Here is a 70,608-nt window from a genome sequence, read left to right on the forward strand (position 1 = left end):
CCTGCGCCTCGTCCTCCGGGTCGTCCCCGAGGTCGGTGTCGGCGCGCTGCTGGAGCCGCGCATCAAGGGGGGGTGGACTGTCACGACTTCTGCCAAAGTCGGTCCCTCTCCTTGTTCAGGCGCCGTTCAGCGGTCGACGTCCCCGGCCTTCTAGCCATTTCTGATCCACTTTTCATTTTCCATTTGTTTTGTCTTTGTCTTACACACCTGGTTTCAATTCCCCAATTACTTGTTCATTATTTAACCCTCTGCTCCCCCATGTTTGTTTGTGAGTGATTGTTTTTATGTAATACGGTCCGTTTATGTGGGCTCGCTTATTTTGTATCGTATTTGTCTATTTTGAGTAAAATAAGTTTATTTACTCATATCTGCTTTCCTGCGCCTGACTCCTCTACACCAGCTACACACAGACTACATTACACAGGGTGACTTTCACTTTTACTTGAGTCATTTTCTATTAACGTATCTTTACTTTTACTCAAGTATGACAATTGGGTACTTTCCACCACTGCTTCTAAGTCTTTGATGTTACATGCATAAATACACTATGCAAAAATGAGCTTAAATCAAATCAAATTGTATTGGTTGTGTAAACATAGTTAGTAGATGTTATTGGGGGTGTAGCGAAATGCTTATTTTCCTAGTTCCAACAGTACAGTAATACCCAACAATACAATACAATATATGCAAATCAAAATGTTTTAAATAAATTAGAACGAGCAATGCCAGAGTCCGGAATATAAATACTGTATATATGTATATGATGGTATGTATACAGTATACATTATGGAAAGTATATCAATAGAAAATCTGTTTACAGCAGTAGTTAAATAGGATGAGGCTTGACTAGAATACAATATGTACTGTACATTTGAAGTGGGTAAAACAGTACGTAAACATTATTAAAGTGACCAGTGTTCCATGACTAAATACATAAGGCAGCAGTCTGTAAGGTGCAGGGTTGAGTACCGGGTGGTAGCCGGCTAGTAACAGTCTGATGTCCTGGACATACAGTGGCTTGCAAAAGTATTCACCTCCCTTCACATTTTTCCTATTTTGTTGCCTTACAACCTAGAATTAAAATGGATTTTTTGGGGGAGGTTTGTATCATTTGATTTACACAACATGCCTACCACTTTGAAGATGCAAAATATTTTTGGGGTGAAACAAACAAGAAATAAGAAAAAAATACCGGAAAACTTGAGCGTGCATAATTATTCACCCCCCAAAGCCAAAACTTTGTAGAGCCACCTTTTGCAGCAATTGCAGCTGCAAGTTTCTTGGGGTATGTCTCTATAAGCTTGGCACATCTAGCCACTGGGATTTTTGCACATTCTTCAAGTTAAAACTGCTCCAACTCCTTCAAGTTTGATGGGTTCCGCTGGTTTACAGCAATCTTTAAGTCATACCACAGATTCTCAATTAGATCGAGGTCTGGGCTTTGACTCGGCCATTCCAAGACATTTAAATGTCTCCCCGTAAACCACTCAAGTGTTGCTTTAGCAGTATACTTAGGGTCATTGTCCTGGTGGAAGGTGAACCTCCGTTCCAGTCTCAAATCTCTGGAAGACTGAAACAGGTTTCCCTCAAGAATGTCCTTGTATTTAGCACCATCCATCATTTATTCAATTCTTGATTATTTTTTTCTTCAAGTAATGGCTTTTTTTCTGGCCACTCTTCCGTAAAGCCCAGCTCTGTGGAGTGTATAGCTTAGTGGTCCTATGGACAGATACTCCAATCTCCTCTGTGGAGCTTTGCAGCTCCTTCAGGGTTATCGTAAGTCTCTTTGTTGCCTCTCTGATTAATGCCCTGCTTGCCTGGTACGTGAGTTCACAGTCCTTGTGTCGTCCTCAAAGCGGGCGAAGAAGGTGTTTAGCTTGTCTGGGAGCAAGGCGTCGGCGACGTGGCTGGTTTTCTCTTTATAATCTGTGATTGTCTGGAGTCCCTGACACATACTTCTCATGTCTGAGCCAAGACATATGTAATGTAAACAGGACAGTAAAATTGTGCATAAATATGATTCATGCACGTACACATGACCACATGCATGTACAAATGTAACCGATGTGAAATGTCTAGCTAGTTAGCGGTGGTGTGCGCTAATAGTGTTTCAATCGGTGACGTCACTCGCTCTGAGACCTGAAGTAGTTGTTCCCCTTGCTCTGCAAGGGTCGTGGCTTTTGTGGAGCAATGGGTAATGATGCTTCGTGGTTTACTGTTGTTGATGTGTGCAGAGGAGCCAGGGTCGGGGCGAGGGATGGACGAAAGCTATACTGTTACACACACTACACACCCACAAACACACACACACACACACTCTATTCTTGTGCCAGTGGAAGCTGTTGTCATCTGCCAGAAGGAGGATGTTTCATGGACTTCCAAGTTCTGTCTGTGGAGGTTCCTCAGCTGGTCCTTGGGGAATAGGATGAAAGTATAATCAGAACATGCAGAAAAGAAATGCAGAATGCGTCAATGTGTACAGAGACTTACAGAAAACACATTGAGTAAATAGGCTACAGTTTATCTACTAATATATCAATGACATGAATTAAATTTATGTCAGACTGTGAATGGATCAGAGGTTACTCATTGTGAGGGCTGCTCCAGTTAGGCCTACTCTCTTTCAGGAATTGATACAGAACCATTCTCTCCACAACCTACAAAACAACACAACAACAAGATCCAATTTCTGCTACTTTAGGGTAAAGAAGCAACTGGGACTAAGCAAATAATTAAATGGAGGAATATCCATCTACACCCTCTCTCCCGTTGTAGTTTACAAGCATGGAAGAGGAAAGGGGAATAGGGCTAAATAGCTAGATTAAATAAATGCCAAAGAAGAAGAAATAGGAATAGGGACTATATGGAGAGAGCGTGCCTCTGCCGCAGGCTGGAAGCCAACACTAAGAGACCATAATAAACGCATGTACATTTTGTATACTCGTCCTATATCTTTTTACCTGGAATTTTGTCAAAGATGCAAAAAAGTGACTTGAAGTTGGAGGTTTAGCCAATATGTTTAGTCTACTCTAGCCAAAGAGAATATACATTTGAAAACTCTCAGTTATGCCAACGAGGGAGTCTGCGCTTCTCGAGATAGCTAATGCGCAGATCAAATACACTGCAGGAACGGCAGAGCTACCGACTTTGGATGTCCCTACCCCTTTGAGGTTGAAAATGTAAAATGGTTTGGGTAAGGGTAGGTGTTAAGATTAGGGTTTAAGGTAGGGATGTCCCAAGGAACCCAGATTGCACAGACCCTGCAGGATCATGCGAGCAACTGTTTAACACTTGTAGGACAATTACACCCCCTAGTGGTTATATATATTACTGCACACACTCAAAGCACGAGATCTCGTTTGACATGAGCGCTTTCCCATGGTAGTGAATACCTGTAGGCCTACACTGCAGCCTGAAATCAACAGGATCCAGAAATGGTTCATGTGAAGGTGGTTTTAGTCTTTTTTATAAACAATGGTGATAAACGGCACTTCTCAAGTTGAAAATAAGTCACGAAAGAAACATTATTGTTTCTGCAGCTGAACGATATCTGGGATTAAAATATTTCACATCTGAAGAGCTACATGTAGTACGCCTACAATCTGGAGCGGTCCCTGCCTCTCAGGCCCCAGAGCCTGCAAATTACTGAAGGTGTGGGACATTTCTGTTGATAATTACAGTTGAAGTCGGAAGTTTACATACACCTTAGCCAAATACATTTAAACCAAGTTTTTCATAATTCCTGACATTTGATCCTCGTACAAAATCCCTGTTTTCGGTCAGTTAGGATCTCCACTTTATTTTAAGAATGTGAAATGTCAGAATAATAGTAGAGAGAATGATTAATTTCAGCTTTTATTTCTTTCATCACATTCCCAGTGGGTCAGAAGTTTACATACACTCAATTAGTATTTGCTAGCATTGCCTATAATAAAATGTTTAACTTGGGTCAAACGTTTTGGGTAGCCTTCCACAAGCTTCCCACAATAAGTTGGGTGAATTTTGGCCCATTCCTCCTGACAGAGCTGGTGTAACTGAATCAGGTTTGTAGGCCTTCTTGCTCACACACACTTTTCCAGTTCTGCCCACACATTTTCCATAGTATTGAGGTCAGGGCTTTGTGATGGCCACTCCAATACCTTGACTTTGTTGTCCTTAAGCCATTTTGCCACAACTGTGGAAGTATGCTTGGGGTCATTGTCCATTTGGAAGACCCATTTGCGACCAAGCTTTAACTTCATGACTGATGTCTTGAGATGTTGCTTCAATATATCCACATAATTTTCCTTCTCATGAAACCATCTATTTTGTGAAGTGCACCAGTCCCTCCTGCAGCAAAGCACCCCCACAACATGATGCTGCCACCCCGGTGCTTCACGATTGGGATGGTGTTCTTCGACTTGCAAGCCTCCCCTTTTTTCCTCCAAACATAACAATGGACATTACGGCCAAACAGTTTTGTTTTCGTTTCATCAGACCATAGAACATTTCTCCAAAAGGTATAATCTTTGTCCCCATGTGCAGTTGCAAACCGTAGTCTGGCTTTTTTATGGCAGTTTTGGAGCAGTGGCTTCTTCCTTGCTGAGCGTCCTTTCAGGTTATGTCGATATGGGACTCGTTTTACTGTGTATATAGATACTTTTGTACCTGTTTCCTCCAGCATCTTCACAAGGTCCTTTGCTGTTGTTCTGGGATTGATTTGCAGTTTTTGCACCAAAGTACGTTCACCTCTAGGACACAGAATGCGTCTCCTTCCTGAGGGGTATGACGGCTGCGTGGTCCCATGGTGTTTATACTTGCATACTTTTGTTTGTACAGATTAACGTGGTACCTTCAGACATTTGGAAATTGCTCCCAAGGATGAACCAGACTTGTGGAGGTGTACAATTGGTTTTCTGAGGTCTTGGCTGATTTCCTTTGATTTTCCTATGATGTCAAGCAAAGAGGCACTGAGTTTGAAGGTAGGCCTTGAAATACATCCGCAGGTACTCCTCCAATTGGCTCAAATTATGTCAATTAGTCAATGAGAAGCTTCTAAAGCCATGACGTCATTTTCTGGAATTTTCCAAGCTGTTTAAAGGCACAGTCAACTTTGTGTACAGTATGTAAACTTCTGACCCACTGGAATTGTAATACAGTGAATTACAAGTGAAATAATCTGTCTGTAAACAATTGTTGGAAAAATTCCTTGTGTCATGCACAAAGGTGATGTCCTAACTGACTTGCCAAAACTATAGTTGTTAACAACAAATTTGTGGAGTGGTTGAAAAACGAGTTTTAATGACTCCAACAAGTGTATGTAAACTTCCGACTTCAACTGTATATTTGTTGTAGTTTTTGTGGATTTATGTTACTTTTTCCCTTCCAGTAATGGAATTTACTTTTCTTTTGTGAATTCTTATTCAGTGAGGTTTAACGGCGGTTGGCATCCAATATGTTCCATTGTCGCCCCAAACTGAACTATAATATAGATCCATTATACTTTGTGATCCAAAGTGGGAAAGGGGAACCGGAAAAAATCAAATGTAAAAATATCATATACACTGCTCAAAAAAATAAAGGGAACACTAAAATAACACATCCTAGATCTGAATGAATGAAATATTCTTATTAAATACTTTTTTCTTTACATAGTTGAATGTGCGGACAACAAAATCACACAACAATTATCAATGGAAATCAAATTTATCAACCCATGGAGGTCTGGATTTGGAGTCACACTCAAAATTAAAGTGGAAAACCACACTACAGGCTGATCCAACTTTGATGTAATGTCCTTAAAACAAGTCAAAATGAGGCTCAGTAGTGTGTGGCCTCCACGTGCCTGTATGACCTCCCTACAACGCCTGGGCATGTTCCTGATGAGGTGGCGGATGGTCTCCTGAGGGATCTCCTCCCAGACCTGGACTAAAGCATCCGCCAACTCCTGGACAGTCTGTGGTGCAACGTAGCGTTGGGGGATGGAGCGAGACATGATGTCCCAGATGTGCTCAATTGGATTCAGGTCTGGGGAACGGGCGGGCCAGTCCATAGCATCAATGCCTTCCTCTTGCAGGAACTTCTGACACTCTCCAGCCACATGAGGTCTAGCATTGTCTTGCATTAGAAGGAACCCAGGGCCAACCGCACCATTATATGGTCTCACAAGGGGCCTGAGGATCTCATCTCGGTACCTAATGGCAGTCAGGCTACCTCTGGCGAGCACATGGAGGGCTGTGCGGCCCCCCAAAGAAATGCCACCCCACACCATGACTGACGCACCGCCAAACCGGTCATGCAGGAGGATGTTGCAGGCAGCAGAACGTTCTCCACTGTGTCTCCAGACTGTCACGTCTGTCACGTGCTCAGTGTGAACCTGCTTTCATCTGTGAAGAGCACAGAGCGCCAGTGGCGAATTTGCCAATCTTGGTGTTCTCTGGCAAATGCCAAACATCCTGCACGGTGTTGGGCTGTAAGCACAACCCCCACCTGTGGACGTCGGGCCCTCATACCACCCTCATGGAGTCTGTTTCTGACCGTTTGAGCAGACACATGCACATTTGTGGCCTGCTGGAGGTCATAACTGCAGAACCGCTCCTTTATTGGGGGTGTCTTGCTAATTGCCTATAATTTCCACCTGTTGTCTATTCCATTTGCACAACAGCATGTGAAATTTATTGTCAATCAGTGTTGCTTCCTAAGTGGACAGTTTGATTTCACAGAAGTGTGATTGACTTGGAGTTACATTGTGTTGTTTAAGTGTTCCCTTTATTTCTTTTAGCAGTGTATTTTAATTACTAACCCTATACCCATTAAAAACTATCACATTATTCCACTACTTTAACCCTCTCTGATCCTACCCCAGGCCAACGGACTGAGAGGACAGGACACTACCACCCAACACACACTGTAACTCTTCTGAAGTGAAATCTGATACCCCCAGGTACTCTGCAGCTGCCATCACAACATCTATTTTCTGTGATTTATATTCCATTTCTGCCGTACAGTTGATAACAGTGCTATGAGCGCTAAGAAGCCAACCTTACTGAAGCATATACAGTGCATTCGGAAAGTATTCAGACCCCTTCTCCTTTTCCACATTTTGTTATGTTATAGCCTTATTCTAAAATTGATTAAATACAGTGGGGCAAAAAAGTATTTAGTCAGCCACCAATTGTGCAAGTTCTCCCACTTAAAAAGACGAGAGAGGCCTGTAATTTTCAACATAGGTACACTTCAACTATGACAGACAAAATGAGAAAAAAAATCCAGAAAATCACATTGTAGGATTTTTAATGAATTTATTTGCAAATTATCAGCATTCTTTGTCCTCCAAACACGACGAGCATGGTGGTGGCAGAATCATGCTTGGGAATGTTTTTCAGTGACAGGGACTGAGAGACTATTCAGGAATGAGAGAAAGATGAACGAAGCAAAGTACAGAGGGATTCTTGATGAAAACCTGCTACAGAGCGCTCAGGACCTCAGACTGGGGCGAAGGTTCACCTTCCAACAGGACAACGACCCTAAGCACACAGCCAAGACAATGCAGGAATGGGACAGGTCTCAATGTCCTTGAGTGGCCCAGCCAGAGCCCAGACTTGAACCCGATCGAACATCTCTGGAGAGACCTGAATATAGCTGTGCAGCGACACTCCCCATCCAACCTGACAGAGCTTGAAAAGATCTGCATAGAAGAATGAGAAATTTCCCAAATACAGGTGTGCCAAGCTTATAGCGTCATACTCAAGAAGACTCGAGGCTATAATTACTGCTAAAGGTGCTTCAACAATGTTCTGAAAACTTCTTGGAACTTCCGGTGAAATTGGAGGGCGCGCAATTCAAATAAATAATCCTAAACATTATGGATATTAAACATCTAGGTACATACAAGTGCCTTATATCGGTTAAAAGCTTAAATTCTTGTTAATCTAACTGCATTGTCCAATTTACAATAGTCTTTACAACAATAGCATGTCATGCGATTGTTTGAGGACGGCGCCCCACATCAAAATATTTTTCAACCAGCACAGGCTTCATAAAATCACAATTAGCAAATAAATATTCACTTACTTTTTGAAAATATTCCTCTGATTTGCAATCCCAAGGGTCCCAGCTACAACATGCATGGTCGTTTTGTTAGATAAAATCCTTCTTTATATCCCAAAAAGTCAGTTTAGTTGGCGTCATCGATTTGAGTAATCCACTCGTTCAACATGCCGAGAAAGGAATCCAAAAAGCTACAGCTAAACTTTGTTAAAACAAGTCAAATTACATTTCTATTTAATCCTCAGGTACCCTAAAATGCAATTAAACTATAATATTTCATACGGAAAGAAGTATGTTCAATAGAAAAGTAAAAGTAGCAAGTGCGCGTCGTCTTCGTCACACGAGCACAGACTGATTTCCAACACTGACTCCCAGTACCAAAACTCAACATTCTTCCTCGTTTGGGAAGAAACAAGCCCGAAACCTTGAAAAAGACTGTTGACATCTAGTGGAAGCCATAGGAATTGCAATCTGGGAGCTGGAATTGCATAGGACCCTTAGCTTTCCATTGAAAGAGCATGGGCTCTCAAAAAAAAATATTCCCGGATGGTTTTTCTTTGGATTTTCTACTACCATATCAATTGTGTTAAAGTCTCATACATTATTTTAACATTTCTACAAACTTCAAAGTGTTTTCTGTCCAATGGTACCAATTATATGGAAAACACCATATCCTGGCTTCTGGGCCTGAGTAACATGCAGTTTACTTTGGGCACATCAGTCAGACAGGAAGTGGAGAAAAATAGACCCTAGCCTACAGGTCTGAATACTTATGTAAATCTGATATTTCAGTTTTTTTATTTGTAATACATTTGCCAAAAATAACTCTACAAACCTGTTTTTTCTTTGTCATTATGGGGTATTGTGTGTAGATTGGTGATGGGAAAAAAACGAAGTAATCCATTTTAGAGTAAGGCTGTAACGTGACAAAGTGTGGAAAAAGTCAAGGGGTCTGAATACTTTCCAAAGGCACTGTATCACTCATTGGTCTATTCCTCTATACTTGCACAGATCTACAATTCACAGGAATCCTCTCAGAATCCCTCAGTCTTGACCCATCGTCCTCTACTTTCTTCACTGCCTCAGCATAAGACACCTTCTGCACTACTCTGACTCTAGCCACCTCATCCTGCCTCTCTCGAACCGCACACTTCTGATCCCCAGCAACATGTACACCCCTACAGTTGACCCACACAACTTTATCCACCAAAACTACACAATCCTATTTTCCATGCCCTCCTGCACACTTCCCACATCTTGTACTCTCCCTTCTACACACTACTGTGACATGACCATAAACGTTGCCCCTGAAACAGCGTAGTGGTTTCTGCACAAACGCTCTAACAGGATAACTGATATTTCCTGACATTTTTGCATAAACTTCTCTATTTTGCCACGCTTACCACTGGGTCTGCATCGCACCAAACGGCGGGCATCACAAATACCAGGAATCTTCAACTTCAATTGCTCCACCTCCACACTTAACGCTACCCCAGAAATCACTCCTGTCAATGATGCCCTGTTTCTAAGAGCAAAGCAAAAAACAGGTATTTACCCAAGTTGCCTCGCACGGAGCGCTTACTCCCTCTGATGAAACACAAACAAACATCACAAGTCAACTTTGGGTTACATTCACCGGCTCAACAGCACCCATCACCTTTTCCACCCAACCTGAAACCACCCATGGATCAGCCAAAAGGCCTGGTTCCACCCTCTTCAAAAATCTCACTCCCACTGGACGAAACGTATCTTTAGCATAACCATTAATGCAGGCGCCGAGCTTCTCACAAGACCTTCTACCCCTACCATTTCACATCCAGAGCTAGAACTGGCATCCGGCTCACTCTGTTTGAACTTTTCACCAATCTTCCTCTACATACCATCCCTTGTTATTGCTAGCCTCAACAGATTCAAGCCCATCCTCTGCTCTACCCTCAGTCTTTTATACCTCCTCTCTCTTTACCTCCAATCCTCCTCCCTTAACCAATTACCCAACTCCTTCTGAAAATATTAAACTTTTTCAAGCCAAAATCTATTTTTAGCCTCCTCGAGAGACATACTAAGCCATGTACTCCATCCACTTCAAACACACTACTCTTCTACAGTGGCGATTGATATTTTTCACCCCCGCCCAGTTGGTGGGGGCATACAACTCTAACGATTGTTTGCGGACCACCATAATACCATAGAAGAAGAAGACCTGAGCGCTTGCCCCTCACCCGGCTTTACGAATGGGATGCACCATTGAGTGCTACATCCTGAGGAGTACGTGCTGATTGTATGGAGATTGTGACAGCCGGTTAAATGGCATCACATGACAAGGCAGTAACAAGATGTATGTCAGGAGAAGTGCAGTATTATCATAAGGAGAGTTATACCTGGAATACAGAGGAGGAAGGGCGGACAAAAGGGAGATGGTTTGTCAAATAAGAATGGTAGAAAGTGTACGCAGAGTGGGTTGAAGACAGGAGGAGAAATGGAAGTGAATGAAGGTGAAGTATTGGAGGTGGTAGGTGTGGTGAAGTTCTTGGAGCCCGGGGGTCAGGATAAAGATGAGTCTGTGACAGTAGGAGTGAAGTTTTGGGAAAAAGTGGACCCTTGCTTTATGGCTGATCCATTTGAGGTTTCAGGGTAGTTGAATACAGAGTTGGGTGCTATGGAATCGGTGAGGGTAACCAGAAGTAGTATTTTAATAATTGTATGTGTTTCTGCTGGTCAGAGGGAGCAGGCGCTCCATGTTAAACGAATTGGGGGAAGATATGTGAATTGTTTTGCTCTCAAGAAAAGGGTGCCATTGAAAGGAGTGATTAATTGGGTAGCGGTAAATGTGAAAGCTGACCAACTGAAGGGGAAGATTCCCAGTGTATGTGATGCTCGTCATTTGGTGTGACACAGACAGGGTGGTGTGAGTGAGTCATTGTCTGTACTTTTGAGTATTGATATTGAGTCTTTGCCCAACAAAGTGATGTTAGGATATATAAGTTATCATGTACGAGCTTTTGTGCAGACTACATTACGTTGTTACAGGTGTCAAGCTTATGGGCATGTGGCAGCAGTGTGTAGGAGGGAGGTTCTAGGTGTGAGAATAGTACAGAAGGGCATGAGACAAAGGAATGTGTAGCATTGGGGAAAGTAGTGGTATGTGTTAGTTGGTAGGGTGCCCATGGGGCTGTGGATCAAAATTGTCCCATGTGACAGAGGCAGGTTGAGGTTTCCAGGGTTAGAGTAGTGCAGAAGTTGTCATATGCTGAGGCAGTAAAGAAAGTAGATGAAGATGGGTCAAGGGGGAGGGATCCTGAGGGGAGTGGTGTGAGTAGTAGATGTGTACCAGTACAGGGGGATAAACCATCAATGATATATGTTTTAGTAAGATTGGATTTTTGGCATTTATAGTAATGGTTATCAACTGTACTGCAGGGATAGAACGTAAGTCGCAAAAAATAGAGGGTGTGGTGGCAGCTGTAGAGAGGTATTTGACATCAGAAGAATATGACATCAGAAGAATTACAGGGTGTGTTAAGTGGTGGTGTCCCATCCTTTCAGGCTGTTGGCCTGAAGTAGGACTAAATATATTTAAATAGTGGAGTGTGGTATTTATTTATACTTTTTGTGAGTGTAGTGTTAGATGGTAAGGTATTTGTTGAATATTTGTATTTATTTTTAAGCAAGTATACGGGAGTTATACTCCAGTCTAGTAGGTGGCGGTAATTCAACATTTATTAGATGCCAACCACCGTTAAACCTCATCGAAGAAGAAAGAAGCTTGAGTGCATCTGTTGTCCCTCCGATTTATATCCTCACTCTTTGCTTTTTCTGTCATTCTGCGCCCCGGCCACCTGATCGACCATGGCTCTGTTGAAGTCCAGCAAGGTCATCTCCAGTATTGGGACTTTCTCCCCATCCCTGGGAGTTTTGTCTACCCGTAACAGGTAATACCAGACATGCAATCTCTGCACTGTCATATTTGACTTTGAATTAATAGCTAGCTAGCCATGTCCGCAATGACTCAAGTTGCCTAACTTCAAGTTTACTGAGTGGGGGTCCGAAGTGGTCATGCATTTACGTCTCTCATTGTGTGTTAGCTAGCTATCTACCTACCTAATATTTAAATTACATTTGATTTGCTAGCTGATTGAAACTCGAATTCATCCATCCGCCGCCCGTCGTGACTGAAATTTCCCGTTCGTATCTTTGGCTTTAGTCAAGTCATACTTGTAGACTTCAAGGCTCAACCAGTTCACTTACAATCTGACTTGGCAAGGTTATTTTCCAGCTATGGATACTGATACTGTTATTTGGTGGCTCTGTAAAAATATTATTCAGATGTCAGTGGCATGTGGTATGTTGTCATAGTGATCATTCAGTTCATCCTGTGAAAGGTCAATTATTCAAACATTTTTATATTTTAGGGTCGCAGAGGCATTTAGCCTTTGAGATTCGACGTATTTTCTCGGTTTGATCTCCCTCGCATACCGTAGCTCCCTAATTCTAGCGTGATCATTGGTTATCCTGTGCAGGCCCCTGGTCGCTGATTGGCCAAGGGATGTCCCGGTTTCTGTGACGACAGTAACCTGTGTCCTTTCTCTTTTCTTTTGGAGGACAAACTCTACTCGCTTATAAGATACCGCTACGCATATCTGGAAAACAGTCTATGTATTCGAAAAGCATCTGCAAATACACTCTGCGTCACTGTCGGTTTTTGTTAGAACACCGTGCGCCGAGTGTTACATTATTCTCATTCAAAAATAATTTCGGTCTACATTCAAGTGCATTTTAGTCCATTAGCAGGGTATATTCAAGTCTGTGACTCCACATTGGATGGACCCTCATTGGTGCTGTCATCGCTGGCATAAATAGGACTCAGTCAGTGTACTCCCTGGGCCTATGAACTGTATACCAAGCATATTTATGTTTGCTCGACATCTCACAAGTTAAAATGTACAAAGTTTCTGTGTGTATGTAGATCGCACAAACTGCTGATAGTAGTAGCAATATGAACCAGTGGGTAGGCTGATAATATACTCAGGTTCTTCTCACTCTGATAACAGATTTGTCAGAATCAGATAACAAGTATTCATATTTGTTATCAGTTTTACTGATTGAGGATCTGATTTTAATGTGCAGTCCCAGAGTGTTCAATTTTAGTTGCCTGAGATCTTTTTATTATTGGACAATGGACGTTCTGTAAGGATGTTCTATAATGCTATATAAACAGGCTCTAATGATCGGTGACTGTTAAGTGTGTTCCCTAAAACTCAAGGTGGGTGTCGTGTCATCATTCTTGTCTATAGTCTTGTGTTGCGGTCTTGGCTTTGCTGCCCTTTGCGAAGCCTTCAGCTCGAAGTATCGCTGTGAGTTCCAGGGTGTTTGAACACAACCGTTGAACCTGAATCTCAATGAGTATCACTGCTCAAGTCATAGTGGCTCACCCCTACATTTGACATATCAAAACATACTACTGTACCAGTACACACTGGTGAGTAGCATCAGTAGCATCAATCACGGTTTTAGAGTGCAATATTACAGAAGGTTCCAATAGAAATGTAGGCTGTCTAAAACAGATGCGATTCTCTGTTGGGAGTCTTGCTGTCAACTTAAATCTTTTTCCTTGCAATGTTTTAAACATATCTCTAGTTCAGCCTCAGCAGGCATATAACTTCCAGTACAGCAGTGAGAGGAATATGTAAGATTAGAGGCCCTGCTTTCCCCTCATTCAGAGGTCATGTGGAAGAGGTCAGGGGCAAGGTCGTGTGTGTAATTCTATTAGTTCCTGAACTGGGCCCCTGCTAATTTTCTGTTTCCTCCTCATAAGACACATTCCATACAGGGGGATGGAATCGTTTTGTGTGTGAGAGCATATGTATGTGTGAGAGCATATGTTTGCAGTGCCTGACTTTTCCATGAGCTGTTAATCTGTGCGTGTGTGGCTGTGGAAAGGGAAGTGTGAAGTATTGGATGGATAATCAGCTTGGTGGGGTCAGTGTGGAAAAAAAGACCAGGCTGTAATGACCAGATCCAAAGATATGATGAATGAATTTGTTCTGAATTTCAAATAACCAATCGTTGCCTTTGTTTCAACCACTCTCCCTGCCCCTTAGATCTGTCATTCTGGTAGTGTAGTGGCGATGGAGAGAGATGTATTTTGTGCAGTACATCTCCTTCCTTTTAGTGACTCCCCCTAATGCCATCCAACCCTGGCTCTTCACCTCGACAGACTTTAAATGTGTGTAGTGGTGATTTTGTAATGTGGCTTTTTGCTGTGCAGGAACTGGGGGATGACCAGGCATTCACCAGGTCATAGTCCAGAGTGTTGGTCTACTGTGGGTGGTTGGTGCTACTCTCCTCTGGTTGGGTGAGGGCAACCGTTTCTTGAGCAGAGCATAGTACTGTTTACCGTTGAGTTTTTACAATTTTTAAATCCGTTTCCTGGAGAAATATAAGCCTACACTGAGTGATTTTAAGAATAGTGACCCATCCATTGGTGTCCACTGTGAAACAAATAAAATTTTGTCACATACACATGGTTAGCAGATGTTAATGCGAGTGTGCTTCTAATTCCGACAATGCAGTAATAACCAACGAGTAATCTAACCTAACAATTCCACAACTACTACCTTATACACACAAGTATAAAGGGATAAAGAATATGTACATAAAGATATATGAATGAGTGATGATACAGAACGGCATAGGCAAGATGCAGTAGATGGTATAGAATACAGTATATACATATGAGATGAGTAATGTAGGGTATATAAACAAAGTGGCATAGTTTAAAGTGGCTAGTGATACATGTATTACATAAAGATGGCAATATGCAGTAGATGCATCAGTTTAAATGAGTACAGTATATACATGAGATGAGTAATGTAGGGTATGTAAACATTATATTAAGTGGCATTGTTTAAAGTGGCTAGTGATACATTTTTACATCAATTTCCATTATTAAAGTGGCTGGAGTTGAGTCAGTGTGTTGGCAGCAGCCACTCAATGTTAGTGGTGGCTGTTTAACAGTCTGATGGCCTTGAGATAGAAGCTGTTTTTCAGTCTCTCGGTCCCTGCTTTGATGCACCTGTACTGACCTCGCCTTCTGGATGATAGCGGGGTGAACAGCCAGTGACTCGGGTGGCTGTTGTCCTTGATGATCTTTATGGCCTTCCTGTGACATCGGGTGGTGTAGCTGTCCTGGAGGGCAGGTAGTTTGCCCCCGGTGATGCGTTGTGCAGACCTCACTACCCTCTGGAGAGCCTTACGGTTGTGGGCGGAGCAGTTGCCGTACCAGGCGGTGATACAGCCTGACAGGATGCTCTCGATTGTGCATCTGTAGAAGTTTGTGAGTGCTTTTGGTGACAAGCCGAATTTCTTCAGCCTCCTGAGGTTGAAGAGGCGTTGCTGCACCTTCTTCACAACGCTGTCTGTGTGGGTGGGCCAATTCCGTTTGTCTGTCATATGTATGCCGAGGAACTTAACTTACTACCCTCTCCACTACTGTCCCGTCGATGTGGATAGGAGGGTGCTCCCTCTGCTGTTTCCTGAAATCCACAATCATCTCCTTTGTTTTGTTGACGTTGAGTGTGAGGTTATTTTCCTGACACCACACTCCGAGGGCCCTCACCTCCTCCCTGTAGGCCGTCTCGTCGTTGTTGGTAATCAAGCCTACCACTGTAGTGTCGTCAGCAAACTTGATGATTTGAGTTGGAGGCCTGCATGGCCACGCAGTCATGGGTGAACAGGGAGTACAGGAGAGGGCTCAGAGCACACCCTTGTGGGGCCCCAGTGTTGAGGATTGCGTCGTCTGTGGACCTATTGGGGCGGTAAGCAAATTGGAGTGGGTCTAGGGTGTCAGGTAGGGTGGAGGTGATATGGTCCTTGACTAGTCTCTCAAAGCCCTTCATGATGATGGAAGTGAGTGCTACGGGGCGGTAGTCATTTAGCTCAGTTACCTTACTTTCTTGGGAACAGGAACAATGGTGGCCCTCTTGAAGCATGTGGGAACAGCAGACTGAGATAAGGATTGATTGAATATGTCCGTAAACAAGTCTGCAAAATGATGTTAAATTAAGCTGCTTCTGTTTGTTTCTCCCTCTCCCCTGTGTTGCAGCTCATGGTGGGGTGGAGTGCAGATGGGTCCCCCTGACCCCATCCTGGGGGTGTCGGAGGCCTTCAAGAGGGACACCAGCTCGAAGAAGATGAACCTGGGGGTGGGAGCCTACAGGGACGACCACGGCAAACCCTTTGTGCTCGATTGTGTCCGCAAGGTAGGAATTCCATGACAACCAGTGTAACACACACACAGACAGGGACTAGATAACTATCCCCAGTTTCACCCAGCCATTCATATTTTGAGGTTCACTCTACAAGCATATTTTGAGCTGATTCTCACTATACAAGCTTTTATGGAGTTGCAGGCTTATGTGTTTCTGATTGGTACATTTCTGCACTGTCATCCTGAGTTTAACTCGTATAATGTATAACCATATGGAATAGAGGTCGACCGATTTAATCGGAATGGCCGATTTTAATTAGGGCCGATTCAATTTTTTATTATTATTTATTTATTTATTTAATTATTATTATTATTATTATTTTTTTTAAAGCTTTCGTAACAATTGGAAATCGGTAATTTTGGATGCCGATTTGCCTATTTTTAAACACATTATTTTATTTATTATTATTATGTTTTATTTTTTTTACACCTTTATTTAATCTTTATTTAACTAGGCAAGTCAGTTAAGAACACATTCTTATTTTCAATGACGGCCTAGGAACGGTGGGTTAACTGCCTTGTTTAGGGGCAGAACAACAGATTTTTACCTTGTCAGCTCGGGGATACAATCTTGCAACCTTACGGTTAACTAGTCCAACGCTCTAACCACCTGCCTCACGAGGAGCCCGCCTGTTACGCGAATGCAGTAAGAAGCCAAGGTAAGTTGCTAGCTAGCATTAAACTTAATCAATCATAATCACTAGTTATAACTACACATGGTTGATGATATTACTAGTTTATCTAGCGTGTCCTGCGTTGCATATAATCGATGCAGTGCGCATTTGCGAAAAAGGACTGTCGTTGCTCCAACGTGTACCTAACCATAAACACCAATGCCTTTCTTAAAATCAATACACAGAAGTATATATTTTTAAACCTGCATATTTAGCTAAAAGAAATCCAGGTTAGCAGGCAATATTAACCAGGTGAAATTGTGTCACTTCTCTTGTGTTCATTGCACGCAGTCAGGGTATATGCAACAGTTTGGGCCGCCTGGCTCATTGCAAACTAATTTGCCAGAATTTTACGTATTTATGACAACATTGAAGGTTTTGCAATGTAACAGGAATATTTAGACTGGTTCCGTATTTCACTGAAAGAATAAACGTCTTGTTTTCGAGATGATTAGTTTCCGGATTCGACCATATTAATGACCTAAGGCTCGCATTTCTGTGTGTTATTATGTTATAATTAAGTCTATGATTTGATAGAGCAGTCTGACTGAGCGATGGTAGGCACCAGCAGGCTCATAAGCATTCATTCAAACAGCACTTTTGTGCGTTTTGCCAGCAGCTCTACTGTTTATGACTTCAAGCCTATCAACTCCCGAGATTAGGCTGGTGTAACGATGTGATGTGAAATGGCTAACGTCACTCGCTCTGAGACTTGGAGTAGTTGTTCCCCTTGCTCTGCATGGGTAACACTGCTTCGAGGGTGGCTGTTGTGTTCCTGGTTCGAGCCCAGGTAGGAGCGAGGAGAGGTACGGAAGCTATACTGTTACACTGGCAATACTAAAGTGCCTATAAGAACATCCAATGGGCAAAGGTATATGAAATACAAATGGTATAGAGAGAAATAGTCCTATAATTCCTATAATAACCTAAAACTTCTTACCTGGGAATATTGAAGACTCATGTTAAAAGGAACCACCAGCTTTCATATGTTCTCATGTTCTGAGCAAGGAACTTAAACGTTAGCTTTCTTACATGGCACATATTGCACTTTTACTTCTCCAACACTTTGTTTTTGCATTATTTAAATCAAATTGAACATGTTTCATTATTTATTTGAGGCTAAATTGATTTGATTGATTTATTATATTAAGTTAAAATAAGTGTTCATTCAGTATTGTTGTAATTGTCATTATTTCAAATACATTTTAAAAATAGCCCGAATAATCGGTATCGGCGTTGAAAAATCATAATCGGTCGACCTCTAATATGGAACCTCTTACTGTGTGGATGTGTGTTTGCATACTTTTATGTATGCAAGTTTGAGGTGCAGGCTCCAGCAGACCCATGGTTTAGACATTTACACTATTTCTGCATAGTCGTTCTGAGCTTACTGTAGCTCATACAGCCCTGCTAAACCCCAGCTGTGTGTGTTACGCTATTTTCTTTGATTTGGCAGGGCTTTGGATCAGTCAAGAAGTGGATGCTGAGAAAATGTCATTTAAAAACCTTTCTACTTCCCCTCACACTCACTATTTCTCTACCATCCTCCCCGACACTCTCTCTCTCTATCTCTAGGCAGAGGCTCTGATTGCTTCCAAGCAGTTGGATAAAGAGTATCTGGCCATCGGTGGTCTGGGGGACTTCACCAAGTCCTGCGCTCAGCTAGCCTTGGGGGCTGACAGTGAGGTCCTCAAGAGTGGCAGGGTGAGTGGATGTGTGGGTGGTAGCTTGGAAGCACATTTGCTCTTGGTGTGTTAAGTGAATGATAGAAATGCTATTAACATCTCTCTCCTCTCTTCAGAACATCACTGTCCAAACCATCTCAGGAACCGGCTCTCTGTGCATTGGAGCCAACTTCCTGGTAAAGACCTGCCTCTTAACAGCTAAACAGGAAGAGAATGAATGCACCTACACTACCACGGTTCCATTTGGGCCCATGGCCCCCTAGAACAGTGCACCAGCCTATACATGCCTGAAATGACTGCCTTCTCTATAATATATATGCATTACAAATGATTGTGTTCTATAAAACAATATCTTCATACCGGTAGTACTGCGGATTGTGTATGGAGTCAGTTAATTCATGATATTTTTCTCTAGTCTCGTTTCCACAGTGCGTCCCGTGACGTGTACCTGCCCAAGCCCTCCTGGGGGAACCACACACCTATCTTCAGAGATGCTGGCATGCAGCTGAAAGCCTACCGCTACTACGACCCCTCCACCTGCGGCTTCGACTTCAACGGGGCGCTCGATGACATCTCTGTGAGAGAGGGATGGGAAAGGGGGGGTTGTATGATTCCACACTGACATGGAGGACCATTACCACGTCTTGTGATCTGTTTTTATATTGTTATGTTGACTTTTTATAAGGTTAAGGTGTGGGGGTCTATTTCCGTCATGAGAATCTGATTTGAATGTTAGTGTAACACTATTTTCCCTCTGATACAGAAAATGCCAGAGAAGAGTGTGATCATGCTGCATGCCTGTGCCCATAACCCCACCGGTGTGGACCCCAAGCCTGAGCAGTGGAAAGAGATCGCTGACCTGGTGAAGGTGAGTGTGCTTACCATAGATATAAAATACCTCAATGGTAATTTCTCTGTAAATGCCCTAACTAGCTAAAGTCTCTGTCACTATTGGGACTCTATTGCTGAAGAGCTTTACTGCCCAGTGCCTACAGGTGTTTTGTGTGAAGACTGACATCTTTACTGTGCCAGACAACTATTTACACACACGGTCCTAATAATAACTCCTCCCCTGTTCTGCTGTTCCTTCAGAAAAGGGACCTGTTGGTGTTCTTTGACATGGCCTACCAGGGTTTTGCCAGTGGAGATATTGATCGTGATGCCTGGGCTGTTCGTCACTTCATCGAGCAGGGCCACAAAATTGTCCTGTCTCAGTCCTTCGCTAAGAACATGGGCCTCTACGGTCGGTCTCATTATACACACACGCACACACACACAAAATCTCACTCACAAACTATGGTATTGACATAGGAGAATGGTAGAAACTCCCACCGGTGTGGTATCTTACCTGTCTGTGTTGACAGGTGAGCGAGTGGGAGGGTTCACTGTGGTGTGTAACGATGCAGAGGAAGCTAAGAGGGTGGAGTCTCAGCTGAAGATTCTGATCCGGCCAATGTACTCCAACCCTCCAATGAATGGAGCCAGAATCGCTGCCACTATTCTCAACACACCAGACCTTTATAAAATCTGGTAAGTGTACATACACACACACCTGAAAATGTTGTTTGCCCATTTCACTGATCCTGTGATTTCATAATCTAGCTGACTGCCTAGGAAGGTATCGGAGTTCTCTTTGGAGTGGTCTCCTGTCTCTACACACGACTTCCATTCTGTTTCCTCACCCCCCCCCCTGATTAACCTCTCTCTACACAGGTTGGAGGAGGTCCACGGCATGGCCAACCGCATCATCAAGATGAGGGAGCAGCTGGCGGCCAACCTGAAAAACGAGGGCTCCACTCTCGACTGGCAGCATGTCATCGACCAAATCGGCATGTTCTGCTTCACAGGCCTCAAGCCTGAACAGGTACAGACAAACGACCACACCCACTCTTTATATCCACACCTGTACCTTACAACCTTATAAGACATTATTATATTCATATTGGTCATATTCATCAGTTGGAATTAAGTTCTAGTATAATGATAAATTGCGTTGACTCCAGATGTTTGTGTGTGTCTACCCCAGGTTGAGCGTCTGACTAAGGAGTTTTCAGTGTACATGACCAAGGATGGTAGAATCTCCATGGCAGGCGTCACTTCCAGCAACGTGGGATACCTAGCGCATGGAATCCATGCCGTCACTAAGTAAAAAGGAGAATGCTGGGAGAAACAGCGGGGCACGGTGGTGCTGGACACAATCCAAATTAAAATAACTGAAAAAGAGCATTTTGTGTCATTTTACTCTCCCTGCCCTCTCCACCCAGACTGTCAATTGTTCAACTTTGACCTCAACCCTCCTCGCGGTAGGGATGCTGTTTAAATGGTTAGTTCCCTGTGACCTCCCCAATGAGGCCACCATGTCAAAGGTTGTTTAGTGATAGTCCAATGATCTGCCCTTTGACTAATGAGCTGATGTCTCTCTTCTACTCTTATTTATTGTATGTCAAAGGTTAATATTAATTAACTTAATAAATGGCTTAATAATGACAGGTTAACATTATATTTTAAACCTACTCTGCCTGCTGTGGTCCAAATTACTGTAAGGCTACAGATGAGTTTACCAACACTTAGGCTCTGTTGTGTGTGAGAATTGTGAACTCTTGTCTGTCATTGCATATTTCTGTAGGATGTGAAAGTTCAACGTTTCCTCAACACCAGTAGAGTAGCAGAAAACAATTAGTTATATGATAGTGCCAGACAATCTTTAGATGAGATACAGTCATTGATATTTTAATATGCTTTAGAAATGGACAATAATGTATGATCATTCAGTCCTTTCACTCAGCCTCTCTTGCATTTCCACTTGCATTATCTTGTCTTCGATACTCACTATAAATAATTATATTACTGTAAACGTTTTGTGCTTTTTGCGCTAAGAGCAGGGTCTACTGTGTTTCTTCTAAGTGTTGATGAGTGAGCAGTCAGCCAGCCAGTCTTAAATGCCCACTGAATGTTCCTCTCACCCCCCCAAGCAATGGTTTATGAGGTTTTAAATGTGCAATATACAGAAGTCGCTCTGCCATTTCCTGGTTGCTAAAATTCTAATAGTTTGCCTAATCTCATTGTACTATCTAAACCGCTGTGGAATATATCTTCAATAACCGAAAGTGTTGTATTTTCAGCTGTTGGTGTACAAAACTGAAAGTAAGATGCAAAAAAATGAAAGTTAATGGGAAGCAGAGACAGCGCACAGAACAGATCTACTGCTTCTTAGACTTGCTTACAATGACAATGTCCGATCTAACTAAACAATTCCATTTGAATTTGGTCCAAAAAGTTAAATTGCAGCTTTAAAGGGATAGACTGTCCTATGATGGTGCTCTTGTATTTCCACAAGAAAAGGCATTTTACAAGTGTTATTTAGATCACTGGGCGACTCCTATCCCCTCCGTTTCAGAACCAAGAGGTTATAGGACTTCTATTACTATATATAGAAAGTTGTATAGACAGTGTTTTACTCCAATGATTAGCCTTTGAACATTTTCTCTGTGTGTGTCTTCCTGATTGTAACAAGACAGATTGTGCAAGGAAATTCACCTTTCTGCTGTCTACTCATTTTCGGGTTAGCGCAAAAATAATAAAACATGGAGCATCGGTCAAGTCTTTCTCTGAACAATTAAAAAAAATATCTATAATTGAAATAACTGGGTTTATTTTGTATTTCTTTCTAACAAGAATATTGTCAAACCACATGTAAGAAACTGAACTGATACCGTTGGACTATGGCAATGGTCCTAGTACCCCTGGTTGGGACCAGTGTAGGACATGATTTTACAACATAAATCATTGGTTTTATTAGACACAAAATACTCTCCTTTTATGAAGCTGTATCTGCAGTACGCAGGAGGTTGGTGGCAAATTAATTGGGGAGGACAGGCTCGTGATAATGGTTGGAGCGGAATAGGTGGAATGGTATCAAATACATCAAACATACAGTTGAAGTTGGAAGTTTACATACACTTAGATTGGAGTCATTAAAACTTGTTTTTCAACCACTCCACAAATTACAGATTATTTCACTTATAATTCACAATTCCAGTGGGTCAGAAGTTTACATACACAAAGTTGACTGTGCCTTTAAACAGCTTGGAAAAGTCCAGAAAGTGATGTCGTGGCTTTAGAAGCTTCTGATAGGCTAATTGACATCATTTGAATCAATTAGAGGTGTACTTGTGGATGTATTTCAAGGCCTACCTTCAAACCCCGTGCGTGCCTCTTTGCTTAACATCATGGGAAAATCAAAAATAAATAAGCCAAGACCTCAGAAAAACAACTGTAGACCCCCACAAGTCTGGTACCACATTCATCTGTACAAACAATAGTACGCAAGTATAAACACCATGGGACCACCCAGCCATCATACCGCTCAAAAGGAGATGCATTCTGTCTCCTAGAGATGAACGTACTTTGGTGCGAAAAGTGCAAATCAATCCCAGAACAACAGCAAAGGAACTTGTGAAGATGCTGGAGGAAACAGGTACAGAAGTATCTATATCCACAGTAAAACAAGTCCTATATTGACATAACCTGAATGGCTGCTCAATAAGGAAGAAGCCACTGCTCCAAAACCACCATAAAAAAAGCCAGACTACGGTTTGCAACTGCACATGGGAACAAAGATTGTACTTTTTGGAGAAATGTCCTCTGGTCTGATGAAACAAAAGTCGAACTGTTTGGCCATAATGACCATCATTATGTTTGGAGGAAAAAGGGGGAGGCTTGCAAGCCGAAGAACACCATCCCAACCGTGAAGCACGGGGTGGCAGCATCATGTTATGGGGGTGCTTTGCTGCAGGAGGGACTGGTGCACTTCACAAAATAGATGGCATCATGAGGCAATCCTATAGAAAATTTGTGGGCAGAACTGAAAAAGCGTGTGCGAGCAAGGAGGCAAAAAAAAAAAGACAAATCTGACTCAGTTCCACCAGCTCTGACAGGAGGAATGGGCCAAAATTCACCCAACTTATTGTGGGAAGCTTGTGGAAGGCTACCCGAAACGTTTGACCCAAGTTAAACAATTTAAAGGCAATGCTACCAAATACTAATTGATTGTATTGTGATGAAGAAATAAAAGCTGAAATAAATCATTCTCTCTACTATTATTCTGACATTTTACATTCTTAAAATAAAGTGGTGATCCTAACTGACCTAAGACATGGCATTTTTACTATGATTAAATGTTAGGAATTGTGAAACTGTGTTTAAATGTATTTGGCTAAGGTGTATCTAAACTTCCGACTTCAACTGTATGGTTTCCATATGTTTAAAGCCAGTCTAGTCGCGCTGTTCCGGACATTATTATGAACCGTCCTCCCCTTAGCATCCTCCTGTGCTGCAGTATCTACCCTGATTAAACCCTTTCTGGTATGATTTTGTGTTCTCGTGGCAGTAAACTACAACTCCCACCATGCACTTTGTTTTTAAAGACGTAATTTTACATTGTCACATGATCACATCCCAACCAAGTCACATGCCACCGTTGCTTGTTCAGAAGGAATTTCATTCCACGTGCGGTTGTTGCAGAAAAACGCAAGCATCGGAGAGACAATAGAGAGGTATTTATTGAGTATTTTATATGCATTTTCATATTTTCAACTGAATAGGTTCAAGGATATGTAGATGAAGAGGTCGGTATCAGCTTTCGAAGACTATCAGCCAGCTAGCAACAGCTGACTATGATGCGGTGTCCAGTTTGCTGTAAAGACATCAGCAATTAGGTTAATTGTCGTGATTTGTGTTTTTCTAGACCTGTAGCTAGATCTGAATCTAAGATTCAGCTGCTTTATATGCAAAGTTGCCTATTAGTAAAGCTACAAAATGTCTGTATTTTATGAATGTTTCTAGTCGTTATTGTTTAGGTAGCTCCAGTGGCGTTTCTATGATTTGATGACATTGTGTGTGTTATTAATGTGTGTTATTTCATAGTTTTTAATGTCTTCGGTGTTATTCTATAATGTAGAAAATAGTCAAAATAAAGAAACCCTTGAATGAGTAGGTGTTCTAAACCTTCTAAGACCGGTAGTGTATTTCACAGTGGTTTAGACGGTAGAGTGATTCTCTACACTGAGGGCTTGTTTTGACACACAAACTGAAGTTAGGCAAACTATTTTGAATTTTTGCGAAAAGGAAATGGCGGAGCGATTTCTGCATATTGCACCTTTTTAAGAATTTGGTAAAAAATTGTAATAAATATAGGTAAACTATCCTTTTTTAAAATAGGTCTTAGTGTCCTGCAGGGAATATATTTCCCCTTCAGGAGATTTGAAAATGTTAATGGTATGATAATTCATTTCTCCAAGTCACCTCAATTTAAAGAGCAATCTAAAGGTGGTTGAGGATGACTAGTTGCAGACACGTGTCATCTTTTTATTTTGTGTTTATGGTCTATTGACAGGCCCCTTACAATCTCTGCCTAGCAGCTTGTGAACACAAACAAAATGACAAAATAATTGAGGTAAGAGAAGTATGTAGTCCATTTCCCTTTGACTAAATTAAGTGAGATGAAGTTGTTATCCACCTTGTATTTCAATATAGCCTATTCTCATTTATGACTTAAAATCAACATGTCCATGACATAGCTTAGCTACATGAATGCCTACAAAAATGCATAGCCCCTGACAAGCACAATAGTCTGTAGGTCGCATGCCTGACAGTGAGGTTTACAACAGATATCTACTGTGACACACTATGTCATCATGAGAACAGTGACCCTGATCACTGAAGTCCACTTTACTGTGATCCTTCTCAGGGATATGAAGTGAAAATCTCTTGGGATCAGACCTATCTAAAACTACTGATTACATGCCTCTTTAGAATGTGTTTCAGAGGGATGCTGTAAAGCAGGGGTAGGCAACTAGATTCAGCCTAGGGGTGATTTTTGTCGGAGCGAATGGTCGGGGTGCCGGAACATAATTATAATAATTTTGAACACTGAAATTGACCACAACTAGGCCCAAAAAGAGATTCTATTTGAAAATAACAATTTCATACCTTGATTACTTTGAGAAACGATCATGTCTCTTATTTTATTTGTGGGAATACTTTGGGAACAGATTTCTTAAATTAAACTCATTTTTAGGTGAGTTCCTGGTGATTAGTCTTTTTTTCACCAGTCTTTTTATTTATTTAAGATTTTTTATTTTTGGTCATATCCTGGTGTTGGTGAGTAAAGCAAGGTCAGCCGACAGCACAAGGCATGGGACCGGGGGGAGAACGCACTGACAAGAACGTGTAGGCTACTGGGGAAAGCAGGTTGTGGCTTTACTAGGTAGTAAGCACATAGAGAGCGCTGAGATAAGGTGTCGAGAAGGCCAAAGATGTAATGTGTGTTTGTCTTGTTGCAGATTGATGAAAGGGTTGACTGCTGGGTGACACTACATCCACTTTGAGGATAAACTGACAAGCAGTCATCTGTGTCCTAAATGTCACAAGAGCCACAACAAACTTTCAACCTTCAGACTTACCCCTCAACCCAAACTCTGAATACCCGCAACTCAGCTCTTTAGTGTTGAAGTCTGCATCAAACAGAGTAGGGTGAATTTGAGGGTGTTTTTATATCGTGTTTTTGGGACTGTGCCAGCCAGGTTGTGTCCCATGGCGATAAACAGTGAGGCGGGGGACTGGGCCGAGGCTGGGAGTGAAGATGCTGGTGAGAGGGTGTGGCTACTGCAGAGCCCCAGTGTAGAGTCCGTTCACCCCCCTTCGTCAGACAGGGAGAAGAGGGGAGGAGTGTCTGCCACAGCCGCTGTCTTCATTGTGGTGAACGCTGCGCTAGGGGCAGGACTACTCAACTTCCCCGCCGCCTTCAACATGGCCGGAGGCGTGATTGCAGGGGTGGTGCTACAGATGGTGAGAGCTACACACACACTTTTGAGACCGAATCCTGCACACGGTGGCACTCCAGGAGCAGAAGTGATAAATACTGCATATATATACAGGGATGTATTTGGTAAAACTTCCTGTTTTTGTGTGTTGTAGTCCATGCTGAGTTTCATCATCAGTGGTCTGGTGATCCTGGCATACTGCTCCCAGGTTAGTAAGTTAATACACCCCCCCTACAATTTAAGACATTCTTATCCAGCAGTACTCATCCTAGTGACCCTGTGCTGCTTGTCTAGGTCAGTAATGAGAGCACCTACCAGGAGGTGGTGCGGGCGTCGTGTGGGAAAGTCACCGGGGTAATCTGTGAGGTGGCCATCGCTGTCTACACCTTCGGCACCTGCATCGCCTTCTTTATCGTCATTGGAGACCAGCTGGACCGCTGTGAGTGTTTCTCACACATAGATAATGAACGTGTGCACACACCTTTTTAAATACTTTATTTTAATCCACAAATCACATTACAGTCGAGAAGAATTCAAGCAATTCAAAAGGACATGGATATCTGGACACTTATGGATGCATTTACTTGAAGACAGTGCAGATGTAAAGTTTGACTGCACTCGGTTACTAAACTTTGCATCTGCGCTGTTCTTCAGGTGAATGTGTTTTTGGTAATAATTAAAAGTAGTCATTGTGCATAGAGTTGTCTGGGTGGTTTAACTTTGCAATCATTCTTTTTTGTTTGACATACATTTTAAAGTGAAAAATCGAAGTCTCCGCATCACTCTTGTTACCATAGAATTGCCCACCTTCTCCAAACCACTAAGCTGCCCATGACAGCTGACACACAAGGGGCTGGTATTTCAGCAACCTATCAGCAAAGGTCTGCTCCATGTAGGAGTCAAAAGAGCAACCCACTTCTAAAATTAGCTCCTCCCCCACAACAACAATATCTGGCATATTCTGTATTACAAGAAAACACATCAACGTCAAACCAGCCTCCTGACAAGAGACTGTTTGTGAATGGTGTTACTGTCTGTCTCACATCACTAGCTATCGGGTCAATGAGGCGGTCATGTCTAGCTATGTATAAGTCCTTGTATGAACGCAACCATTAACAACGTGCCACAGACTCCATTACGTTTGACTTGTGTAAAATACAATACAGATCATAGTTTGCAGGGTACCAGAGTACTAGGTTACACACACACACACACACAGTTGCCGAAACAGAAGGTCATTTCACTCAAAGTTGCAGATTGTAGCATTGGCTAGCCTTTTTCACCAGTTTTCCATTTCCTTTGTACCTTCAAAAAAAGTCATCCTCAGCTGTTATTGCACCATCACACTAGATATGTGTTAGTTGATTTGTTGTATTAGTGTCGTCAGTAAATTAAGAGTTGTTATCACTGTGGATAAGAGCCAAGGGAGTCTGTGATGAGATCCTCTCTAGCTCAGCTATTTAGATGTGCCGTCATACTGAAATGGCCTTTGAGTGCTGACCAGTTGGAAAGCCACCTTCGGTCAGCCTCAGATGGACTATGAGCCTGCTATCAGATAGCCAGCACTACAACAATTCCACTTTAAATAAGATGTTAGTCAATGGAATGTTTTGTTTGCTCTGCTACCTTTTATCTCTCTTACTATCTCTGTCTTTCTGTAGTGATCGCTGCAATAGCTCATTTGCCAGACGGTGTGGTCGGTGGTCACTGGTACATTGACCGTAAGTTCACCATTTGTGTGACTGCCGTCCTGGTCATTCTACCTCTCTCCATCCCCAAAGAGATTGGCTTCCAGAAATACGCCAGGTATGCCTTCCTGCATCCAATGAATACACTTTACACATTGACCAAGTATATCTTTCCACACCACCCTTTAGTCTACAACTGATGATTGAATTAGAATTTGAAGCCTGCTTTGTATCACTAGGCTACAGGAACACAGGTCCGTCTGATAAGGCTGTTCTCCTGTTTGTAGTGCGCTGAGTGTTGTTGGCACCTGGTATGTCACCATTGTGATAATACTGAAATACATCTGGCCTGATAAAGAGATGACCCCTGGCTACATTCCAACCAGGTAAGCTAATTGAACTACTGTACCAATCAAAAGTTTGGACACACCTACTTATTCCAGGTTTTTTTTTCTTTTTCTACATTGTAGAATAATAGTGAAGACATCAAAACTATGAAATAACACATATGGAATCATGTAGTAACCAGAAAAGTGTTAAACAAATCAACATCTATTTTATATTTGAGATTCTTCAAATAGCCACCCTTTGCCTTGACAGCTTTGCACACTTTTGGCATTCTCTCAACCAGCTTCATGAGGTAGTCACCTCGAATGCATTTCATTTAACAGGTGTGCCTTGTTAAAGGTTAATTTGTGGAATTTCTTTCCTTAAATGCGTTTGAGCTAATCCATTTTGTTTTGACAAGGTAGGGTTGGTAAACAGAAGGTATCCATAAGACCAAATCCATATTATGGCAAGAACAGCTAAAAAAAAACAGAGAAATGACAGTCCATCATTACTTTAAGACATGAAGGTCAGTCAAACCAAAACATTTCAAGAACGTTTAAAGTTTCTTCAAGTGCAGATGTAAAAACCATCAAGCGCTATGATGAAACTGACTCTTATGAGGACCGCCACAGAAAAGGAAGACCCAGAGTTGCTTCTGATGCAGATGATAAGTTCATTAGAGTTAACTGAACCTCAGATTGCAGCCCAACTAAATGCTTCACAGAGTTCAAGTAACAGACGCATCTGAACATCAACTGTTCAGAGGAGACTGTGTGAATCAGGCCTTCATGGTCGAATTGCTGCAAAGAAACCAGTACATAAGGACATCAATAAGAAGAAGAGACTTGCTTGGGCAAGAAAGAAACACGAGCAATGGACATTAGACCTATGGAAATCTATCCTTTGGTCTGATGAGTCCAAATTTGAGATTTTTGGTTCCAAGCACAATGTCTTTGATATGCAGAGTAGGTGAACGGATGATATCCGCATGTGTGGTTCCCACCGTGAAGCATGGAGGAGGAGGTGTGGGGAGCTTTGCTGGTGACACTGATTTATTTAGAATTCAAGGCACACTTACCCAGCATGGCTTCCACAGCATTCTGCAGCGATACGCCATTCCATTTGGTTTGCGCTTAGTGGGACTATAATTTTGTTTTTCAACAGGGCAATGATCCAAAACACACCTCCAGGCTGTGTAAGGGCTATTTGACCAAGGAGAGTGATGGAGTGCAGCAGCAGATGACCTGTCCTCCACAATCACCCAACCTTAACCCAATTGAGATGGTTTGGGATGAGTTGGACCGCAGAGTGAAGAAAAAAGCAGCCAACAAGTGCACAGCATATGTGGGAACTCCTTCAAGACTGTTGGAAAAGCATTCCTCATGAAGCTGTTTGAGTGAATGCCAAGAGTTTACAAGCACCCATGGTGCCAGATGGAAGAGAGAGTCCAGAAACGGCATTTCAGCCCACTCGCCTTTCATTAAAGCACAGTCTACATCAAATTACAGTTCCCATCATGCTTTGTTTGTGTTGATCAGCCAGTGTGTCTGTTACAGCCCGTCCTCCTGGAGTGCAGTGTTGAACGCCATGCCCACCATATGCTTTAGCTTCCAGGTATCTGTCTGTGTTTGTGTGTGTATGAATGTGCAGGGGTGTGCATATGGCTATTTCTAATCCTTGATTGAAAATGCTTGAAGTTATTTACATCCTCACACAATCTCTCTTTCTCACTTTCTCTATCTCTCAGTGTCATGTGAGCAGTGTGCCAGTGTTTAACAGCATGAGAAGGAGTGAACTCAAGCCCTGGGGAGGTGTGGTCACCGTCGGCATGATCATCTGCCTCTTTGTCTACACTGGCACAGGTGTGTGTTTGTCCACTGTGTGGCTCTATAGTCAGTTTTGAAAGCATCAGAGGTTTTTTTATGACATGGCCCATTTCTTGTGTGATTCGTTGATGTGTAATGGTGCATACCCCATGTCTCAGGTGTCTGTGGCTTTCTGTCATTTGGGTCTAACGTCAGTCAGGATGTGCTGATGTCATATCCTCCTAATGACATCGCCGTGGCGATCGCAAGGGCCTTCGTCGTCATCTGTGTTATCACCTCCTATCCCATTCTACACTTCTGTGGCCGGTGAGACACTAACCTTAACCTACAAAGTACTGTGTGCCACCCATGCCATTTCAGTACTACATTGTTGTGTTGTGTAACTTGTTTCTTCAGGGCGGTGCTGGAGGGGCTATGGCTCCGTTTCCACGGCGATCAGGTGGAATTGTGTGTGAGGCGTGAGCGGAGACGCAGAGTGTTGCAGACGCTTGTGTGGTTCACGGTCACACTCGTCCTCGCACTCTTCATCCCCGACATTGGCCGAGTCATCTCCCTCATCGGAGGACTGGCAGCCTGCTTCATCTTTGTCTTCCCAGGTACAACCAGTGTGTCTGATTCTGTGTGTGTATTTACAATGTGTTTATATCAGCAATAAGCATAATGCCTGTATATAATGTCTGCTCTTCCCTGCAGGTCTGTGTCTGATTCAGGCAAAGCTCTCAGAAACAGAGGTCCGATCTGCTAGGTAAGACTAGACTCACTACCTGTACATAATCTCCTCATGTGACTGTTTACTGAACGCTGATCTTCTCTCTCCATAGCTGGCATGGGATGGTGGTCTACGGTGTCATCATGGTAACCATCGGCACTTTCATCTTTGGCCAGACCACCACCAATGCCATCTATCAAGACGCCATCCACTATTCGGACAGCCAATAGCATTCTGACCAGGAAGACTCTTTGCTGGAGGAGGATGCAGGTCTATGCTGCTATTCTGAACTTTATTGACTTGTATCAGGATGTCGAGGATCCAACACATACATGCAAACACACTCCCTCTTGTGACCTCTCCTGCACATCTCGTTGTCTCCCTGATGATGAAACCGCTCCATAGCAAGGACTCGTATCACCTATGGAGCATGCTCTAGGATTGGATGAGAGTCCTGAGAGCAACCTCTGACAAGGGACCTACCTTTCAAAAAGATTATGCAAATGTTATGTTTTTGATTTTAATTTATTTTCACCCCGTTGTGGGCTGCAGTACCAAATCCGTCTTGACATTCTCAACCCCTCCCTATGCCTTTCCCTACTGGCCCAGCATGCACCACTGCACTACAGGTGGCATCCCATCCTTCAAGAAACTGGGCAGTGGGAGAGGGTACCTCTCTCTAATTGGTGTTGTTACTGATGAGTAATGAATATACTGTTTTAAGAATGTGGCCAAACATTTCCATCCATTTTTATAGTAATTTTACAATTCCAGTGATCAAGTGGTTTGAAGACTTGCAACTGCAGTTCTGAAATCTATGTAATGTGGCAAGTGTATTATAATTATAAGCGCCTTTGAGATTTCAGGGGTCTCGGGCTGATTCCTGTGGTTAAATGATTGTATATGGCCTAGCTTTAAACAGACAGATATTTTAAATGTGCTTTACTGATAGAGAGATTAGCTATAGACTACAGACAGATTTTTGTCCCTTATGTTCAAAGGGATTGTTCCTCAGGGCAGCAATTACTGTTTTACAATGACTTGAATGAGATTGGAAATGCTTGAAATTCAATTCCTTTTTGTTTTATTCCATAATTGGAGCCAAGGGAAATTGTTTTTCTGAACTGAACCAATTTAGTAATCAGGTTTAACAATATGCAGTCTTATATTGTCATGAATTATCCTGTTATCAATCTACAATTAAATAAACATGTCGGTTTTGTCATTGAATTCAGATTGTCATAGTTTTGTCCTATACCCTCATGTTAATGAAAACATCTTATCAGGTGAATGACTATGGCAGGTAAAAATAATCAACATTTTAAAAATGAATAGTTCTGGTAGACACACACAGCTCATTGGAAGAGAAAGTGTAAACTCTAACAGTCTATTAGCTAGAAAGGTATCTTGGTGTACAGTGGTGATTTTAGCAGGTAAATCTTGGTGGGGCAAAAATCTAAAAAATTGTGGGATGAGTGCCAGCAAATCCACAACACTAAACAATACATTAATTGCACTAATGGTGACAAGTGGTGCCCACACACTGTTAGGGCCTACATAAAGCTGTCCCAACATTCTTACCACTGCTACACCTGGCTAACAGCGGAGCCTTGTTCGACAGCGAAACAGTTAATTTAGCCTCATTAACTGCCTTTAAAAAAAGATTAGCTAATGTGGCTGACTTGCTTAAACAAATGTGGTTTCTAATGACAATTGAGATGAACAAACTATGTCATAAGGGGACGACAAGCGGATAATAGGCAATCCATAATTTCGAATAAGACATGAGCGAGCTAGGACGGATGTAACATTAGTCAATATAACTATTTGTTTAGCACTTTTGAAATGTACAGCGACAGAATTCAGAACATGGCCGTTCTTACAGTGTTCTCCCTGTACACCAAGTCAGAACCGTAGGATAAATAAAGCAGACAATGAAAGCTCTTACAATATTCAATGATTACATTTCTCTGTAACAGGTTATAGGCTATATGTGCACCACAAAGTTGGAACAGTAGGTGAAATTAAGGGGTAAATAGACCAAATTATTAGGGTGAAGCACATGGGCTACTAACTTATTCATAACATACACTTAGTACTACTTTCTTAGCTACAGTACACATATCTCCCTGGCATATTACATCATTTATGCTGCAGCAATACATTTTTGGACTCACCTTGTGCTGTGCTCACTTGAACAGGAAGGTGGCGTGGCAGACCTTTGTGGGAAAATTTTGTCATCAAAGTCTGGCATTCTCTCAATTTATGGTGCTTTCAAAACAACTGGGAATTCAGAAAAAGGTCCAATCGTAATGACCTCACTGACCTCATAGCTCGAGAGAGGCCGGATATACAATTCCGAGTTGGATGACCATTCAAAACAGACTTTCCCTATCGGAGCTCGTTTTATTCCCAACTTCCCAGTTGTCTTGAGCTCACGGAAGTCAAGTTTTTGCAGTTCCCGAGTAAATGGTTGTTTTGAGCGTGGCACAAATCATGCGTCATTGACAGCATTGCCAATGTTGAATGTTTAGCATTTTTAACTTGGAAAAGAGCCCCTTAATCCCAGAAGTGGGACCACACAGCCACTGTCACTGATTCCTTTCAAACCACTCATTGTTGAATTTGCGATTTCCAACTTGTGTAATGTTTATGTCCAATGGCTGATGAGCACTGATACATTTTATCTAATAATTTCTCTTCATTATTTATTTTCATATTACAAGGATTTGCCAGTAGATTGTCGACTTGATTCATGATCAGTCCAATCAAAGCTACTGTAAATATGTGATTTGGCGTCATTTTTATCTGTGGCCAATGACCTTGAGCCTTCTTGGATTGGCACTTATGGAACTCTATGGCAGCACCGAAGGGGCTAGAATTTTCAGGGTCTACCCTTAGACTTGGTGGTGACGTAGTGTCCCCATGAGTGACAGAACACTGAGCCAATCACGGCGCAACACTCCTTATTTTCTGCTGGCTTGCCCCTCCACCACAGAAAGCACTGAGCTAGGCTGAAACACCTGCATTTTGGAGCTGCCTTACTCAAGAAAACAAAAAAAGATACCATGTTTGTATGTGGCTTTATTAACTCTGTATATTTTTTTGCAAAGAATGTGGGGTACAAATGACAAGTCACCACTGGTGGTGGAGAGAAAATGTAAAATAACTTTGCAATTCTACACATTTTTCCATTGAGCTCAGAGAAAATGTAGCAGTTTTGAAGCTAATTCCCAGCAATTCTACACAGTGAGACAATTTTGCCATGACTAATGCTATGCTCCTCTGCTCAAACAAATCAATAAGTATGTTGCCGAATGCCTGTTTTTTATTTTTTTGTCTGGCTTTTGTTAGTTCTCAAACATGGCATTAAATCTATATTTAAAATACAAAATATTTTTCCTCTCCAACTTTTTTACATTTATTGCTGACCCCTGTAGTACCCACGTTGGAAAACACCTAGACTAGTCAAATGTATTTATAATCAGCAGATGTCAAAGTGCTATACTGAAACTCAGCTCAAAACAATGCATTTAGGAAGCACTAGTGACATTGATGTATAATACCTTTTGCAACAAGTCCTACCTGTATATCTTGAAGCAACTAAAAATAGCTTAATTTCCATTAACACAGGAATCACTAGTCCTGTCCAGTTAAACTGCTACACTGATTGGCCTGTGTACTGAATCTTCAGCATGGTGGCTGAGAAGGAGATTTCTGGTGCTCAATCACCATCCCTGGAATTTACATGTTTATGGAACAGTCACTTAAGATTACTTGGATGTTTTAACACATTCTGTTATTAATCAATCATGTTCAATAAAAAAAATGCTATTAAAATGGAGATACAAATGGTTTCATAAAAAGCATTTATTAGAAAGACAAAGAATGTTAGATTCTTTTAAAGTGCTGATTGGCCTTTTGGCCATTTGAGTTCCATGGCATTTCAGCTCCCCCAAGTGGTGACAATTGAAACCCCCTGATTCAGAAACTGCATGAGGAAATTCAAAAGGCAAATGACAGTTCTGATGCAACTAATAAGTTGCTAATCAGTTAGAAAGCCAACCAGAGCGATTGCACAGCATCACTAACGGAAGATTGTTTAGGTGCATCACGTCAAAACATTTCTCTAAGGCTATTGATATGTAGTTTGCTTCAAGAAAAGTTAATTTATACATTTACTGAAATTAAGAAATGGCATAGTCCAATTACACTCCCGTCACCCCAACACTGATAAGTGTGTACACTTGTGTTCCTCCAGAGTTGAACTTTGATCTACTGAGCTTACTTGGAGTGCAACAGAAACATTTAATTTGATCACAATACAAAAACAAAACATTTGTTTCCCCTTTTCCATCCAACTCTCCCTGAGAAAAACGGGCCATCATCCTTGCCCACTAACAAGTTCCATTACAGACACTGGAAGCAGCCCCAGGAGCATGCTCAGTAGGGTTTGTTTGACAGGAAGGACTGGAACATGTCTAAGGCGGGGCCTGGAGCCCACTGTGGCACCATGTGACCAGCGCCCTGAAACAGAGGATGGGATTAGAACGCAGCAGCCTCACCCCCGTTGCATCCACTAATCTTTATGAACATGTCTAGTGTGTTAATTCGTCTGAAGACAGTGAATCAATGCCAATATGCTAACTAAGTAGTGCTTACCTTCACAGTCAGGAGGGTGATGTTTCCATACTGCTCGTAGAAGCCGGCAATCTGATCATCAGATATCCAGCTCTGGTACTTGGTGGTTGTCTGGAAATGAAAGAGAAAAAAAAGTCTTCACATTGCATGCCCTGTGAGTTACAAACATGCCAAATACCCTGCAACCCAGCTTTCAAATCTCTATGTCACCTGACTCAAATACCAGTCTTCAAGAGCTTTACCTTCTGGTTGAGCTGCTCCACAAACCACTTGTCTCCCAGGAAGTTGCAGGCCATGTCAGTGTCTCCGTTATAGACTAGCGCCCGGACACCCAGAGACAGCAGCTTCAGATATACATCCTTCACTGTCGGGTAGATGTTGGTGTACTGTCCTCCCACCACATCACTACATAGAAAGTTATGGTAAAGATGTCCTTTTGTAGGTAGTTTACTGTTGTCATGTTTTAGATGTCCCTTTGCTGAATTTAGACTTACTGACTATTAGGGATATGTGGGTACTAGTGTAATACCTGCAGATGTCCCAGGGTGGAAGTGTATCAGGGATGTGCAGGGCTTTCCTCACATCACCCCGGTTGAGCCAGTTCATCTGAGCTGTGCTGTTAATGCAGGGAGGGACCTCACCCACAGGAGGAGTTTGGCCAGTGACGGACGGCACCTTCAGCAGCTACAGCGAGACAAAGTACTTACATAACACACCAATTTCTTCCATCATAACCACTTCAAACAATTTGAGAATAACCAGAACAACCCTTCAGAACACAAGACTACCAATATCTAATGCCAGGATGGACTTGAACACTGCCCTTCCTATGGAGGAAAACACTTACCTGGAAGGTGTCCCAGTGCTTTCTGTAGTTCCTGAAGAGCTGGCTCATGCTCCGCTCATAGGCTCTGGCCCTGACTCCACCCTCACAGTCCATGTAAAGAGCATACTCATTCAGCCCAGAATCATACACAATACTAAAGGCCTGGCTCAACTGAGGGCAAGAATGAATGAGAGGGAGAAACAAAGGTACAAGTACACATTTCTATGTTAAACCTGTGCATGTAATAGCCCAATTTTTGTATTTGATGCATAATACTTATCCGATTGTAAAAGTGTTTCCATGTGTACCAGTGTCTTGCAGGCCTCCTTGCTGTTGTTGAAGAAGTTACATTTTCCCTTATCGCAGCAGTTTGTGTTCAGATCTGTCCACAGTCTGCAAGAGGATAGTTTACTTAAACACATTGCAATGTCTTGTAACAGAAGCATCAGACAAGCTTGAATTCATATTGTGGGCCTATACATACGTTGTGGGACTTTCGAAAGGAGTTATCCCTAGTCATGTAAACATAACAAAACAGTCTGGGCCCACATGAGTGAATGTGTTGTGCGTTCTTACTGTTCTCCGAAGAGGCCGTGGTAGTAACCAAAGTAAATCAGAGACTGGTCATTCAGGGCATAGCTACTGAGGCCATTACCCACTGCAAAGGCCTGAGAAACACATTAAAGGAGTTCTTTATAACCGTCATTCATATTGGATTCACATCATCCGCTCCTTGCCTTTTCTACATAATCATTGACAGGTGGTTGGATAGGCTGGAATTCCATTACATTGCTTTTAACTTCTGCTTAGTCTTTAGATTTTCAGAGAGCGTAAGTGTGGAATCCACTCAAAACAATTAAGTCGGTGTGTGTGAATCAACTCACCTTGAAGTTAATCTTTGCGGTCCCTGTGGCTACACGCTGACTGAGTGTCGGGGCATAGATCCCACCATAACTCTCACCGATGATGAAGAACTCATTCTGTGTGAAGTTTGGAAACTTGGCAAAGAAACTCTGCAGAGCTAGGTAGTTGTCATCAGCCACCTAATAGTAAGGGGGAGATAAATCAGTTACTATTACTTTAGTATTCAGTAGGGAAGAGTGAACGGCATGATTTCTGAGCCACTGTCAGTGGAACGTTCAGATAGGAATACAGTGTGTATAACAGACATGCCTATGACAAGACGTAAATAATTGTGTCTGATTTATTCAATGCATTTCACTCTCCCGAATGAGACCCTAATGATCTCACCTCGTCGTCATCGGTTTTGTACTTCTGGTCGTCAGAGTAGGAGTATCCCACACCTGCAGGGGACTCTAGGTACAGAATGTTGGCGATCCTGTTCCAGCTGAACTTATTCTCATACAGAGTGGCCCCATCATCCTTCACCTGAAGGAGACACAATTGTTGTTATTCTGTGGGAATCACTGCATACAATAAGGTTACACTGGGACACACAGGCACACTGAAATCACAGGTCCTGCTAAGTTCATAATGAAAAGGTAATGTGTGGGAGAACTCACATGGAAGGGGCCGTTCTCTGACAGAAAGCCATCCAGCGAACTGCAGCCTGGCCCTCCATTCAGCCACAGCACAACAGGGTCCTTCAGTGGGTCCCTCTGTGAGGTCACAAACCTGGGGAAGCAGGGAGGTAGAGGGCCAGGTTAACAGGAGATAGAGAGCACCCAAAGAAACACTTGGTACACTGTGCACTCCACACTTAATTTTAGACCCCAGGTACAATAGTGTCTGCTGACTATGTTTGTGTGTGTGCATACGTGTGGCCTATAGAACACTAGAATAAAAGTTTGTTATGTGTTATTTTGTCAATCATTTACTTCTTAGCTTATTGTAAAGGATGTTCTAGCTCTTAAACTTCTCAATGAAAGGTACATGCTACAGCACCATGCATGACCAATGCTGGAGGAAGTAGCAAAAGAGCAAGTATAAACAATCATCTAGTCCAGCTTCAGAAGCGTTTCCTCTTCTGCCTGTGACTTTCTATTTGAAGTTGTCTATTGTTTAAAACATGCTTCAGTTGTCTCTGTACTAACTACTATGTATTAATTTACTATTGAGCAATAGCCACTTTTGTAAGTTTATTTAATGACTTCTTAAAAAGATAATACAGTTATTTATGCCATGCGTTGATTCATTTATTATTTCACCGATTTGGAGTAAACCGATTCCCACCGATACATATTGTAGTAAACTAATGTTGTGCACGAGCTGGAGTTTCTGAAAAGATCCCCAACCAGAACAAACACTAAGTTGTTAGTTAGTCAAGGCAGCGACGTATGGCATCACTGATACTCACCAGTAATGGAGAAACTTTCCAGGGCTGGCTTTCAAATAGCCCGACCATTGCCGGTAGTTTGGTTTAAACGACATTCCCGGTAGTTCGGTTACCTCGTCAGGGGCATAGTCAGCCCATGTAAGACACGAAACAGCAAGGAAATACACCACTAAACTAACAAAATACATGCTAGTCATGTCGAGTACGAAACTAGCCGAATACGCCAACAATGTTAGCCTCAAACGCTTGACTCGAAGTCATGTGAGCACAACAATTGCGGTGTCTATGCCCTGCATATCAAAACACTGCAGGTCATATGACTACTAACTGAGCTCTCTGGTCACGTGGTCGGTCTTTTGTTTTGACGTTCATCATCGGATTGCGTTTCATTTGATAGGCTACATTTGTGCATTAATAATTACTGCCGGTGTCTCGGTTATATCAAGGAACGGCATTTCGATGTATTAATTACTCAATATGTTAATCAATCGAAATGCCAGCGGGCAGCAAAACAACTATGGCGAGCTCTGAATCATCGAGAAAAGTATAACGCTGAAAATATGACTAGGTCTACCAAGAATTGGCTACATTTGCCAACATTGTTCCATCGTGGCGTAACATTTAACATATCAACGTTTGATGTAACATGACAGTGAAGAATGTGAGGGTGGTATTATTAAGTGGCAATGTGCATTAGGTGGATGAGTGTCAAAGAAAATTGTAGCCTGTAGTCGACCTGAGGTTTGAATAGGCCAGTAAAAACAAAAAAGACAAGTGAGTATCGGTCATGTGTTTTTATAAGGGTCTCTGGCAAAAGACCCCTGAAAATACATGATTAAGGTGACGCTATGCATGTACACTATGCATATGTATGCATGGTAGGCTATCAACAGTTAGACAATACATAGGCTAGGCCCAAGGCTATGTATTGGCCCATTGACGATTGAATGCTATACCTTTTACATCAACAGTTAAACAATACAGTCAGTTATCTATGCATAGTCACTTTAATAACTCCACCTACATGTACATATTACCTCAATTACCTCGACACCGGTGCCCTCGCACATTGACTCTACCGGTACCCCCTGTATATATCCCCGCTATTGTTATTTACTGCTGCTCTTTAATCATTTGTTTTTCTTATCTCTTACTTTTTTTGTATTTTCTTATTAACAGCATTGTTGGTTAAGTGCTTGTAAGTAAGCGTTTCAATGTAAGGTGAAACCTGTTGTATTCTGCACATGTGTCAAATAAAATTTGATTTGATTTGAATACACAGTGCTTGACTTGGGCAGGAGCTCACTGGAGCTGAGTACTGGCACCTCAACGTTTCACTGCTTGAGCTTCTGCACCTCTTATTTTATTTAACCTGGCAAGTTAGTTAAGAACAAAGTCTTATTTACAATGACAGCCTATCGGGAAACAGTGGGTTAATTGCCTTGTTCAGGGGTAGAACTAGAGATTTTTACCTTGTCAGCTCAGGAATTTGATCCAGCAACCTTTCGGGTTACCGCTCTAACCACTAGGCTACCTGCTGCCCCGAAATAGAATATTTTAGAATATCTTATAGAATATTTGCTCAAAAGTATTGTGGAGCTCTTGCACCTAAATATAAACAGTACCGGTACCCAAAATGATTACCAGCACCTATTTCAGTCCAAGTCAAGCACTAACAATACATAGCCTAAGCCCTTGGGCCAAATTGAACAAGTTTAAATATGGTCCATTCACTATTGAGGCGGCAGGGTAGCCTAGTGGTTAGAGCGTTGACAAGGTACAAATCTGTCGTTTTTCCCCTGAACAGGCAGTTAACCCACTGTTCCTAGGCTGTCATTCAAAATAAGAATATGTTCATAACTGACTTGCCTAGTTAAATAAATAAATTGAATGTTATACATCTGTGTTTTCTGGTCTTATTAAAGTGAGCGTGTGCACTATTATTACGCCCTTGGGTCTGTGTGTGACCTCTGGGGTTACGCTGTAGTGCTACAGAATCTCTCTCTCTCCCAGGCTGTGCTTGTTCTGTAGCCTGCGGAGAACTGAGACACAGTGACCATTACTGACCCCCATCCCACCATCTTCCCTCTGTGTTACTGTATCAATGTTTGAGTATGTATCTGTAACACAGATAGTGTACTTATGTGATTGAATAGTGCCCTGCATCTCTCTCTTTTCCCTCTCAGGTGACTCTGATCAGTGTCTCATTGATACAAAGGGCAAGGGTGTGTCTTTGGCACTAGGATTTCACAGTCCTTTTCTACACACCCTTTAATAATAGTAAAATCATCACAGTCAGAAGAGGAAAAGCCAACTGATGCCTCCTAGCCAGCTGCTTAGACAGGGCCTCCTCTAGCTTTCATTACCCCTTGTGGTTAGCCTTTCTTGCTGGCTGGGACTGAAATCCAGAAAAGATCCAGACATGATTACTGCTGCTTATGTCAGAGGACAAGTCACTCTTCTCTGATAAGGACACACATAAAGTTTTAGTGGAGATGTTTATGAGTTTCTTGGTAAATTGCCTTTCAATCCATTCTCTTAAATATTTGAATTCCACCTGTGTCTGCATCTGATGTTTCTCTATTTTTTAAATAGAGGCCAGAAATATATTGAATGTAATAAATGTAGATACTAAGTAAGAACAAACTTGGATTTTTTTGCATGTGCACCCTATCTCTACGCTGAATGTCAGTCTGCAAGACTTTGGAGTAAACTCATATGGAGGTTTAGATACATGTTTTGTCTGGTGCAGGGACTCCTTTCCTCAAACAAGAGTTATAGATGCTAAGGGATCCGAGGAAATAAAATCAATGGTCACATTTCAAAAAATCTAAATCACGTTTTTAACCATTGTTATTTTCCTTACAAACACTTTGAAATAATATAGAATGATTTATCTGTGATATAAATACCAATTTAATGATTTTAAAAATGGAATTACAAAGCATCAACAATAGATCTGACCTGCGACAAATTCTTCACCTGGAAGGCCCAAGACTGTCCCCTGAAGTCAATGTTGGAGATCATTCTAAGACGTCACATTGAAGGACATAAAGACAAAATACATGGTAAAGCATACTGAATCATCTACTTCTTGAATGATCATTCCCATATCTGATCTTTACAGAAGGTAACACAGATGATAAGGCATTAAATGGTGGGTAAAACATTGTTAAACTACTGCTGTAGTTATATTTTTCATGACCTAGTAACTGCTGAAGGTGAATGAATTACAGAATAAGATCTCCCTAGCTCTGGCAGAACTAGTGCTCCCTTGTGGAGACTATGGGTAGTTCACCCTCACTCGCTCCTCAATGGCTTTTGAGACTGTCCTGCCAAAGAAGAGGCTGAAATCTGGGACAACTCCATCCTCAGGCCAGCACAAACTGCTTTACAGAAACCCAGCCTAAAACCCAACAGAGAAAACAATCCAGGTGCAGAAGAACAGTGGTTAGGAAAGGCAAAATCAAATCAAAGTTTATAGGTCATGAACACAGATTTGCAGATGTTATCGCAGGTGCAGTGAAATACTTAAATTTCTAGCTCCAACAGTCCAGTAATATCTACAAACAATACAGTAACCCCAAAAAGTAGAATGCTTGTTTTGGAATATTTGTATTCTGTAATTTATGTTAGTATTGTGGAGTAACTACAATGTTGTTGATCCATATCCTCAGTTTTCTCCTATCACAGCCATTAAACTCTGTAACTGTTTTAAAATCACCATTGGCCTCTTGGTGAAATCCCTGAGCAGTTTCCTTCCTCTCCAGCGACTGAGTTAGGAATCTTTGTAGTGACTGGGTATATTGATGCACCATCCAAGGAGTATTTCTGTCTGTAATAAAGCCCTTTTGTGGGAAAATATAATTCTGATTGACTGGGCCTGGCTCCCCAGTGGGTGGGCCTGGCTCCCCAGTGGGTGGGCCTATGCCCTCCAAGGCCCACCCAGTCATGTGAAATCCATAGATTAGGGCCTAATGGATTTATTTAAAGTGAATGATTTCCTTATATGAACTGTAACTCAGTAAAATCTTTGAAATTGTTGCATGTTGCGTTTATATTTTTGTTCAGTATACTTACCCATGAATGTGCACTGTTGAAAATAAATCTCCACTCAATGTTATTGCTAGCACTTGCCACCAAAATAAAGTGTACCTTCTGGGTTACAATTTAATTATTAGTTGTTACACAGGATTTAGCTAGTTCAAATTAAGTGTATTGTGAGGGGTGTGTGCAGTGCAATGGCAAAGGCGTCGTCTGTGGATCTGTTGGGGCTCTATGCAAATTGTAGTGGGCCTAGGGTGTCGGATAAGGTGGAGGTGATATGATCCTTAACTAATTGCACACCTAAGGCCTGATTCTGACCTGAGTTAATCCATAAATTGAATGTTATTTATTTTTATGCACTTTTCTCTCTATACATATTCTGACCTTGAATTTAAACATGAAAATAGCATGCTATTCACCCCACTTTTCTTTCAAGGTGGAGATCTAAGAAATTAAGTTGTGACGGAGCGGGGTGTCTACAGATACGCCTAATTCTGACCTTGACTTATTTCCCTCATAATTCCACTACCTTTATGCATGAGGAAACCATGAATAGGGTCGAGCAAACTGGCTAACTGGCTATACAAAGTGATGGACACAGACAGGCAATCACATGCTGTTGCTTCATCAAAAAGTTTCTAGAAATACCAATCACTGATGCATTATTTTCACATCTTGTGAAAAACTTGTGTAGATCAATAGATTTTCTAAAAAGTTCAATTCATTGAATTAATCTTCTAAATTCAACACATTTTGAACATTGTTGAATTCCGTATTAATGTCGGGACCTACTTGATAGTCTGGTAAAGTGCCACCCTGATTCACCTCCTTGCACAGTTATCACAATTTGTTGCTTGGGAAACTATTCCACTCAAAATGTTTTGTTCAAACACAAGTCAGTATAGACTATCAAGGTTGTAGGGGAGACCGGGACCGGGGTTTCGGTTGTCACACTTTTTACTCTTGTGTGTATTCTCAAGCACCAATATCTCTTACAATAATATTTTCAACATTGATAGAAAGACTGAGGTCCTGGGTTGAAATGGGGACCATTTTTATCCTCCCTATTCAAACATGGGGTTATTATCAGGGTTGAATGTCACACAGAATGGGGTTGGTTGTCACAATGTTCGCTAGTAGCTTATTCCTTTTGTAACAAGAAGTTAAAGGAATCTACACAAAAAAATCTACATTTGTTACTTTCTTTCTTTTCCTTTTGATTTGATTTATGCATTGACATGGACTCAGAACATTCAATGTTGATGTTTTTCTATAAATAATTGGAAGTTTGAGAGTAAATAACTGAATCTGAAACCAGGAAAACCCCCCCAGAAACTCAATTTGGGAACAATCTAAACAGATTTGGGGTGAGGGTATGACATATTTAGTATGACAATTGGTGTGTTGTGTTCTTCTGTCTTGGAATATTAGTCACCCACCATCAGCTCCTACAAGATCATAGAAATCACATTCAGTCCTTTACCCCACTCCCTCATACTCACATTCTTATTTTATTGTGAGGAAGAGGCCCTCTCATTGTGCTGTTGTCTCTTTAGGATGGGGATGTGAGGTGGGAAATTCTAGTTTTGGTTCTGGAAGGAGATGGGGGGGGCATCTGGTTGGGTGTACTCTCCATGTTTTTCTATAAATAATTGGAAGTTTGAGAGTAAATAACTGAATCTGAAACCAGGAAAACCCCCAGAAACTCAATTTGGGAACAATCTAAACAGATTTGGGGTGAGGGTAGGACACCCTTGTTCACCCCCTAGTCTCTCATCCTCTGTCCCATGGGGGCCAAATGTACTGTGGGGTGTCCTGGGCACCGTTAGCCTTTTGTCTGTTAAACAATGCCCCCCTCCCCAACAGTGCAGGGACAACACAGCAGTCTGGGCTTTCATGTTGTTCATTGTGCATTCATAGACTATAGCTGTCCCTGACCCTCAATGCACCCGTTTCCACACACAAAACCAATGCATCAGGGGTTGTCTCTCCAATGTGACCCTCAGACCAGGGTTTAAATAAATGTGACCTTGGCTTGATCCAATACTCTGACCATAACTGGTTTATATTATGTGAACAACTTGGGTTCAATTCCCACAAAGAACACATGCGAAAATAAATAAATTATGCACTCTGTCATACATGTCGCTCTGGATAAAAAATAATCTGTTAAGTGGTATATATTAAACTGAACTAAATAGTACACAAGGATGCTGGCCCATGTTGACGCATGATTACAGTATTTTATTGTGCTGCCCCTGCATCTTGAAGCATTTCCACATTCTGGCCTCCATGCTGAATTTGGGTGAGGGGTGCTACCCCAATTGGCTGTCCCACTCCAGTCTTCTCTGTCTGGGCTGGGCCGCCTGGGAAGGCTTCTTTGTGGGTTCATAACCACGGTAGACAGAAATAGGTCAGGTTGTCATTTTGGAAGGGAGATGCCCTCTTGGCCCTTCCCCACCCTGTGCCCCTTTGTGTTTGACCATCACACCTCTAGCCTCTGATCTAGTGGTAGAATGCAGAGGTATAGCACACACTCACACACACATATACACACAAAAACACACACATTTGAAATACTTTATTTGAATCCACAAAAAACATTGCAATCCAAAGGCCACACGGTCAATTAAAGTACAAGGCCAAGACTGCACACACACACACACACACACACACACACACACACACACACACACACACACACACACACACACACACACACACCTAATTCTGATCCTAACCCCAATTGTAACCCCAATCCTAAAGCTAACCTCTATGCCTAAAATAGGCTTTGAGAATTTTCCTTGTTTTACTGTCCTTGTGGGGACTTATGGAGATTTCTGGTAACCATGATTTCTGGTCATTTCAATCATACACATGGGTACTCTCTAAAAACACGGCACTTCAGTACAAGTGACTTTTTGTAGAATGTTAGGAGAGCATTTTTGCTAACCCTAACCCTTTTCCTAACCTTAACCTAATTCTCCTAAACTGCTACGTAAATTCTCCTAACCTGTTATGGAAAAGTTGTATCTGTATTGAAGTGACATGTTTTTAGGCTAATCTATTTACACATGGGTGACTCATTGAGGGTAGGGGCTTTGCAAAGTTGTGGAAGAGTCCTTGGCTTGTCCAAATTATTTCTGCTTTTAAACTTGTCTGTGGGTGTATGGTTTATTGTTAATTCTCTACATTGTTCCAAAAATGTGAATGTCATCTTGACATAGTTCTGAAAGACATTCTTATACCATATTTTATTCAAGACACTGGGTCAATATACACTGAGTGTACAAAACTCCCCCCCGTCGGGGCATAGACTCTGCCAGGTGTCAAAAGCGTTCCACAAGGATGCTGGCCCATGTTGACGCCAATGCTTACCACAGTTGTGTCAAGTTGGCTGTATGTGTTTTTGGGTGGTGGACAATTCTTGATACACACAGGAAACTGTTGAGCGTGAAAAACCCAGCATGGTTGCCGTTTTTGACACAAACTGGTGTGTCTGACACCTACTACCTTAACCTGTTCAAAGGCACTTAAATCTTTTGTCTTGCCCATTCAACCTCTGAATGGCACACATACACAATCCATGTCTCAATTGTCTCCAGGCTTAAAAAAAACGACCAGTCCAGTCTCCTTCACTTCATCTACACTGATTGTAGTGAATTTAACAAGTGACATCAATAAGGGATCATAGCGTTCCCCTGGATTCACCTGGTCAGTCTATGTCATGGAAAGAGCAGGTGGCCTTCATGTTTTGTACACTCAGTGTACATTACAATATCGTTTCATTTTGAACAGTCTCACGACACTCTATTATGTGTGACGCTCCCTAGCACTAACGTGATTTCATTGGCTAAGATGAAAATCTGATGCGCCGCTCCATGCTTCCTTTGGTGTTAAGTTCGCTGTACGCGAGACATTAGTTAACAGGAAGAAAAATGCATTGGTTCTGTTGGATGAAAGATGTAGTAGGAGGGAGTTTTTAAACTGCCTTTCGAATATTAGTTAAGTAAATGCCCTGAGTGATAGCTTGCTTCCAATAATATATCGATGAAACAAACTCAACTTGAATAGCATTCCAGTGTTGGAATGTTGCTTTGAGGACAACTCACGAACTCATTGGTAAGTACATCCGACCATTCATCTGGACGCTCGTGACAGGAGATTGCTAGGTACTTTACTGTACTGTAGCTAGCTAACGTTAGCTAGTCTGCTGATAATCGGATGAGTTAACTAACTAGTTGGCTAGCTAGTTATCGCGCCACCTAACGTTTAGTTAACGAGAGCCAGTAAGCCACTAGCCATCGTTGTTTTGGTTATATGCATGTACCTAATGTACTTGTATCTAATGTACATTACTTAGCTAGCGACCTTGTTGTGCTAACTAACGTTATACTGTAGCTAGCTAACGTAACTGTGGTTGGTTGGCCAAAGTTGCCAAGCCAATCCAGTGGCAGAGGTCTAATCGAAAACGGCTTGCATTTACTGCTAACTTGGTATTTTGCACTCATACACAATCTGATCAAATCGAATTGGAGTAGGAACTCTTAAGAGATATAGCTAGCCACCCTACTGTAGCTTTGTCTCCGTATGCAATGCTTACGGCAGGTTATGGTACAGTGAGTAGTTATGTATTTTTCGTTTCACTTTCACGTGGTGTCCTCACTTTACAGACGCTCCCTACGCTTGAAACCATCCCAGCTTTCAGCCCGCTTCCAACGGCTCGAGCCCATTGCTTGGTGGCTGCTTACTGTGTTCTGGCTCACGGGGAGACGAACTGTACTGACCACACTGACCCCATAGTTGGCACATCCTTCCCAGGGTTGCAACTATCCCCGCGGTTGCACTGGAGTAGGACGGTCGAGGGCATAGGCCCTGTGCTTTACAGCATTTAGGGAAACCTCCCATTCACTATATCATCCAACCGATTCAGACAGGTTATGGAGCTGGAGGTGAGCCGAACGGAGCTGGAAGGTTCCGACGCTCCCCAGTCTCAGAGACACGAGAGGAGCCTCGGACTTCTCACCACGAAGTTCGTTACTTTGCTGCAGGAAGCGAAGGACGGGGTGCTCGATCTCAAAGTAGTGAGTGATGGGCTGGATCCCTTTTGACTGTCTGACTAAGAATTGTTAGCTATGGTTTGTTTATTTTTTTGTATCATCGCAAAGTCCCCAATCATCCATATAAGTCTAAGCACTGCCTGATTTGGTTGATATTGCTGCATTGTGTTGTAACAGATTTGCAACATACTCGGAGGAGATGCATGTGGAATATGAAATGCATATACAGACAACCACACCAGGGTTTCCGTTAGAAAAATGTGTCCGGGAAGACATCAAATAGGTGTAGACTAACAATGTAATGCTTAGAGGGATACTTCGGGATTTTGACAATGAGACCCATTATCTACTTCCCCAGAGTCAGATGAACTCGTGGATAACATTTTTATGTCTCTGTGTCCAGTATGAAGGAAGTTGGAGGTAGTTTTGCGAGCCAATGCTAACGTTAACTAGTGTTAGCGCAATGACTGGAAGTCTATGTGCTAGCAGACACAATATACTTCCAGTGTTTATGGTAACGCTAGTTAGCAAATGTGCTAGCACTAGTTATCAACTTCCTTCAAACTACAAGCAGATACATTAAAATGGTATCCACGAGTTCATCAGACTCTGGGGAAGTAGATAAAGGGCCTCATTGCCAAAATCCCGAAGTATCTCAATAAATGGTTAATGCATGGCATGCTTCAATTACCAGTTGAGAAATAAAGCAATAGTAGCTATTTTTAATCAAAACTGTTTTTAACATGTGATTGCATTTAGAATTGTTGCGCAATGGCACTCCAGAAGCAACGAGCTGTGGCTCTGCAGCAGCAGGTCTAGCGCTGTCTGACAAGTGGTATTCTGTAAAAAAAAAAAGGTCTCTGTATGCTGTGCACGTGTAATTAACAAGATGCTTGACGACTAACGAAAATACACACATCCCAATTTAATACCACAAAATGTTGTACATTGAAGCTGTACTATGCAGAAATCACCCCCATTTTCCTGGTTGCAAAAATTCAAATTGTTTGCCTTATTTCAATTTATGTTACAAAACAAGCAAGTATCTGGTGGAGAATCATTTTACCATCTTAACCGCTATGATATATGTTTTCCATAATCAAAATGATTGTATTTGCAGCTGTTTGAAGCTGGTGTACAAAACTGAAAGTAAAAGACGCAAAAATGAAATTTAAGAACAGGAAGCATAGAAATAGCGCACATAGTTACCGCTTCTTAAACTTGCTTTTGATAATGACAGATCTGTAGCTTACATTTCTCTGTGAATTTGGTCTGTTCCAAAAGTTACATATTGCAGCTTTAGCCTATAGACTGATAAGCATGACAGTCAAATGTATTTTCATCAACTGATATTTCCATCAATGAATAAAAAGTATTATTTGTAATGGGATTATTTTTTTCTCAGTCAATTTGACCAGCAACAATTTAATCTGATTTTCATTTTTTATCTGCCAAAATCCAGCAATTACACATGCACTGTGATCATGATGATTTATACTCTAAAATAAAATATAAGCTTAAACTCTAATATAAAACTAATTGTAAAACTGTTATCTAGGTTACTGTCAGTAAGGAGTTCAAGGAATAAAAGAGGGTAAAACACAGAGTGTGTGCGTAAAAGAGACAATCCGTGTCTCATCATTCAGTGGGTGGCTGTGTCACGGTCTGTCATTATTGTCTGCATTGTTTAGTCCCCCCTCCGATAGGCTCATAGGATTGTGACCTCCTATTATTGGCTACCAGGGCTATGACCCATCCAGTGATTGGTTGACAGGCCCCTGTCTCACAGGCTCTGACCTTTGTGATTTGCTATTAACCCCCACAATAGATATGCATCCCCCTAAGGAAAAAAACCTTGGTAGGGACATTTGGGTGCTTGCATTTTAAAATCATTCATTAAGTTATTTTGCTTCTGATCAAAGAGGGTGACCTTTGACAGTTGTGTTGTGAGTAATGTCGTTTTTCCTGCTCTTGTAGGCAGCAGACACCCTGGCCGTCAGACAGAAGAGGCGCATCTATGACATCACCAATGTACTGGAGGGCATTGGCCTGATCGAGAAGAAGTCAAAGAACAGTATTCAGTGGAAGTGAGTGTGTGTTCGCATACTTGTATGTTTGTAGGTATGCACACAGTATGTGCTTACATTTCATTGCGCTATCTGTCTAAGGGGAGTTGGGCCAGGCTGTAACACAAGGGAGATTGGTGACAGGCTGGTTGACCTGAAGTCGGAGCTTGAAGATCTGGATATGAGGGAAAGTGAGCTGGACCAGCAGAGGGTGTGGGTCCAACAAAGCATAAAGAATGTGACCGAGGACACACACAATAGTCCATATCCTTACTATGTACTCACATACTCATACCTACACCAACATCTAAATTGTTACCCCCAACCTAACCGTATGTAGGTATCCATGTCAGTCCACACCAGTAGAAATGTATAGAAAAGAGCTGCAGTACCGTTATGTCTGTACATTAGCAGAGGATACACTTGCCAGCATTAACAATGTTATAATACTCTGTTAAGCTGTGTGTCTGACCTTAACTCTGACCAACTCTAGCCTATGTTAATCATGAGGACATCTGCAGCTGCTTCAAAGGTGATACCCTCTTGGCGGTGCGTGCTCCCTCTGGTACGCAGCTGGAGGTGCCCATACCTGAAGCTGTAAGTTCGATTTGTTTCTGCCCCCCTAGTCAGTCTGTCAGTCTTCTCAGGGTGAAAAGTGTGTATGTTTGTCTCCACTTTTAGGTTCAAAACGGTCAGAGGAAGTATCAGATCCATCTGATGAGCGCTGCTGGGCCCATTGATGTTCTGCTCATCAACAAGGACCCAGTTAACTCAACACCTGTGGTGTTGCCAGTCCCGCCCCCTGAGGAAATGCTGCAGAATGCCAAGTCTGCTGCAGCCTCTGCAGACACAACCACTCACACATTTGTCAAGACCACCGGGAGTCTGGCCACTGGCAAGCCTAAAGCACATACAGCAGCTAAACCATCAGGTGACCTCACTGTTATATCTCTCATGGTCTATGAAAATGTTTTGTCTGCTAAACTCTCAATACAATATCATTGAAATGTCCCATGTCTACTTCTGTGTCCATATCTCTCGCTCTCTCTCTCTCTACCTCTCTCTCTCTACCTCTACCTACCAGACAACTCCAGAACTGAAAAATCTGCTCCGCAACCACCATCATTGGACACCCGGTCCCTCCAGTCTTCTGCTTCGTTAGACAACAACTTCACTGTCTTTGAACCAATCAAATCCGATTCATCTGACTGTGAGTTAGAATTCAATTTATCTGTGTGTGTGCATGTTGTGTGGTAGCATCAATAGGGTTGGGCGATATTACGAGAGTATCGGATATCGAAGATTATTGACAGCCAGCGTCGATGGTGATGAGATTGTGATGTGAAAGATGCTGTATAAAGCCAAACGCCTAATTTATTTTTCAGAGAGGACACAGACTAGGGTTGGATGATTATAAAATTAATTAGATAACTTAGAATTGATGTTTTTGCGCGATATTCCAAATGCCTGTATTGCGGAATCATTTTTTTATGAGTGTTTATGTGCGCTTGTCTTTTTGATCCCTGCTACTTCTGTCCTGTGTACATACACACTCATACTCACATACATACAGTGGGGCAAAAAAGTATTTAGTCAGCCACCAATTGTGCAAGTTCTCCCACTTAAAAAGATGAGAGGCCTGTAATTTTCATCATAGGTACACTTCAACTATGACAGACAAAATGAGGGGGAAAAAATCCAGAAAATCACATTGTAGGATTTTTAATGAATTTATTTGCAAATTATGGTGGAAAATAAGTATTTGGTCACCTACAAACAAGCAAGATTTCTGGCTCTCACAGACCTGTAACTTCTTCTTTAAGAGGCTCCTCTGTCCTTCACTCGTTACCTGTATTAATGGCACCTGTTTGAACTTGTTATCAGTATAAAAGACACCTGTCCACAACCCCAATTTTTTTTTAACCAAATCGGTGTCCAAAAATACCGATTTCCGGTTGTTTTGAAAACTTGAAATCGGCCCTAATTAATCGGTCGACCTCTAATAGAAACGCATTGGGCTTATTTTGGACAGATTTCTGCGAGAGAAACGTTTGGGAAACATTTGTCAAACCTCTCACTCCGCCTCTTCCTCTCTATTTACACATACACACCTAGCCCCTCCCCCTGCCACTCAGATTAACAAAGATGAGAGATCACTTCTTCCTCTCTGACAAACAGGTTTCAACTCGTTATTTGAATTTTGGTCCAAGAGAATGGGACACTGAAACACATTGAGACATTTATTTTACTGTATTAGAGGAAGTCAACCTTTCGAACGATTCCCTTTTTCTGTCAACTCAAGTTGCTCGCAGAGCGGACACTACTAAAACAGGAGTATCAATGAACATTGGTTCTGGAAAATGATGAATGTTCAGTTTGTCACGTACGCCCCCTCCCACATACGCATTGTGGTACCACGTACAGCTAGCAGCATTTTAGTCAAAGATTGTTTTTGTAACAAAAAGGCAATTTTCATAGACTGACTTGAAAGCCAGATCAGTGATTATTGCAAAAAAAGCAGGTTTAATTATTTAGATTAAGTTAATATTGGGTTTTATGGTTGTGGAAGGTGTATTTTTTTTTTTTTTAGTCTTGGTATAAATTTCACAAGACCTGAATCCATTTGATTATTGCTGACTGGTTGAAATACAGTGTATTTGCTCTTTAATTCTACAAAAACCTTATTTAGTGAAAACATTTTTTTTTAAATCAAGATATATATTGTGAATTGCCCATAGGTTTGAAAGAATCGAGAGATGATTTTTAGGCAATGTTGCCCAGACCAAATGGCAGCACACACCTCTTTCGTGCCACAGCTCCAACCGAGAGGAATACACTACGAAAAAAGAGTTGGCTCCAAGATATATTTTGTCATGATTCCTCTCGCTCGTGGTCCTTTTTTAGCAGTCTTTTATTTAAATGATTTTTTTTAACCGTAAAAAAAAAAACACAATTGTGGGGTTGGCCAATAGGGGGCGATATCATCGTACATTACAATGTTTTATGGGTACTTAATCACAATAGGGCAAAGGTTGACCGCCCAACCATAAGCAGCAATGTGATGGAGGCAGATAAACCTTGGCACTGGGCTAGTATTCCAATGGTCTCTCTTACACACACACACACATGTGTAAAGTACCAGTCAAAATTTGGACACACCTCTTCATTCAAGTGTTTTTCTTTATTTTTACTATTTTTCTTGTGAAGACCTCAAAACTATGAAATAACACATGGAATCATGTAATAACCAAAAAACTGTTAAACAAATCAAAATATATTTGAGATTCTTCAAAGGAGCCACGCTTTGCCTTGACAGCTTTGCACACACTTGGCATTCTCTCAATCAGCTTCATGAGGCAGTCACCTGAAATGTGTTTCAATTAACAGGTGTGCCTTGTTAAAAGTTAATTTGTGGAATTTCTTTCCTTAATGCGTCTGAGCCAATCAGTTGTGTTGTGACAAGGTAGGGGGGCATACAGAAGATAGCCCTATTTGGTAAAATACCAAGTCTATATTATAGCAAGAACAGCTCAAATAAGCAAAGAGAAATGACAGTCAATCATTACTTTAAGACATGAAGGTCAGTCAATCTGGAAAATGTCAAGAACTTTGAAAGTTTATTCAAGTGCAGTCGCCAAAACCATCAAGCGCTATGAAGAAACTGGCTCTCATGAGGACTGCCACAGGGAAAGAAGAAGAATTTTACGTAATTATGACAACATTGAAGGTTGTGCAATGTAACAGGAATATTTAGACGGATGGATGCCACCCGTTAGATAAAATACGTAATGCTTCCATATTTCACTGAAAGAATAAACGTCTTGTTTTCAAGATGATAGTTTCCGGATTCGACCATATTAATGACCGAAGGCTCGCATTTCTGTGTGTTATTATGTTATAATTAAGGCTATGATTTGATAGAGCAGTCTGACTGAGCGATGGTAGGCACCAGCAGGCTCATAAGCATTCATTCAAACGGCACTTTCGTGCGTTTTGCCAGCAGCTCTACTGTTTATGACTTCAAGCCTATCAACTCCCGAGATTAGGCTGGTGTAACGATGTGATGTGAAATGGCTAGCTAGCGCTAATAGGGTTTCAAACGTCACTCGCTTTGAGACTTGGAGTAGTTGTTCCCCTTGCTCTGCATGGGTAACACTGCTTCGAGGGTGGCTGTTGTGTTCCTGGTTCGAGCCCAGGTAGGAGCGAGTAGAGGTACGGAAGCTATACTGTGGTCAAAGGTATATGAAATACAAATGGTATAGAGAGAAATAGTCCTATAATAACCTAAAACTTCTTACCTGGGAATATTGAAGACTCATGTTAAAAGGAACCACCAGCTTTCATATGTTCTCATGTTCTGAGCAAGGAACTTAAACGTTAGCTTTCTTACATGGCACATATTGCACTTTTACTTCTCCAACACTTTAAACCAAATGGGAAACTATGCAGTTTTTTGTTTTTTTACGTGTTATTTCTTACATTAGTACCCCAGGTCATCTTAGGTTTCATTACATACAGTCGAGAAGAACTACTGAATATAAGATCAGCGTCAACTCACCATCAGTACGACCAAGAATATGTTTTTTGTGACGCGGATCCTGTGTTCTGCCTTACAAACAGGACAACGGGGTGGATTCCATGCAGCGACCCCAAAAAACGACTCCGAAAAAGAGGGAAACGAGGCGGTCTTCTGGTCAGACTCCGGAGACGGGCACACCGTGCACCACTCCCTAGCATTCTTCTTGCCAATGTCCAGTCTCTTGACAACAAGGTTGATTAAATCCGAGCAAGGGTAGCATTCCAGAGGGACATCAGAGACTGTAACGTTCTATGCTTCACGGAAACATGGCTCACTGGAGAGATGCTATCCGAGTGGGTGCAGCCAACGGGTTTCTCCACGCATCGCGCGGACAGAGACAAACATCTTTCTGGTAAGAAGAGGGGCGGGGGCGTATGCCTTATGACTAACGTGACATGGTGTGATGAAAGAAACATACAGGAACTCAAATCCTTCTGTTCACCTGATTTAGAATTCCTCACAATCAAATGTAGACCGCATTATCTACCAAGAGAATTCTCTTCGATTATAATCACAGCCGTATATATCCCCCCCCAAGCAGACACATCGATGGCTCTGAACGAACTTTATTTAACTCTCTGCAAACTGGAAACGATTTATCCGGAGGCTGCATTCATTGTAGCTGGGGATTTTAACAAGGCTAATCTGAAAACCAGACTCCCTAAATTTTATCAGCATATCGATTGCACAACCAGGGGTGGAAAGACCTTGGATCATTGTTAGTCTAACTTCCGCAACGCATATAAGGCCCTGCCCCGCCCCCTTTCGGAAAAGCTGACCACGACTCCATTTTGTTGATCCCTGCCTACAGACAGAAACTAAAACAAGAAGCTCCCACGCTGAGGTCTGTCCAACGCTGGTCCGACCAAGCTGACTCCACACTCCAAGACTGCTTCCATCACGTGGACTGGGAGATGTTTCGTATTGCGTCAGACAACAACATTGACGAATACGCTGATTCGGTGTGCGAGTTCATTAGAACGTGCGTTGAAGATGTCGTTCCCATAGCAACGATTAAAACATTCCCTAACCAGAAACCGTGGATTGATGGCAGCATTCGTGTGAAACTGAAAGCGCGAACCACTGCTTTTAATCAGGGCAAGGTGTCTGGTGACATGACTGAATACAAACAGTGCAGCTATTCCCTCCGCAAGGCTATTAAACAAGCTAAGCGTCAGTACAGAGACAAAGTAGAATCTCAATTCAACGGCTCAGACACAAGAGGCATGTGGCAGGGTCTACAGTCAATCACGGACTACAGGAAGAAATCCAGCCCAGTCACGGACCAGGATGTCTTGCTCCCAGGCAGACTAAATAACTTTTTTGCCCGCTTTGAGGACAATACAGTGCCACTGACACGGCCTGCAATGAAAACATGCGGTCTCTCCTTCACTGCAGCCGAGGTGAGTAAGACATTTAAACGTGTTAACCCTCGCAAGGCTGCAGGCCCAGACGGCATCCCGAGCCGCGCCCTCAGAGCATGCGCAGACCAGCTGGCCGGTGTGTTTACGGACATATTCAATCAATCCCTATACCAGTCTGCTGTTCCCACATGCTTCAAGAGGGCCACCATTGTTCCTGTTCCCAAGAAAGCTAAGGTAACTGAGCTAAACGACTACCGCCCCGTAGCACTCACATCCGTCATCATGAAGTGCTTTGAGAGACTAGTCAAGGACCATATCACCTCCACCCTACCTGACACCCTAGACCCACTCCAATTTGCTTACCGCCCAAATAGGTCCACAGACGATGCAATCTCAACCACACTGCACACTGCCCTAACCCATCTGGACAAGAGGAATACCTATGTGAGAATGCTGTTCATCGACTACAGCTCGGCATTCAACACCATAGTACCCTCCAAGCTCGAGACCCTGGGTCTCGACCCCGCCCTGTGCAACTGGGTACTGGACTTCCTGACGGGCCGCCCCCAGGTGGTGAGGGTAGGCAACAACATCTCCTCCCCGCTGATCCTCAACACTGGGGCCCCACAAGGGTGCGTTCTGAGCCCTCTCCTGTACTCCCTGTTCACCCACGACTGCGTGGCCACGCACGCCTCCAACTCAATCATCAAGTTTGCGGACGACACAACAGTGGTAGGCTTGATTACCAACAACGACGAGACGGCCTACAGGGAGGAGGTGAGGGCCCTCGGAGTGTGGTGTCAGGAAAATAACCTCACACTCAACGTCAACAAAACTAAGGAGATGATTGTGGACTTCAGGAAACAGCAGAGGGAACATCCCCTATCCACGTCGATGGAACAGTAGTGGAGAGGGTAGCAAGTTTTAAGTTCCTCGGCATACACATCACAGACAAACTGAATTGGTCCACTCACACAGACAGCATCGTGAAGAAGGCGCAGCAGCGCCTCTTCAACCTCAGGAGGCTGAAGAAATTCGGCTTGTCACCAAAAGCACTCACAAACTTCTACAGATGCACAATCGAGAGCATCCTGGCGGGCTGTATCACCGCCTGGTACGGCAACTGCTCCGCCCTCAACCGTAAGGCTCTCCAGAGGGTAGTGAGGTCTGCACAACGCATCACCGGGGGCAAACTACCTGCCCTCCAGGACACCTACACCACCCGATGTTACAGGAAGGCCATAAAGATCATCAAGGACATCAACCACCCGAGCCACTGCCTGTTCACCCCGCTATCATCCAGAAGGCGAGGTCAGTACAGGTGCATCAAAGCTGGGACCGAGAGACTGAAAAACAGCTTCTATCTCAAGGCCATCAGACTGTTAAACAGCCACCACTAACATTGAGTGGCTGCTGCCAACACACTGACACTGACTCAACTCCAGCCACTTTAATAATGGGAATTGATGGGAAATGATGTAAATATATCACTAGCCACTTTAAACAATGCTACCCTATATAATGTTACTTACCCTACATTATTCATCTCATATGCATACGTATATACTGTACTCTATATCATCGACTGCATCCTTATGTAATACATGTATCACTAGCCACTTTAACTATGCCACTTTGTTTACATACTCATCTCATATGTATATACTGTACTCGATACCATCTACCGTATCTTGCCTATGCTGCTCTGTACCATCACTCATTCATATATCCTTATGTACATATTCTTTATCACCTTACACTGTGTATAAGACAGTAGTTTTGGAATTGTTAGTTAGATTACTTGTTGGTTATTACTGCATTGTCGGAACTAGAAGCACAAGCATTTCGCTACACTCGCATTAACATCTGCTAACCATGTGTATGTGACAAATAAAATTTGATTTGATTTGCAATGTAAAATTGAACATGTTTGATTATTTATTTGAGGCTAAATTGATTTTATTGATGTATTATATTAACTTAAAATAAGTGTTCATTCAGTGTTGTTGTAATTGTCATTATTACAAAAACATTTTAAACATCGTCTGATTAATCAGTATCAACTTTTTTTGGTCCTCCAATAATCGGTATCGGCGTTGAAAAATCACAATCGGTCGACCTCTATACTGTACGTACGTTGTTTATCTGTTTTAGTAAGCACACACTTCCGAACAGTTTTTTTTTTTTTTTTTTTTTCATTAAAACCTTGGTTATGCCCAATGCACTGTAACACATGAAGCATCTGTGTGGCAACAAACGATATAGAAATGTGTGTGTGTGCAAGCTGTTTTTATTTTAGGTTGTTTAATGAACGTACACAGGAAAACAGTGTAAATTGGCTCTACCTTATAAAAACAACCTCTAATGACTTGTATGGTGTCTATTGTGCCTTGTGTTTTTCAGTGCTGGATTTCCCCAAATACTTTTCTGACATGTTTGACCCCGCTAAAGGTACTGTGTGTGCATGTGTATCATGTCTTAAACTTGATTTAAATGTATCCAAACAGACACTTGCGTTGTATTTCAGGAAATTAAGTTAATGATATATTGTGACTTTGTGTATAGCAGACACTCTCTCACATCTTTGTGTGTGTGTAGAGATGGTGAGTGCAGATCTACTAGAGGAACTTATGGCTTCAGAAGGTAAGAGTCTAATACGGATTGTTTTATAAACCCCTTTACTTTGACTTGATAATTCCAGTTATGTTTTTATCCCTCTCTACCAGTGTTTTCTCCACTCCTCCGCCTCTCCCCCCCCCCGGGTGACCATGACTACATCTATAACCTGGATGAGAGCGAGGGCCTCTGTGACCTCTTTGACATCCCCGTCCTCAACCTTTGACCTATGAACCTTGCCAGAAGGCTTGCATGAAGTGGCCTTTTTTTTTTTTTTTTAGAAAGACAAGAACCGTTTTTAAACAATTCTTTGAGTACTAACAAACTGATGAAGTGGTCTATTTTTGGAGTCTTGTAATATAAGCTGAATTGATAAACAAACCGTTTTTGATAATTTTCATACTCTTTATTTTTGTAACGTCCCCTTCGTTGATGTCTGAACAGGGAGAGCAGCCATCCCCTACTGGCTTATAAGCTTTAATGATCTCATGGAATATATTTTTTGATCTGTGCTGCTGAAGTGGCAGTGGATGTGTTTTAAAAGTTGAGTTGTGCTCCATTTGGAGTGAGTAAAGATGGCTTGGGTTGAGGGAAGGATAGGAAATGAATGGGATGCTCAAGGCAAAATCATATACGACACCTAGGCACTTATGTACATCTGAAACTGTTGGATAGTAAGCAATAAGACAATTCCAGCTAGTCTTTTAGATGGCAAGGTAGAGATATTGCAGACCTATTTGATCCTTTCAGATCTACATGGTGACTAAGGGTAGGTAGGGATCGGTGCTGTGAGGAGCTTCATTGTTTGTCTACGGTCAATGAGCTGTGCATGTGAGGAGTGCAGCTACTCCATTGCCCACATAGTGGTCTTAGAGTCACAGCGGGAAGAGAAGATCAGCTCCCTCACCTGCCGCAACCTAGTCTCTCCTATGAGCCAGGCACACAAGACCAGCCACAATATACTGACAACATGTAAATCCATTAAAAGCCTTTACCAGTCCTAATCTAGTGATACTATTGATGAGGCTTACAGTTCTCTTCAGTTGCTGGTGCATTTTATATCTTGTCTGTTTCTCCCTCAAAGTCTGTCCATGTGGAGCACATTTTTGTTGTTGTAATTTTCACATCTCAACACTGATTTCTATTATAAAATGCTCTTTATTTTTGGTGTTTTTTTCTAGTGAACTGACACTGTCAAGGAACAGTACAGTACATACATTTCTTTTGTCTGTTATTTTACATCCGAATCCAGATTCAACTATGATATGTGTTCGTTCAGAAGTTAATATTTTTCAAGTTTAGTGTAAAATCTGCTGTATCATTTGTATAGTTTGGTTGTATTGCATTTTTCTGTTTGTAACCTGCTCATGTTCTGATGAGTAAATTCATGAGATCACATCGGGGCGAACTGGAACCAGAAATCGGTCCTGGGAATTTTTGTCACCCCGGCCTATCTGTTCGGTGCCGTATATTTTTGGTCAGTGTCTGTGAAATGGGACGGCAGCAAATATGCAAAATTATTGTGAGAGAAATTTAAATAAAGATGCTAAACTATTCTACAGGTGATATATTGGTTCTATACATAAATGTGTTAATTTTTCTATATTATAGGTGGTTACAATTTGTACATCCCTTATCTCTTTCAATTCTGCAATGTATAAGTTGCAGATTGACACACACACTATGTGCAAACAAACTCAGCATGAAGCCACATCTACTCTCTACCAGTGTTTTCTCCACTCCTCCGCCTCTCCCCCCCCCGGGTGACCATGACTACATCTATAACCTGGATGAGAGCGAGGGCCTCTGTGACCTCTTTGACATCCCCGTCCTCAACCTTTGACCTATGAACCTTGCCAGAAGGCTTGCATGAAGTGGCCTTTTTTTTTTTTAAGAGAGAAATTGTAAGCCAGGACCACACACACTATGTGCAAACAAACTCAGCATGAAGCCACATCTACTGAGTAAACCTGCCTATATGTTTCTATATATGCTAAATGAGGCTCAGAAGATATTAGTTTTAAGAATGGGCAGTCACTCCTGATTACCGGTATGAATGAAAAAGAATATATGAAAACTTTTTGGAATTTTTGTCTTTTATTGCATCACACAACAGACACACTTTTGTCTTCTTAGTTGACACCATGAGGAGCATATTATGTTATGTGGTTGGAATGGCTGTATGTGGCTGTTAAGTGATCTGTAGCTTTCACACAGGCTGAGGCAATTTAGATTGAGTCAAGGATACAACTTTGGAGTTTTACAGTGGTGTAAAAATGATTTATAGTACAATTTTTGAACAACTTTAACTTGACTACATTCTAAAAGAATGTACTTTTGGTCCATACATTTTCCCTGACACCCAAAAGTACTCGTTACATTGTGAGTGATTAGCAGGACAGGAAAAATTATCAAATTCACGTACTTATCAAGAGACCATCCTAGTCATCCCTACTGCCTCTGATCTGGCGGACTCACTCAACCTGATGTCTGTGTTGTAGTGTGCCCCTGGCTATTTGTAAAAAACAAAAAACAATTAAACCAAGAATATTGTGCCTTCTGGTTTCCTTAATATAAGCAATTTTAAATGATTTATACTTTTAATTTTTATACTTAAGTATATTTGTGCAATTACATTTACTTTTGATACTTAAGTATATTTAAAACGAAATACTTTTACACTTACTCAAGTAGTATTTTACTGGGTCATTAACTTTTACTTGAGGCATTTTCTATTGTAGCTCCCTTCAGTAACCACGAGCACAACCGTTCCTTGATTTTTAACTGGCGGCTTTATTCTGTAGTTTTAGTCAGAATTATCACCTTCCGTGAGAACTATAAAGTAAATGAAAAATACAGTTAAGCACACTCTTACAACCTTATCTTACGAGTGACTTATTAGCTTGGTATAACTCTGAAGTGCTTACATACATAACAGTTTAACCGGCGTTATAACGGGTTCAGATTAAACACATGAATCAAGGAAAAAATACCTAATTGGCTGCTTATTACAGAAGGGAGGAAATCAAACTTCACACTTATTATTCCTGGCATGAATTCACACTTCATCCTAACATACACTCTTCAACCTTTATGAACTACACCCGATGACATGAAAACTTAGCTAACGCAGCGCAGGATTGCCTTCCCTCCAAAAGTGTGTTGCTGCAATAAGGATCCCCGTTACAACAGTATTAGCTACGTAGTTCCGCTTGTATTATCATTTTCCCCTGCACAGCGGACACGTAAACAATTCAAACAAAAGACAACGACATAACCTGTAAGTCTAACTGTCAGTTACATCTATTAAAGTATCTTTACTTTTAGTCAAGAATGATAATTTGGTAGTTTTTCCACATCTGTTGGAGTTCAATCTTTCAATTAATTCATGACCCGCTCAATTCTCAGAATTGTAAGTGACTGCTTGCTAAATTCTTTAGGGCTATCTGACTGAAGGTGACAGACTGACATTTGAGCTTGGCTGAAGCAGTGTAACTAATGTAGCGGAGCAGTTTCACAATTGAAGAAATTAAACAAGTGTTTTTGGCCACCTGCCAATCATGACGTAGTGGTGGTACAGAGGGTAGTGTTTATGGCCCAGTAGATCACTGGGGCCGAGCTCCCTGCCATCCAGGACCTCTATACCAGGCAGTGTCAGAGGAAGGCCCTAAAAATTGTCAAAGACTCCAGCCACCCAGTCATAGACTGATCTCTCTGTTAACGCATGGCAAGCAGTACCCTGATCACAAAGTCTGAGACCAAAAGGCTCCTACCCCCAAGCCATGAGACCGCTGAACAGTTAATCAAATGGCTACCCAGATTATTTACATTGACCCCCTGTTTTTTGCACTGACTATCTTTCACTGACTCTATGCACATTCAGACTCTACCCACACATTCACACATACTACACTGACATTCCAACACACACACATGCATATTGACTCCACACACATGCTCACACAGACAAACTTTCACACTCTTTCACATACCCTGCTGCGACTCTGTTTATTATCTATCCTGATTGCCTAGTCACTTTAAGCCCTACCCACATGTACATAATACATAAATTACCTCAACAACCTCGTACCCCTGCACATTGAATCGGTACCGGTACTCCTTGCACAGTATTTAGCCTCGTTATTATTTTATTGCGAACATATTAACTATTTTCATTTAGCAAATGTTTCTTCCTTTTTAACTCTGCATTGTTGGGAAAGGGCTCGTAATTAAGAGTTACACAGTAAAGTCTACACCTGTTGTATTCGGCGCATGTGACAAATAACATTTCATTTGATTTGTATGAAAGATAAGAGTCACTCTGCACGCTGTTCAGTCCGCTCTACAAGTAGGTTGAGCTGGAGAAATGGTTACACTCAAACTCAGCTCTCCCTGATCGGAGCTCCTCTCGACTTGTTTGTGGTTCTTTTAAGTTTAATTTAATAACAACTGCAGTCTCAACAGATGTAGCCTATAGGCGATTGTTCACAAAAGTGTCCATATATTTAATAAAAATGCTACTTATTGTACACCCATAACACATATCGCCTAGCCTCTATGAAGTCAATATGAGCTACTTACTAGAACTTCTACCTTTACTTTAGTCATATCTGTCTCTTAGATCGCAAATGTCACAGACACATACTTCATGTTGACTGATAGCAATTTTTGTGACAATTTAAAAACCTATTAGCCCATATGAAATATTTTTAACAGTTTTAAAGCAAAGCCCAATCTATATAAAAACATTGCCTGAACTCATATCTAATTTCTGATGCAGAAATTATTTTATTGAAGTACCTTAAAATATGTCATCTGTGGAAATTGGCTGTTCTGAGTGCTGGCTGGCGACTTCAAATGGGTCTTGGCCAGTCAAATAATGGCGCAGACTGCTGTCCTATCTGTGTTACTGCATGTTACAGATTCCTCCCTTCAGTGAGTTGAACAGGAGTCAGGTTTGGGAACCTAGTCTTCAAAAATCCAACTATAACTTTGTTTAAAGTGCTGTGGTTTATGGCCTGATCTAGGTCATATAATAATGCATATTAAAATATAAATATTATGATAATATTAGAAAAATTATAATACATAATAAAATGGAATGGCAGCATAAACAGACGATGTGTGTATATGTGTAGATGGCTTCTCTTTAAATCGTGAACAACTCAAATCCAAAATTTGAATGAACTCAATTTGAGTGCAATTATTAGTGGTGAACACTGTGTTCAACCACATGTTCATAATCTCTTTATAGGCTAAATAGGCTGTAAACTCAGAGTAAGCAAATATCCCTCCTCATAAACACTATCTGACTGCTAGTGTTCAAAGCAGTCCAATGTGTGTGGGTGGCGTCTAAGAGTCAGAAAATATCCCTGGGTGGTGGGGTTGGTACCTTTAAATGTTGAAGAACACATTTCTTGCAGCCCAGTCACCATGATAGGTTCGGTGGTGTTGTTGCTAGTTTTCCTCCTTCTGTTCTTCTTCATCAGGGTCCGCAGACCTAAAAACTTCCCCCCAGGACCCCGTCCCCTGCCCATCCTCGGCAATCTGCTACAGCTGGACCATGTCAACCCCCTCAAAGACCTGGAAAGGGTAAGAGCACTTTACAAAAAAATCCACAAACCGGTAAAAATTTGGTTTACACTGGGTTTATTTTTGTGTCATATACTGTATGTTGTCAGTGTTGTCACTGTATGTTGTTTGTGTCATATACTGTATGTTGAATAGTTACCAGTAATTTGGTTTTGTTTGAAGTTGCCCAAACTGTGTGCAGGATATATGGTTTTATAGCGTCCTTACAAACAACATAATGTTTTTCAAAGTCTTTCAACTAAAGCATCTTAGATACTAAATAAAATGCTATTGTGATTAATGTCAGACCAGCAACAGCCACTAAACTGTGACTGATCCAAAATAGGTCAAGTTCCAAAGGTTTTATCAGGCCTAAATCAACAGTGTCTCTGCTTTTGAAACAAAGTCCACTTAGTTCACTATGTGTTTAGAGATACAGTATCCTTCATTGACAACCCTCAAAAAGGTTATTGATTTGTTTTGTTACAGACATTTGTTCATCCATATTAATTTAACCCAGATAGTGAGGAGTGTCAATGATACAATACAATAACTTTTCACAGGAGGTTGGTGGCACCTTAGTTGGGGAGGACGGGCTCGTGGTAATGGCTGGAGCGGAATAGGTGGCATGGTATCAAATACATCATTCCATTTGCTCCGTTCCAGCCATTATTATGTGCTGTCCTCCGCTGGAACTGTCAGTAGTTGCTATGGTTTAGTTTCATCTTCAGATGTATCTGACTTGTCACACAACTTACTGTTCAGCTTGTGAACTCTCTCTCCCTCTCTCTACCTCTCTGTTTTCAGCTGAAGAGGCGCTATGGTAACGTGTTCAGTCTGTACATCGGATCACAGCCTGTCGTGGTTCTGAATGGCCTTGAGGCAGTTCGTGAGGCACTGGTAACACGCACAGCGGAATTTTCAGGACGACCAAACCATCTCATGATCAGCGACATCTCAGAAGGCAAAGGTACTGTGTTCTTGACCCCTAGTGTCCCCTAGGCTGGTCCTGGAATAGTTTTATGATGTGTGATATAATTGTATTGGTGTAGGTAGAGGTGACCTTAAATCAGTACAGATAATGCAGAGCACAAACACACACCGCCTTGTCGGTACTGTGTGAACTGCATATGTATCAGTGGAGGCTGCTGAGGGGAGGATGGCTAATAGTAATGGCTGGAATGGAGTCAATGGAATGGTACCAACCACATGGAAACCACATATTTGATACCATTCTATTGACTCTATTGATTCTATTGACTATTCCAGCCATTATTATGAGCCGTCCTCCCCTCAGCAGCCTCCACTGGTACATATGTACTGTATGTCTGTGTGTGTGTCTAACATATAGTGATCATACTTCGTAACTCTCTTGAGTTGTGTTCTTAAAGAAATTCCCAGCCAGTGGTCCCAATTGATTGGTGTTTACTCGCTTGCATATATACTGTATATCAGACTGGGCATTTTGTAATCAAACATCATAACAATGTAAAAAATAGCACAAAATACAATAAATGTAAGTACCAGATGATAGACAAAATGAAGCACATTAGATCTGCTGGATAGCAGTATGTTGACAACTGTAGATTTGTGATTTGTCTGTTAGCATGGAAATAACTGTGAATTAGCAGTGCGCTAACATGACCACTACATTTAGAGCATGCTAGCTAACTCACTTATAGAGCAGTCATGCATACAAAACCACATCACAGGAAGCCCCCCAATATCTAATATACTGTTCACAGTACTGTACACAGTACCAGTGAAAAGTTTGGACACACCTACTCATTCAAAGGTTTTTCTTTATTTTTTTACTATTTTCTACATTGTAGAACAAAAGTGAAGACATCAAAACTATGAAATAACACATATGGAATCATGTAGTAACCAAAAAAGTGTTAAACAAATCAAAATATATTTTTTAAAGTAGCCACCCTTTGCCTTGATGACAGCTTTGCACACTCTTGGCATTCTCTCAACCAGCTTCACCTGGAATGCTTTTCCAACAGTCTTGAAGGAGTTCCTACATATGCTGAGCACTTCTTGGCTGCTTTTTCTTCACTCTGCGGTCCAACTCATCCCAAACCATCTCAATTGGATTTAGGTTGGGTGATTGTGGAGGCCAGGTCATCTGATGAAGCAGTCCATCATTCTCTGTCTTGGTCAAAATGCCCTTACACAGCCTGGAGGTGTGTTGGGTCATTGTTCTGTTGAAAAACAAATCACAGTCCCACTAAGTGAAAACCAGGTGGGATGGCGTATTGCTGCAGAATGCTGTCGCAGCCATGCTGGTTAAGTGTTCCTTGAATTCTAAATAAATCACAGACAGTGTCACCAGCAGTCTCTTCTTCTTATTGGTGTCCTTAAGTAGTGGTTTCTTTGCAGAAATTCGACCATGAAGGCCTGATTCACGCAATCTCCTCTGAACAGTTGATGTAGAGATGTGTCTGTTACTTGAACTCTGTGAAGCATTTATTTTGGCTGCAATCTGAGGTGCAGTTAACTCTAATGAACTTATCCTCTGCAGCAGATGTAACTCTGGGTCTTCCTTTCCTGTGGCGGTCCTCATGAAAGCCAGTTTTATCATAGAGCTTGATGGTTTTGGCGACTGCACTTGAAGAAACTTTCAAAGTTCTTGGAATTTGCCAGAATTACTGACCTTCATGTCTTAAAGTAATGATGGACTGTCATTTCTCTTTGATTATTTGAGCTGTTCTTGCCATAATATGGACTTGGTATTTTACCAAATAGGGCTATCTTCTGTATACCACCCTACCTTGTCACAACACAACTGATTAGCTCAAATACATTAAGATAGAAAGCAATTCCACAAATGAACTTTTAACAAGGGACACCTGTTAATGTAAATGCATTACAGGTGACTACCTCATGAAGCTGGTTGAGAGATTGCCAAGTGTGTGCAAAGCTGTCATTAAGGCAATGGGTGGTGACTTTGAAGAATCTCAAATATAAAATATATTTTAATTTGTTTAACAGTTTTATGGTTACTACACGTTTCCATATGTGTTATTTCATAGTTTTCATGTCTTCGCTATTTTTCTAGAATGTAGGAAATTGTAAAAATAAAGAAAAACCCTTGAATGAGTAGGTGTGTCCAAACTTTTGACTGGAATTGTATATACATATATATCAAGTACATTTAGACGTCAGGAAATGTACATAGTGAACTTTTACACATTGTAATGGAATTTCAGAACGTGACCTATTGCTTGCATGTCAACATCAGACTGGGAAGAATTGACAATCTTCCCCTATTTGCTAGCATAGCCAACGACAATAAACCTTATTGGCATCTGACTTGAACGAATCAATAGAAATACATAAACATTGAATACACATTTCTGCAGTGGCAAGTGGAAACATAACCAACCCTGTTTCATGTGTCATCAGGGGTCATCATGGCAGATTTTGGCTCCAGCTGGAGGGACCACCGACGCTTTGCTCTGACCACGCTGAGAAACTTTGGTCTGGGCAAACGCTCCATGGAAGACCGCATCCTTGAGGAGGTCTCCCACATCTGCTCTGCGCTGGAGCGCAATGCTGGTACAGCCACACATAACGTACCACATAGTCATCACCATTCCTATTCATGTCATTATCACCACATACTTAGTATCCAGACTAAAGTTCCCCAATATCAACCAATTAGCGTTACAATATTTACAGTTTTGTATTAACATTGGGTATACAGTTAAGAATGTGGTAATTTTTACTCTATCTATCCTATCAGTGTGTTCAATTTTGGAAGCTCTGTGATCGGTGCTCTTATCTTGTCTGTGTGTATTGCCTGGTGCGGTGATCGTTGCTGTGTCCTGGCAGGCAGTTCGATGGACCCTCAGCACCTGTTCCATCTAGCAGCATCTAACATCATCTGCTCACTGATTTACGGGGAAAGGTTTGAATACGACAACCCAGTCTTCCTCGCCCTCATCAGTAGGATACAGGATTTAACCAAAATTGCTATCGGACCTTGGGCCATGGTACAGAACACTATTATCACTACTACTGCTGCTACTCCACTACTTTTAATTGAAATAATGATAATATAATAATAATATATATAAATCATAATAGAAAACCAGTGTCGTTCCACCGATAGAGTGCCTTTTATGTCCCTCAGCCATTATGTGTGTACATTTTTATGAAACACTCAATTGAACATTTTTCGATCACATACATCTATGCTCCAACTAAACTAGTCCACGTAAAAACAATCCAATAGTGTCGAGGAAATATTGAATCAAATTCAAATAGACTTTATTAAAAAAGTAACAGAAGCCGAGCAATTCCATGGAACAACTGAATTCTCTTGTTTTAGACCTCAGGTTATATAGGTTTCCACCTTCAGATAACACACATGATCACTCCTCTCTATGTAAATGATTAACACCCCTTGGCCTCTTTCGCCACCTTTATCTTCCCGTTTCAATTCTTGCTTGTTTAATGCCCACATCTGACTTATCTTTGCACAGTTTAGATTATATTGGTGGCGACACCACAGTTTTAACACAAAAAATAATACATTTATTGCATATATACAGTGGGGAGAACAAGTATTTGATACACTGCTGATTTTGCAGGTTTTCCTACTTACAAAGCATGTAGACATCTGTAATTTATCATAGTTACACTTCAACTGTGAGAGATGGAATCTAAAACAAAAATCCAGAAAATCACATTGTATGATTTTTAAGTAATTCATTTGCATTTTGCCCATTATTCATTTAAAAATTCTTCAAGCTCTGTCAAATTGGTTGTTTATCATTGCTAGACAACCATTTTCACGTCTTGTCATAGACTTCAAGTAGATTTAAGTCAAAACTGTAACTCGGTCAATCAGGAACATTCACTGTTTGGTATGTCAACTGCTTGGCGTCCGACCGCAAGGCGCTACAGAGGTCAGTGCGTATGGACCAGTACATCACAGGGGCCAAGCTTCCTGCCATTCAGGACCTCTACACCAGTTGATGTCAGATGAAGGCCCTAAAAATTGTCTAAGACTCCAGCTAGTCGTAACCTGTTCTCTCTGCTACCACACGGCAATCGGTACGGGAGTGCCAAGTCTAGGTCCAAATGGCTCCTTAACAGCTTCTACCCCTAAGCCATTAGACTGCTAAACAGTTAACCAAATGGCTATCCAGACTATTTGCATTGAGCCCTTTTTTATGCTACTCACTGTTTATTATCTATGCATAGTCACTTTACCCTTACCTACATGTACATATTACCTAACTATATCTCGACTAACCTGTACCACCACACATTGACTCGGTACCGGTAACCCGTGTACAGTTGAAGTCGGAAGATTACATACACTTAGGTTGGAGTCATTAAAACTTGTTTTTAAACCACTCCATGATTTTCTTGTTAACAAACTATAGTTTTGGCAAGTCGATTAGGACATCTACTTTGTGCATGACACAAGTAATTCATTTTTTACAAAATTACACTATCCCAAATACACTCTATTTGTTGAATGACACATATTGTCTTTTGTTGTAATCCGACTGAGATCAGAAGAAGGCTTCAAGACACTAATTTATTTTGCTAAACATTTGTAGCTATATTGCTCTATGTCTCTTTGACCTGCTGATCTATCTCTTGTAGCTCTATGATATCATACCTGCCCTGAGGTCCCTACCCTTGCCCTTCAAGAAAGCCTTCCACATCTATGATGAAATCAAAGAACATGCACAGAAGGCTGTGACCAGCCACAAAAGTTCAAGGGTCTCAGGAGAGCCCAGGGACCTCATTGACTGCTACCTTGACCAGATTGACATGGTAATGAATCAGGAGAGAAATAGAACTATGCAAGTTCAGTAAACAGAGACATTTTCAAAGTAGGTCAAACTTAGTAGTTGTGTTGTGCTGGCGCTCTAACCAAACATTGGGTTCTAAGTCCTAGGAATGTGTCTGTGTTTGTGTATGTCTCAGACTGGTGATGGAGGCTCCACATTTAATGACGCTCAGATGGTGTTTCTACTAATTGATCTTTTCATTGCTGGGACAGACACCACTTCCAACACCCTCCGCTGTGCCATGCTACACCTGATGACCAACCAACACATACAGGGTGAGTAAATACACATACAACACATATACTGGGACACATTTTGTATATGGTACACAAAGAGTGTGTGTGTTCCAGAACGCTGTCACCGGGAAATTGAGGACGTTCTTGAGGGACGTTCATATGCCTTGTTTGAGGACCGACACGCCATGCCGTATGTTCAAGCGATGATCCATGAGTCACAGCGGATGGCTGACACTGTTCCTCTTAGCGTGTTCCATATGACCTCCTGCAACACGCAACTACAAGGCTACCAGCTGCCCCAGGTGAGCATGGACATGACAACTGATACTCTTACGTAACCGTTTAACTAGCATACTGATTTTGCTACACTCGTTTTGTCTAGGTGTCCTAGGCCTAGCTAAATGGTCTGTAACCTGATTTAATGTGTGCATTACTGTAAGAAGTAAACGTATGCGGAC

The 70,608-nt window shown here is 41.7% G+C and overlaps 5 protein-coding genes across 11 annotated transcripts in view; 4 read left to right on the top strand and 1 right to left on the bottom strand.

Moving 5' to 3' along the window:
* The first annotated feature begins 11,766 nt into the window (after positions 1-11,766).
* Positions 11,767-20,877, top strand: LOC112249212 (aspartate aminotransferase, mitochondrial). The gene is made up of 10 exons (XM_024418994.2): positions 11,767-11,957; positions 16,130-16,286; positions 18,544-18,672; positions 18,770-18,829; positions 19,069-19,230; positions 19,417-19,521; positions 19,746-19,896; positions 20,018-20,183; positions 20,367-20,517; positions 20,680-20,877. The coding sequence occupies exons 1-10, from the start codon at positions 11,875-11,877 to the stop codon at positions 20,800-20,802; spliced, it is 1,287 nt and encodes a 428-aa protein (XP_024274762.1). The 5' UTR covers positions 11,767-11,874; the 3' UTR covers positions 20,803-20,877.
* Positions 20,878-24,091: 3,214 nt separating this feature from the next.
* On the top strand, positions 24,092-32,259 carry LOC112249208 (putative sodium-coupled neutral amino acid transporter 7). Of its 3 annotated transcripts, XM_024418987.2 has the most exons (13): positions 24,109-24,208; positions 25,048-25,107; positions 25,997-26,501; positions 26,631-26,684; positions 26,771-26,915; positions 28,138-28,282; positions 28,452-28,550; positions 30,051-30,108; positions 30,242-30,356; positions 30,479-30,626; positions 30,717-30,916; positions 31,014-31,065; positions 31,142-32,259. In XM_024418987.2, the coding sequence occupies exons 3-13, from the start codon at positions 26,247-26,249 to the stop codon at positions 31,257-31,259; spliced, it is 1,389 nt and encodes a 462-aa protein (XP_024274755.1). In that variant the 5' UTR covers positions 24,109-24,208; positions 25,048-25,107; positions 25,997-26,246; the 3' UTR covers positions 31,260-32,259. The 3 variants fall into 3 exon arrangements, with proteins under 3 accessions (XP_024274754.1, XP_024274756.1, XP_024274755.1); XM_024418986.2 differs by lacking the exon at positions 25,048-25,107 and having other exon boundaries at positions 24,092-24,208; XM_024418988.1 differs by lacking the exon at positions 25,048-25,107 and having other exon boundaries at positions 24,100-24,208; positions 26,233-26,501.
* A 2,622-nt stretch (positions 32,260-34,881) lies between these two features.
* Positions 34,882-39,104, bottom strand: LOC112249206 (lysosomal protective protein). Its single transcript, XM_024418985.2, has 11 exons — positions 38,814-39,104; positions 38,020-38,131; positions 37,748-37,885; positions 37,381-37,539; positions 37,073-37,164; positions 36,805-36,889; positions 36,518-36,667; positions 36,200-36,354; positions 35,913-36,075; positions 35,692-35,781; positions 34,882-35,556 (listed from the first exon to the last, which is right to left on the bottom strand). The coding sequence occupies exons 1-11, from the start codon at positions 38,987-38,989 to the stop codon at positions 35,473-35,475; spliced, it is 1,404 nt and encodes a 467-aa protein (XP_024274753.1). The 5' UTR covers positions 38,990-39,104; the 3' UTR covers positions 34,882-35,472.
* A 7,605-nt stretch (positions 39,105-46,709) lies between these two features.
* Positions 46,710-60,080, top strand: LOC112249215 (transcription factor E2F4). Of its 5 annotated transcripts, none has more exons than XM_024418999.2 (10): positions 46,710-46,961; positions 47,513-47,923; positions 49,877-49,986; positions 50,068-50,229; positions 50,454-50,562; positions 50,647-50,896; positions 51,050-51,175; positions 58,312-58,359; positions 58,474-58,551; positions 58,635-60,080. In XM_024418999.2, the coding sequence occupies exons 2-10, from the start codon at positions 47,780-47,782 to the stop codon at positions 58,748-58,750; spliced, it is 1,143 nt and encodes a 380-aa protein (XP_024274767.1). In that variant the 5' UTR covers positions 46,710-46,961; positions 47,513-47,779; the 3' UTR covers positions 58,751-60,080. The 5 variants fall into 5 exon arrangements, with proteins under 5 accessions (XP_024274767.1, XP_024274768.1, XP_024274769.1 ...); XM_024419000.2 differs by having other exon boundaries at positions 47,773-47,923; XM_024419001.2 differs by having other exon boundaries at positions 46,711-46,961; positions 58,477-58,551.
* Positions 60,081-63,878: 3,798 nt separating this feature from the next.
* The window catches only part of LOC112249219 (vitamin D(3) 25-hydroxylase), a 9,236-nt gene continuing 2,506 nt past the window's right edge, over positions 63,879-70,608 (top strand). The window contains exons 1-7 of the mRNA XM_024419008.2: positions 63,879-64,116; positions 64,903-65,065; positions 67,507-67,659; positions 67,936-68,096; positions 69,724-69,897; positions 70,051-70,189; positions 70,265-70,452. Coding sequence (XP_024274776.1) covers positions 63,958-64,116; positions 64,903-65,065; positions 67,507-67,659; positions 67,936-68,096; positions 69,724-69,897; positions 70,051-70,189; positions 70,265-70,452 — 1,137 coding nt within the window. The 5' untranslated portion in view covers positions 63,879-63,957. The remainder of the gene's footprint in view (positions 64,117-64,902; positions 65,066-67,506; positions 67,660-67,935; positions 68,097-69,723; positions 69,898-70,050; positions 70,190-70,264; positions 70,453-70,608) is intronic.

The sequence above is a fragment of the Oncorhynchus tshawytscha genome, unplaced genomic scaffold, assembly GCF_018296145.1.
Source record: "Oncorhynchus tshawytscha isolate Ot180627B unplaced genomic scaffold, Otsh_v2.0 Un_scaffold_4_pilon_pilon, whole genome shotgun sequence".
In the NCBI taxonomy this organism is placed as follows: domain Eukaryota; kingdom Metazoa; phylum Chordata; class Actinopteri; order Salmoniformes; family Salmonidae; genus Oncorhynchus; species Oncorhynchus tshawytscha.

What these genes read in the sequence shown, in the direction of transcription:
- LOC112249206 (XM_024418985.2), bottom strand. Translation starts at nt 38,989, where the DNA reads ATGACTAGCATGTATTTTGTTAGTTTAGTGGTGTATTTCCTTGCTGTT. An exon ending in CCGCAAAGATTAACTTCAAG is followed by an intron (nt 37,165 to 37,380) that starts GTGAGTTGATTC and finishes TGTGTTTCTCAG; the next exon opens with GCCTTTGCAGTGGGTAATGG. An exon ending in TCACCCTCCTGACTGTGAAG is followed by an intron (nt 35,557 to 35,691) that starts GTAAGCACTACT and finishes CCTCTGTTTCAG; the next exon opens with GGCGCTGGTCACATGGTGCC.
- LOC112249208 (XM_024418986.2), top strand. Translation starts at nt 26,247, where the DNA reads ATGGCGATAAACAGTGAGGCGGGGGACTGGGCCGAGGCTGGGAGTGAA. An exon ending in CTTCATCTTTGTCTTCCCAG is followed by an intron (nt 30,917 to 31,013) that starts GTACAACCAGTG and finishes TCTTCCCTGCAG; the next exon opens with GTCTGTGTCTGATTCAGGCA. An exon ending in ACAGAGGTCCGATCTGCTAG is followed by an intron (nt 31,066 to 31,141) that starts GTAAGACTAGAC and finishes CTCTCTCCATAG; the next exon opens with CTGGCATGGGATGGTGGTCT.
- LOC112249215 (XM_024418999.2), top strand. Translation starts at nt 47,780, where the DNA reads ATGGAGCTGGAGGTGAGCCGAACGGAGCTGGAAGGTTCCGACGCTCCC. An exon ending in CATGTTTGACCCCGCTAAAG is followed by an intron (nt 58,360 to 58,473) that starts GTACTGTGTGTG and finishes CTTTGTGTATAG; the next exon opens with CAGACACTCTCTCACATCTT. An exon ending in GGAACTTATGGCTTCAGAAG is followed by an intron (nt 58,552 to 58,634) that starts GTAAGAGTCTAA and finishes CCTCTCTACCAG; the next exon opens with TGTTTTCTCCACTCCTCCGC.
- LOC112249212 (XM_024418994.2), top strand. Translation starts at nt 11,875, where the DNA reads ATGGCTCTGTTGAAGTCCAGCAAGGTCATCTCCAGTATTGGGACTTTC. An exon ending in GCATTGGAGCCAACTTCCTG is followed by an intron (nt 18,830 to 19,068) that starts GTAAAGACCTGC and finishes ATTTTTCTCTAG; the next exon opens with TCTCGTTTCCACAGTGCGTC. An exon ending in CCAGACCTTTATAAAATCTG is followed by an intron (nt 20,184 to 20,366) that starts GTAAGTGTACAT and finishes CTCTCTACACAG; the next exon opens with GTTGGAGGAGGTCCACGGCA.